Source organism: Zea mays, chromosome 4, assembly GCF_902167145.1.
Source record: "Zea mays cultivar B73 chromosome 4, Zm-B73-REFERENCE-NAM-5.0, whole genome shotgun sequence".
Taxonomy (NCBI): Eukaryota; Viridiplantae; Streptophyta; class Magnoliopsida; order Poales; family Poaceae; genus Zea; species Zea mays.
In genome coordinates this window covers 186326935-186398372 of record NC_050099.1, presented here as the reverse complement: position 1 = coordinate 186398372, position 71438 = coordinate 186326935, and the positions used below count along the sequence as shown (strand labels likewise).

At 45.3% G+C, this 71438-nt stretch overlaps 4 protein-coding genes and 1 non-coding gene across 6 annotated transcripts; 4 read left to right on the top strand and 1 right to left on the bottom strand.

The window, feature by feature from the left end:
* The first annotated feature begins 24497 nt into the window (after window positions 1–24497).
* On the top strand, window positions 24498–25254 carry LOC103654253 (uncharacterized). Its single transcript, XM_008681083.2, has one exon. It carries the CDS (start codon window positions 24738–24740, stop codon window positions 25182–25184), a length of 447 nt encoding a protein of 148 aa, XP_008679305.1. The 5' UTR covers window positions 24498–24737; the 3' UTR covers window positions 25185–25254.
* A 2184-nt stretch (window positions 25255–27438) lies between these two features.
* On the top strand, window positions 27439–29314 carry LOC100281924 (ATP synthase delta chain). Of its 2 annotated transcripts, XM_008679007.4 has the most exons (2): window positions 27439–28344; window positions 28980–29314. In XM_008679007.4, exon 1 carries the CDS (start codon window positions 27550–27552, stop codon window positions 28300–28302), a length of 753 nt encoding a protein of 250 aa, XP_008677229.1. In that variant the 5' UTR covers window positions 27439–27549; the 3' UTR covers window positions 28303–28344; window positions 28980–29314. The 2 variants fall into 2 exon arrangements, with proteins under 2 accessions (XP_008677229.1, NP_001148315.2); NM_001154843.2 differs by lacking the exon at window positions 28980–29314 and having other exon boundaries at window positions 27481–28499.
* Window positions 29315–29978: 664 nt separating this feature from the next.
* Window positions 29979–30050, top strand: TRNAW-CCA (transfer RNA tryptophan (anticodon CCA)). The gene has a single exon. It is a non-coding gene; the product is annotated as a tRNA-Trp (tRNA).
* Window positions 30051–30190: 140 nt separating this feature from the next.
* LOC100126361 (pentatricopeptide repeat 5) lies at window positions 30191–32626 on the top strand. Its single transcript, NM_001112592.1, has 2 exons — window positions 30191–30684; window positions 31163–32626. Exons 1-2 carry the CDS (start codon window positions 30358–30360, stop codon window positions 32333–32335), a joined length of 1500 nt encoding a protein of 499 aa, NP_001106062.1. The 5' UTR covers window positions 30191–30357; the 3' UTR covers window positions 32336–32626.
* Window positions 32627–34047: 1421 nt separating this feature from the next.
* On the bottom strand, window positions 34048–37874 carry LOC100193576 (uncharacterized). Its single transcript, NM_001138684.1, has 2 exons — window positions 37559–37874; window positions 34048–35266 (listed from the first exon to the last, which is right to left on the bottom strand). The coding sequence occupies exons 1-2, from the start codon at window positions 37689–37691 to the stop codon at window positions 35043–35045; spliced, it is 357 nt and encodes a 118-aa protein (NP_001132156.1). The 5' UTR covers window positions 37692–37874; the 3' UTR covers window positions 34048–35042.
* Between the last annotated feature and the right edge of the window lie 33564 nt (window positions 37875–71438).

Genomic DNA, 71438 nt, shown 5'->3' with positions numbered 1-71438 from the left:
CGACAGACGCCGGCGTCGTTGTGTGCCGTAACCTGACGGCCGATCGCAGAAGCGCAGATCGCAGCAGGAAAAAATCAGAACAGGCGAACCATGCAGATCGCAGAATGGCGGCTGGGAAAACCTGTTAACATAACGACAGATGGGAACACATTAACAAACGGATAGTTTCTTTATATACACGAACAAGTCCGTAGTCTGGTGGTAGCAACGATTTATCGCAAGCCGCAGGTCCCTGGTTCGAAGCTCCACGGGCGCACCTTTTTTTTGCCAAATGACTAACTGCCGCTTCGTACTGGGCCGGGTCCGCGTCGCCAGGTGGGGGCTGTGTCCCAAAAAACTGCGGCCCATGTAGGCCAAGGATCCCACGCCGTCAAGTGGTGTGTACACGTGGGTCGTTTTTTTACTAAAACTCATCTGTGACCAATTTATTTCATCATTACGTCAGCCGATCAAGCCAAATTAATCTGTGACGTTCCTTTCATTTTCGTCTATGACGTTCCTTTCATTTTCGTCTTTAATATTCAAGTCTAATCTTCGTCCCTTGTAATTGTTGACGAAGCTATCAATTTGGTCATAGAAATGTATCAATCTGTGACTGAAGTCACCAGCGTCACTAGAAAATCGTCACTGATGATCACATTCTTACTAGTGAGCACTCTCATTGTCACATAGGAGTGGGACTTTGCTCAGATTGTAGCCAAAGTCTCGAAGGGTTTGCCTCATCCAAAGTAGTTGCGCGCAACACTGTCCTGCGGCAACATACTCGGCCTCAGCGGTGGATAGGGCAACGGAGGTTTGTTTCTTAGAATTCCATGACACCAGGGACCTTCCTAAGAATTGGCACGTCCCCGATGTACTCTTCCTATCGACCTTACATCCAGCAAAGTCGGAATCTGAATATCCAATCAAGTCAAAGGTAGACCCCTTTGGATACCAGATACCGAAGCAAGGCGTAGCAACTAAATATCTAAGGATTCGCTTCACTGCCACTAAGTGACATTCCTTAGGATCGGATTGAAATCTAGCACACATGCATACACTAAGCATAATATCCGGTCTACTTGCACATAAATAAAGTAAAGACCCAATCATAGACCGGTATGCCTTTTGATCAACGGACTTACCTCCTTTGTTGAGGTCGGTGTGTCCGTCGGTCCCCATCGGAGTCTTTGTGGGCTTGGCATCCTTCATCCCAAACCGCTTCAGCAAGTCTTGCGTGTACTTCGTTTGAGAGATGAAGGTGCCATCCTTGAGTTGCTTCACTTGGAACCCAAGGAAGTAGTTCAACTCGCCCATCATCGACATCTCGAATTTCTGCGTCATCACCCTGCTAAACTCTTCACAAGACTTTTTATTAGTAGAACCAAATATTATGTCATCGACATAAATTTGGCACACAAAAAGATCACCATCACAAGTCTTAGTGAAAAGAGTTGGATCGGCTTTCCCAACCTTGAAAGCATTAGCAATTAAAAAGTCTCTAAGGCATTCATACCATGCTCTTGGGGCTTGCTTAAGTCCATAGAGCGCCTTAGAGAGCTTACACACGTGGTCGGGGTACCGTTCATCCTCGAAGCCAGGGGGTTGCTCCACGTACACTTCCTCCTTGATCGGCCCGTTGAGGAAAGCGCTCTTCACATCCATTTGGAACAACCTGAAAGAATGGTGAGCGGCATATGCTAGCAAAATACGAATGGACTCTAGCCTAGCCACAGGAGCAAAAGTCTCCTCAAAGTCCAAACCTGCGACTTGGGCATAACCTTTTGCCACAAGTCGAGCCTTGTTCCTCGTCACCACTCCGTGCTCGTCTTGTTTGTTGCGGAACACCCACTTGGTTCCCACAACATTTTGCTTAGGACGAGGCACCAGTGTCCAAACTTCATTCCTCTTGAAGTTGTTGAGCTCATCTTGCATGGCCAACACCCAGTCTGGATCTAGCAAGGCCTCCTCTACCCTGAAAGGCTCAATAGAAGAGACAAAGGAGTAATGCTCACAAAAATTAACTAATCGAGACCGAGTAGTTACTCCCTTGCTTATGTCACCCAAAATCTGGCCGACGGGATGATCCCTTTGAATCATCGCTCGGACTTGAGTTGGAGGTGCTGGTTGTGCTTCTTCCTCCATTACTTGATCATCTTGTGCTCCCCCTTGATCATACGCCTCCTTTTGATGAACCTGTTCATCTTCTTGAGTTGGGGGATGCACCATTGTTGAGGATGAAGGTTGATCTTGTTCCTGTGGTCGTACATCACCAATCGCCATGGTTCGTATAGCGGCCGTCGGAACATCTTCTTCATCTACATCATCAAGATCAACAACTTGCTCTCTTGGAGAGCCATTAGTCTCATCAAATACAACGTCGCTAGAGACTTCAACCAAACCCGATGATTTGTTGAAGACCCTATACGCCTTTGTATTTGAGTCATAACCTAACAAAAACCCTTCTACAGCTTTGGGAGCAAACTTAGAATTTCTACCCTTCTTCACTAGAATGTAGCATTTGCTCCCAAATACACGAAAGTAAGATACATTGGGTTTGTTACCGGTTAGAAGCTCATACGAAGTCTTCTTGAGGAGGCGGTGAAGGTAGACCCTGTTGATGGCGTGGCACACCGTGTTCACGGCTTCCGACCAAAAGCACTCGGGGGTCTTGAATTCTCCAAGCATCGTCCTCGCCATATCGATTAGCGTCCTGTTCTTCCTCTCTATCACACCATTTTGCTGTGGTGTGTAGGGAGCGGAAAACTCGTGCTTGATCCCTTCCTCCTCAAGGAACTCCTCTACTTGAAGGTTCTTGAACTCGGACCCGTTGTCGCTCCTTATCTTCTTCACTTTGAGCTCAAACTCATTTTGAGCTCTCCTGAGGAAGCGCTTGAGGGTCCCTTGGGTTTCAGATTTATCCTGCAGAAAGTATACCCAATTGAAGCGGGAAAAGTCATCAACAATAACTAGACCATACTTACTTCCTCCTATACTTAGATAGGCGACGGGTCTGAAGAGGTCCATATGTAGTAGCTCCAGGGGTCTTAAAGTGGTCATCACATTCTTGCTGTGATGCGCTCCTCCCACTTGTTTACCTGCTTGACAAGCTGCACAAGGTCTATCTTTTTCGAATTGCACGTTAGTCAAACCTATCACGTGTTCTCCCTTTAGAAGCTTGTGAAGGTTCTTCATCCCCACATGTGCTAAGCGGCGATGCCACAGCCAGCCCATGCTAGTCTTAGCAATTAAGCATGCATCTAGACCGGCCTCCTCTTTTGCAAAATCAACTAAATAAAGTTTGCCGTCTAATACACCCTTAAAAGCTAGTGAACCATCACTTCTTCTAAAGACAGACACATCTACATTTGTAAATAGACAATTATATCCCATATTGCATAATTGACTAACAGATAACAAATTATATCCAAGAGACTCAACTAAAAACACATTAGAGATAGAGTGCTCATTAGATATAGCAATTTTACCTAACCCTTTTACCTTGCCTTGATTCCCATCACCGAATATTATTGAATCTTGGGAATCCTTATTCTTGACGTAGGAGGTGAACATCTTCTTCTCCCCCATCATATGGTTTGTGCATCCGCTGTCAATAATCCAGCTTGAACCCCCGGATGCATAAACCTGCAAGGCAAATTTAGGCTTGGGTCTTAGGTACCCAACTCATGTTGGGTCCTACAAGGTTAGCACAAATATCCTTAGGAACCCAAATGCAAGTTTTGTCTCCCTTGCATCTTGCCCCTAATTTTCTAGCAACTATCTTCCTATCCTTTCTACAAATAGCAAAGGAAGCATTTAAAGCATGATATATTGTAGAAGGTTCATTAACTTTCCTAGGAACAACATTTCTCCTAGGCATATTATGAACAACATTTCTCCTATCAACATTTCTATCATGCACATAAGAAGAACTAGAAGCAAACATGGCATGAGAGTCAAAGGCATCATATGCATTACAACTCCTATAAGCATTTCTAGATTGTCTCCTATCATGATACATAAAGGCATGGTTCTTTTGCACACTACTAGCCATAGGGGCCTTCCCTTTCTCCTTGGCGGAGATGGGAGCCTTATGGCTTGTCAAGTTCTTGGCTTCCCTCTTGAAGCCAAGCCCATCCTTAATTGAGGGGTGTCTACCAATCGTGTAGGCATCCCTTGCAAATTTTAGTTTATCAAAATCACTCTTGCTAGTCTTAAGTTGAGCATTAAGACTAGCCAATTCATCATTAAGTTTGGAAATTGAAACTAGGTGTTCCCTACAAGCGTCAATGTCAAAATCTTTACACCTATTACAAGTTGCAACAATTTCTACACAAGATGTTGACTTACTAGCTATTTCTAACTTAGCATTCAAATCATCATTAATGCTCCTTAAGTTAGAAATTGTCTCATGGCAAGAAGATAATTCACAAGAAAGCATTTCATTTCTTTTAACTTCTAGAGCATGATATTTTTGTGCTTCTACAAATTTATCATGTTCTTCATACAACAAATCCTCTTGCTTTTCTAAAAGCATATTCTTATCATTCAAGGCATCAATCAATTCATTAATTTTGTCTACCTTGGTTCTATCTAGGCCCTTAAACAAACATGAATAATCTATTTCATCCTCATCACTAGATTTGTCCTCACTCGAAGAAGCATAAGTAGAGTTTCGAGTACATACCTTCTTCTCCCTTGCCATAAGGCATGTGTGACGCTCGTTGGGGAAGAGGGCCGATTTGTTGAAGGCGGTGGCGGCGAGTCCCTCATTGTCGGAGTCGGAAGAGGAGCAATCCGAATCCCACTCCTTGCCTAGATGTGCCTCGCCTTTTGCCTTCTTATAGTTCTTCTTCTTCTCCCTCTTGTTCCCTTGTTCCTGATCACTATCATTGTCGGGACAGTTAGCAATAAAATGACCAAGCTTACCGCATTTGAAGCATGAGCGCTTTCCCTTGGTCTTGGTCTTGCTTGGCTGTCCCTTGCGATCCTTTAGCGTCGTCTTGAATCTTTTGATGATGAGGGCCATCTCTTCATCATTAAGTCCGGCTGCCTCAATTTGCGCCACCTTGCTAGATGGCGCCTCCTTGCTCCTTGTTGCCTTGAGAGCAATGGGTTGAGGCTCATGGATTGGACCATTCAACGCGTCGTCCACGTACCTCGCCTCCTTGATCATCATTCGCCCGCTTACAAATTTTCCAAGGACTTCTTCGGGCGACATTTTGGTGTACCTGGGATTCTCACGAATATTATTCACCAAATGAGGATCAAGAACGGTAAAGGACCTTAGCATTAGGCGGACGACGTCGTGGTCCGTCCATCGCGTGCTTCCGTAGCTCCTTATCTTGTTGATAAGGGTCTTGAGCCGGTTGTATGTTTGGGTTGGCTCCTTGCCCCTTATCATTGCGAATCTTCCAAGCTCTCCCTCTACCAACTCCATCTTGGTGAGCAAGGTGACGTCGTTCCCCTCATGAGAGATCTTGAGGGTGTCCCAGATCTGCTTGGCATTGTCCAAGCCGCTCACCTTGTGATACTCGTCTCTGCACAAAGAGGCTAGCAACACCATAGTAGCTTGTGCATTTTTATGAATCTGTTCATTAATAAACAAAGGGCTATCCGAGCTATCAAATTTCATTCCACTTTCCACAATCTCCCAAATGCTTGGATGGAGAGAAAACAGGTGAGTACGCATTTTGTGGCTCCAAAATCCGTAGTCCTCTCCATCAAAGTGAGGGGGCTTGCCAAGTGGAATGGGGAGCAAATGAGCATTTGAGCTATGCGGAATGCACGAATAATCGAAAGAAAAGTTTGAGTTAACCGTCTTTCGTCTGTCGTAGTCGTCGTTGTCCTTTTGGGAAGAAGAGGACTCGTCGCTGTCGTCGTAGTAGACGATCTCCTTGATGTGTCTTGTCTTCTTCTTCTTCCCATCTTTTCGCTTATGGCCCGAGCCCGAGTCGGTAGGCTTGTCATCTTTGGGCTCGTTGACGAAGGACTCCTTCTCCTTATCGTTGATCACCATCCCCTTGCCCTTAGGATCCATCTCTTCGGGCGGTTAGTCCCTTTCTTGAAGAGAACGGCTCCGATACCAATTGAGAGCACCTAGAGGGGGGGTGAATAGGTGATCCTGTGAAACTTGAAAACTTAAGCCACAAAACTTGGTTAATCGTTAGCACAATAATTGCCAAGTGGCTAGAGAGGAGTCAAAACACAATAACCACAATAAATCAATCACAGAGATGGCACGGTGGTTATCCCGTGGTTCGGCCAAGACCAAAGCTTGCCTACTCCACGTTGTGGCGTCCCAACGGACGAGGGTTGCAATCAACCCCTCTCAAGCGGTCCAAAGACCCACTTGAATACCATGGTGTTTTGCTTGCTTTTTCTCAATCCCTTTTGCGAGGAATCTCCACAACTTGGAGTCTCTCGCCCTTACACTTGAAGTTCACAAAGAAACACGGAGTAAGGGAGGGAAGCAACACACACAAAACCACAGCAAAATGTGCACACACACGGCCAAGAATCGAGCTCAAAAGACTATCTCAAAGTTCTCACTAGAACGGAGCTCGAATCACTGAGAATGACAAACGAATGCGCAAAGACTGAGTGTGTGAAAGGATCACGAATGCTCTAAGGTTGCTTGGTCATCTCCTCCATGCGCCTAGGGGACCCTTTTATAGCCCTAAGGCAGCTAGGAGCCGTTGAGAGCAAATCTGGAAGGCCATTCTTGCCTTCTGTCGTCTGGCGCACCGGACAGTCCGGTGCACACCGGACACTGTCCGGTGCCCGATTCCTTTCCATAAATGGCGCAGTCGACCGTTGGCAGGCTGAGAGCCGTTGGCACACCGGACATGTCCGGTGCACACCGGACAGTCCGGTGCCTCCTTCTAGCCGTTGGCTTGGCCACGTGTCCTGCGCAGATCGCGCGGCCGACCGTTGGCCCTGCAGACCGTTGGCTCACCGGACCGTCCGGTGCACACCGGACAGTCCGGTGAATTATAGCCGTACGTCGCCGGTGAATTCCCGAGAGCAGCCACTTCGCTCGAGCCAGCCTGGCGCACCGGACACTGTCCGGTGCACCACCGGACAGTCCGGTGCTCCCAGACTCAGCAAAGTCCTGGCTGTTCGAGCCAAGGCATTTCCAGTTGGTCTTTTCCTGTTTCCAGCACTTAGACACAATACATTAGTCTCCAAAACAATGTACTAAGTCTGAGAAACATACCTTTATCCTTGATTTGTACTTTGTCCACCTTTTTACACTTAGGCACTTGTGTTGGACACTAAACCACCAAAAAACTTAGAAATGGCCCAAGGGCACATTTCCCTTTCACCATCTCAGACACACATGACGCGCTGCTGCCGGTGGTAAAATGCTCCATCTCAAACAGTGCCTCCTCTCTGCTGCGTCGCGGCTCCACTTCCATCCGCCTCCTTCTACCGCATTTGCCTTTCCTCCACCGCCTCCGCCACACCACTGACTAGATTCCTCGCTGAGGACTACCTCATCGCCAACTGCGACCTCACACTAGCGCGAGCGCGGAAGGTATCGAAGGGTCATGGTCGGTCCGGCGTCATGAGGCAGCATCCGTTGTGAATAGGAAAGGAGGGAAGGGGTTATTACTCATGAAGGGCGGGTGTTTGAATTTTGAATTTCAATAAGATGTAAGGTGTCGCGCCGTGTTGACCGGGTGTCGTGTGAGGCCGAGTGGCCCATGTAAACCAACAAATGAAGAGGAGAGACAGTGTCTCCACCAAAAGTGGCGTACCTTGCATCTTCTAACTACCTTCCAACGATCGCCGGTGATACTCACGTCGACGACACAACGCCGGCCACGAGCGTCACAAGTGGTATCGGAGCTGCGATATTCATCAGCTGTCGCGATGCCTCCCAAGACGAACCCATCTATGCAGACTTGATTCGTTCTGGAGGCAATGTCGAAATCCGATCGAGTGGTGCAACAGCGATGGAATCAAATGTTCAGGTCGATGGAAGCGTTGACGGGAGAGGTGGAGGATATGAAGAAGGTACAAAATCGGTTCAGTTGATGGCGCAGGCGAAGATCGATGCGGCGGTCGCTGAACATGCGGCGGAGGAAAGAACTGAGTTGTACCTGAAGTTGGAGGAGACGGGTCATGAGATGGCTCAGGTGCGGCTGGAGCAGATTGGAAGAGAGCTGGAGAATTCATCAGGGGAAGTTGAGAATCAGGGAAGGAAAAATCATGAGCAGAACAAGGTTTCAGTGAGCCGATGGAGCGTGGATTTCAGAGAAGAGAACATCCCAAACCGATGATGGATTGACTCATCGACATCATGAGGAGAGGCCGGTTGATAAAGCGAACACTCAGGTACTCCTTCCATTCTTTTTTATCTGTCACGGTTTAGTTCAAAAATGAACTAGCGGGTGACAATTATTCGAGAACGGAGGTAGTCATAAGATGTGTTTCCCTATATTCTCTAGTGATGATCCTGCTGTTTGGATAGACAAGTGCCTGGAACAATATAATAGCGTGTGAAGCAAATTGTTGTGCGCTATTTGCTGTGCACGAGGATCCTTCTAGCAGGACCACAGCGTGTGAAGCAAATCGTTGTGCGCATAAGCGCGTTGAGGAGCTCAGGGTGGCGCGAAACTCTATGATGTTCAAGCTTGCCCTGATCATCGTCTACAAATTAACTCCAGGGAGGCTCAATGCAAAGCTCAGTTTCCTGAAGAATGTTATTGGATGCTCTGAGGCTGAGCTGGGCAATATGGATATGTTTGGTTGACTGGCCCAGAGCACGGCCAGGTCCATTTGAAACAGTGCCACAATGTTTGGTATCTTGGCCCAGCGCACGGGTCTGGCTGAGTGGAGCCAGATGCGAATTCGTAGCCAGGCCCAAATAAAACGCACGGATCTGGCTTCGCTCCTCAGTCTGGTCGCACTGTTCTAGGGTTTTCACTCCACTCGCAGCAGCCGCAGCCTGGCCTCTCGCCTCTCGAGCTCACTCGCAGGCTCGCAGCCGCCGCCGTGGCGCTTGCCTCTCGCCTCTCGCCTCTCTCGCTGCCGGTGGACGAACTCGCCCAGACCCGGCGAACGATTTGGACGATTGGTTTCTTTTTTTGCAAGGATCTCGTCTCTCTCAGCTCGATCATCTCACCGCAGCAACAATCGCATTTTCATCTTCTCAAGTTTGTCCTCCATCTAGATCTGTTGTTCTTTAACATTTTCTTGTATTTTTTCTTCGATTATACTAACCTTCGGTCTTGTTGCAAGGTCCATCTACCCCTAACCAAGATCTGCTGCGGTGCTGCTTGACCTAGATCTGCTGCCTGACCTAGATTCGCTAATACCTCATACACAGGCTTGGCGTCTTTACCTCATACACAGGCCAGTCTTTACCTCATACTCCTCTATTTCTTGACTTGATTGTGTAGTTAAATTGTAGTTGTCTGAGCAGGTCTGTAAATGCTTAAGTAAATGCTTATTTCTTGGCCTGATTGTGTAGTTAAAGTGTAGTTGTCTGATTGTTCATCAGTCGTCTCTCTCTGGTTTTTATGGTTAGTTAAGTAAATGCTTCTTTGTGATGTAATGAAATTTATACAAGATATATCTGCTTGTTAACTGCTTGTGTAGTTAAAGTGTAGTTGTCTGAGCAGATCTGCTTAATTTATTCATCAATCGTCTCTCTCTGGTTTTTATGGTTAGTTAAGTAAATGCTTATTTGTGATGTACTGAAATTTATACAAGATATATCTGCTTGTTAACTGCTTGTGTAGTTAAAGTGTAATTGTCTGAGCAGATCTGCTTAATTTATTCATCAGTTGTCTCTCTCTGGTTTTTATGGTTAGTTAAGTAAATGCTTATTTGTGATGTACTGAAATTTATACAAGATATATCTGCTTGGTAACTGCTTGTTAACTGCTTGTGCAGTTAAGATGTACTGAAATTTTTTAGTGGTGTGTTTAACTGAATATTAACATGTTTTACCATGTTTCTGCTTGTTTAATATAATGGATTATGCAACTAGCATAATCTGTCTATTATATTAAGTAGCTAGTTGTTCCTCTTTTCTTCTCCCCCTCTTACCTTCATCTATTCTTGTTTTCCTCTTCCCTTACAACAATCTTACCTTTTGTTCCTCCTTTCTTCTCCCCCTCTTTAGCCTCTTGTCTTGTTTAATTTAATGGATTAATGCATATATTATGCAGCTACCTCCATAAATATCTTCTTTTTATACTATGCAGGTAGTTAATGCATTATATTATGCTGCTACCTCCATATCTCTCTTCTTTTATTCTGATCATTTTTCAGTGATGAAATTATTTAAAGTCTGAGCTTAGGACCAGTTTCCAGTGATGTTTTCTGTAAATTTGAGCAGACCACAATTTTTCAGTGATGTTTTTTTCCATCTGAGCAGACCACAATTTTTCAGTGATGTTTTTTGGTTCAATCTGAGCAGATCTCAATTTCTCAGTGATGTTTTTTGGTTAAATCTGAGTAGATCTCAATTTCTCAGTGATGTTTTTGGTTCAATCTGAGCAGAGTACAATTTTTCTGTGATGTTACCAAGCTAGTTTGGAGGAACATCATTAGATGTAGCAACCCTGGCTTGTTTTTTTCAATCTGAGCAGAGTACAATTTTTTTCTCATTCAACAATTCCCTTCTCTTATTTATTCAGATATGTTGGGTCCAAATCGTCATTTGCTGAAGTTGAGAGCATCGGCATTGGTTGTTGCTATATCTTGTTGGTTGTTTGCATGCCTTACGCGTAGGCTCTTTCATCCTCGTGTCACATATGGTCCAATGTTTCAAAGGGACATTGAGAGGCAGGCAAATCTTAGATTTATCTATGAATCTGATGATATCCAATGTGTGGAGCTGCTTAGAATGTCTAAGGTCCCTTTCTTTGAGCTTTGTGGTTTGTTTCGGTCTCGACACTTGCTAAGGGATAGTATTCACAGTTCTGTAGAAGAACAAGTTGCAATGTTTCTACATGTTGTTGGTCATAATCAAAGGTTTAGGGTTCTCAAATTCACCTTCCGAAGATCTACTGAGACTATTAGTAGATATTTTTACGAGGTGTTAAGTGCAATTGGTGAGCTACGCACTGAGATGATCATCCCTCCTTCCACCTCTGTCCATCCCAAAATTCATGTTAGTAGAAGATGGTACCCGTACTTCGAGGTACTTTCCATTCCATTTAGGATTTGCACATTAACCATTTAATTGAAATCTGTTATTGTCTTTGTTTTAATAATTTGAACTAAACATTTAGGATTGCGTTGGTGCCATTGATGGCACACATGTATTGGTTAGGGTTCCTAGTTCAATGAGAGCAGCCTTCATGGGTAGAAAGCACACAACGACACAAAATGTTCTAGCAGCTGTTGATTTTGATTTCAGTTAATGTAATTCTGAGACAAAGTATAAAAGAACCCACTCCCCATGTATGGTCAAAAGTTGGGTTCTTTTCCTTCTGTTTATGTTCTTTCTTCTCTTCTCAAGTTGTTTCTGTTTATGAGAAATCACTGTTTATGTTCTTTCTTCTCTTCTCTTCTCTTCTCATTAAATCACTGTTTATGAGAAATCACTGTTTTTGTTTATGATCTGTTTACAATGATCTGTTTACCATGATCTGTTTACAACTAGCTGGAGGTGTTTACCATGTTCTGTTTACAATCATATGGGTGTTGTTACCATATTTTTAGTTCAAATCTGTTCAATTTATTATTTGAAAATCATATTCAAATGATTGTATTACATAGGGATGAAAACGGGACGGATACAGCCGGATAGAGGGTCATCCTGTATCCTACCCTAATGTATTTCTCTCGGATACGGGACCGGATACGGGTAGTTAAGAATCGGGACGGATACAGGACGGGACCGGGTAATAATCCGGGCGGGTAAGAAACGGATAACGGATACTACGCGGATATGTATCGGATAGTTGTCGGGTAGTTCGTACCGATGACATTAATTGCCCAACCAACCAACAAACATATAAATTAAGCAATACAAATCATGTATGTGATAGAAACCGATAAAATTAACATCATGCAGTTCAAAGTTACTAATCACAAAGACATTGTGGAACCAACAACACAATATTATCACTCATTCGTGGCACTAATAAAAGAGATAGGAGTGAGAGGCACTGCCCTACTCTCACAATGCCCATGGAGCAAGCATTCAGGCACTGCGATAAAGACACGCTGAAGATGGCCATGCTGAAACACGAAGAGATTTTCAGACAGCAAGTAATAAAGCTCAAAAGCTCAAAGAGCTTTCCAGAATTTGTTGAAGCTACTACTAGTCTCCAGAAGAAAAGCGCAGTACTCTGATCGACGTCTTCTTATCTGATTCCACAGGTTCACGAGCTCCATCGCTTATACAGGATCCAGAAGCTCCTGATGCGAGACTTCACACGGGAGCTCAAGCTCAAGAGCCAGAGGAGCCTGCCCACCTCGCCGAACGGCAGCTGCGCCGAGTACAGCAGAGGGGCTGCCGGCTCCTCTGTGCCCCTCGCGACTTAGCCGGACGCTGGGCTGGCCCCTGCCCCTGGCCGGCTGCTGTGCCGCGCCGTGCAGCCGCAAGAAGTGCAGAAGCAGAAGCAAGAGACCAAGAAGCAAAAGCAGGAGTGCAGAAGTAGAACCGCGACGGCCGACGACGAGGCAGTGAGGTGGACGGTGATGGGCGGCGACCGGCGGCTGACTGCTGTGCTGTGCGCCTGTGCGGGTTGCTGCGGCCGGGACGGGCGCGGACCGCGGACGGCTGTGCGGTGCGGGTGCGGCTTCCTAGGCGCCTGGCGTCACGTGGTGCGGCTGCAGGCTGCTCGCTGCCTCGCTGCTGTTAGGTGTTAGATTTAATTAATGGGCCGGGCCGATCAACCAGATTAGCAGAAGCAGGCCAACGCCCAACAGGAAGACAGGAAGTAGGCCCAAGCCAATCCACAATCCGGGTACCCGCCCGAATAGTACCCGTATCCTACCCCAATTTTCGGGTACTGACCGGGTATTTGTGATTCCGTATCCTACCCGTATCCGAGGTTTAGTATCCGGGTAGTACCCGTACCCGTCCCGTTAAACAAAATATCCGTATTCGTATCCGAAATTTCGTCCCGTTTTCGTACCCGTATCCGGTACCCGTCCCGGGTACCCGTCCCGTTTTCATCCCTAGTATTACAAAGGATCTGTTGTAATTTATTTCAATTTATGTTTATGTAAGTTGCTCCTACTATACAGAGACCTGATGGGGTATTATTCAAAATCTGTTGTAATCTATGGGTGTAAATCATATTTAGATGATTGTAATTAGTTCAATTTATGGGTCAAAATCATATGTTTAGTTAAATCTGTTGTAATTTGTTTAATAACGCTTAAAATTTTGAAATTTGGCGGGAACGGCATCTAACACATCAAAATTGATGGTAACCCAATTGGGCCAAGCTATAAAAAATGAGAACCAAACAATATATCATATGGGCCAGGCTTATTTTGACCAGCTAACCAAACATCTTAGGTTAGCTCATTACATGCGGGCTCTCTTGAGCCTGGTCCTCTCACTGTGCCAGGCACAGGCTGGACCAGGCAACCAAACACATCCTATGTTGTCCAAGATGGCTACAGTTCTAGCAAATTCAGAGAGTAAGTTAGGCCACACTATGGAGTTTCTGAAGGCGGAGTGAAAGGGAATTAGGCTTTCACCTAGTTCCTAAATAATTTTGGTGGTTGAATTGCCCAACACAAATAATTGGACTAACTAGTTTGCTCAAGTGTATAGATTATACAGGTGTAAAAGGTTCACTCTCAGCCAATAAAAAGACCAAAGTTGGATTCAACAAAGGAGCAAAGGGCCAACCGAAGGCACCTCTGGTCTGGCACCGGACTGTCCGGTGTGCCACCGGACAGTGTCCGGTGCACCACCGGACATGTCCGGTGCACCAGAGGACTCCAACGCAAACTCGCCACCTTCGGGAATTTCCAGAGGCACTCGCGCTATAATTCACCGGACTGTCCGGTGTACACCGGACAGTGTCCGGTGCGCCAAGGAGGAGCGGCCTCAGGAACTCGCCAGCTTCGGGAAACTCCAACGGCTAGTCCGCTAAAATTCACCGGACTGTCCGGTGTGCACCGGACTGTCCGGTGCGACTCCGGAGCAACGGCTATCTCCGCGCCAACGGCTCTCTGCCGCGCATTTAATGCGCGCTCTGCGCGCGCAGAAGTCAGGCGCGCCCATACTGGCACACCGGACAGCAAACAGTACATGTCCGGTGTGCACCGGACACCCAGGCGGGCCCACAAGTCAGAAGCTCCAACGGTCAGAATCCAACGGCAGTGATGACGTGGCAGGGGGCACCGGACTGTCCAGTGTGCACCGGACTGTCCGGTGCGCCATCGAGCAGACAGCCTCCCAACGGCCACTTTTGGTGGTTGGGGCTATAAATACCCCAACCACCCCACCATTCATAGTATCCAAGTTTTTCCACTTCCCAACTACTACAAGAGCTCTAGCATTCAATTCTAGACACACCAAAGAGATCAAATCCTCTCCAAATTCCACACAACGCCATAGTAACTAGAGAGAGTGATTTGCTTGTGTTCTTTCGAGCTCTTGCACTTGGATTGCTTTCTTCCTTCTTGATTCTTTCATTGCGAACAAACTCACTTGTAATTGAGGCAAGAGACACCAATCTTGTGGTGATCCTTGTGGGAACTTTGTGTTCCAAGTGATTGAGAAGAGAAAGCTCACTCGATCCGTGGATCGTTTGAGAGAGGGAAGGGTTGAAAGAGACCCGGCCTTTGTGGCCTCCTCAACGGGGAGTAGGTTTGCGAGAACCGAACCTCGGTAAAACAAATCCGTGTGCCTCACCGCTTTACTCACTTGCGATTTGTTTTCCACCCTCTCGCGGACTCGGTTTTTATTTCTAACGCTAACCCGGCTTGTAGTTGTGTTTATTTTTGAGAATTTCAGTTTCGCCCTATTCACCCCCCCCCTCTAGGCGACTATCAATTGGTATCAGAGCCCGGTGCTTCATTAGAGCCTAACCGCTCGAAGTGATGTCGGGAGATCACGCCAAGAAGGAGATGGAGACCGGCGAAAAGCCCACTACAAGCCACGGGAGCACTTCATCGGAAGAGTCCCATACCAAGAGGAAGGAGAAGAAGAAGAGCTCCTCCAACAAAGGGAAGGAGAAGAAATCTTCTTCTCACCACAAGGAGAGGAGGGAGAAATCTTCTTCTCACAAGCCACGTCGGAGTGGGGACAAACACAAGAGGATGAGGAAAGTCGTCTATTACGAGATCGACACTTCATCGACATCTACCTCCGGCTCCGACGCGGCATCCGTCACTTCTAAGCGTCAAGAGCGCAAGAAGTATAGTAAGATCCCCCTACGATACCCTCGCATTTCCAAACATACACCTTTACTTTCGGTCCCATTAGGCAAACCACCAACTTTTGATGGTGAAGATTACGCTAGGTGGAGCGATTTAATGCGATTTCATCTAACCTCGCTCCATAAAAGTATATGGGATGTTGTTGAGTTTGGTGCGCAGGTACCGTCCGTAGGGGATGAGGGCTATGATGAGGATGAGGTGGCCCAAATCGAGCACTTCAACTCTCAAGCAACGACAATACTCCTAGCCTCTTTGAGTAGAGAGGAGTATAACAAAGTTCAAGGGTTGAAGAACGCAAAGGAGATTTGGGATTTACTCAAGACCGCGCACGAAGGTGATGAACTCACCAAGATCACCAAGCGGGAAACGATTGAGGGGGAGCTTGGTCGATTCCGGCTTCGCAAAGGGGAGGAGCCACAACACATGTACAATCGGCTCAAGACCTTGGTGAACCAAGTGCGCAACCTCGGGAGCGCAAAGTGGGATGACCACGAGGTGGTTAAGGTTATTCTAAGATCTCTTATTTTCCTTAACCCTACTCAAGTTCAATTAATTCGTGGTAATCCTAGATATACTAAAATGACCCCCGAGGAAGTTATCGGGAATTTTGTAAGTTTTGAGTGCATGATCGAAGGCTCGAGGAAGATTAACGAGCTTGATGATGCCACCACATCCGAAGCTCAACCCGTTGCATTCAAGGCAACGGAGGAGAAGAAGGAGGAGTCTACACCAGGTCGACAACCAATAGACGCCTCCAAGCTCGACAATGAGGAAATGGCGCTCGTCATCAAGAGCTTCCGCCAAATCCTCAAGCAAAGGAGGGGGAAGGACTACAAGTCCCGCTCCAAGAAGGTTTGCTACAAGTGTGGTAAGCCCGGTCATTTTATTGCTAAATGTCCTATATCTAGTGACAGTGACCGAGGTGACGACAAGAAGGGAAGGAGAAAGGAGAAGAAGAGGTACTACAAGAAGAAGGGCGGCGATGCTCATGTTTGTCGGGAGTGGGACTCCGACGAAAACTCTAGCGACTCCTCCGACGACGAGGACGCCGCCAATATCGCCGTCACCAAGGGACTCCTCTTCCCCAACGTCGGCCACAAGTGCCTCATGGCAAAGGACGGCAAAAAGAAGGTTAAATCCAAATCCTCCACTAAATATGAATCTTCTAGTGATGATAATGCTAGTGGTGAGGAAGATAATTTGCATACTCTTTTTGCCAACCTTAACATGGAACAAAAGGAGAAATTAAATGAACTAATTAGTGCCATCCATGAGAAGGATGATCTCTTGGACTCCCAAGAGGACTTCCTAATCAAGGAAAATAAAAAACATGTTAAGGTTAAAAATGCTTACGCTCTACAAATTGAAAAATGTGAAAAATTGTCTAGTGAGCTAAGCACTTGCCGTGAGATTATTGACAACCTTAGGAATGAAAATGCTAGTTTAAATGCTAAGGTTGATTCTCATGTTTGTGATGTTTCAATTCCCAATCTTAGAGATGATAATGTTGATTTGTTTGCTAAGATTGATGAATTAAATGTATCTCTTGCTAGCCTTAGAGTAGAAAATGAAAAATTGATTACTAAGGCTAAAGAACTAGATGTTTGCAATGTTACAATTTCCGACCTTAGAACTAAAAATGATATGTTACATGCTAAGGTTGTAGAATTAAAATCTTGCAAACCCTCTACATCTATTGTTGAACATGTATCTATCTGTACTAGATGTAGAAATGTTGATATTAATGCTATTCATGATCATATGGCTTTAATTAAACAACAAAATGATCATATAGCAAAACTAGATGCTAAAATTGCCGAGCACAACCTAGAGAATGAGAAATTTAAATTTGCTCGTAGCATGCTTTATAATGGGAGACGCCCTGGCATTAAGGATGGCATTGGTTACCAAAGGGGAGACAATGTCAAACTTAGTGCCCCTCCTAAAAGATTGTCAAATTTTGTTAAGGGCAAGGCTCCCATGCCTCAGGATAACGAGGGTTACATTTTATACCCTGCCGGTTATCCCGAGGACAAAATTAGGAAAATTCATTCTAGGAAGTCTCACTCTGGCCCTAATCATGCTTTTATATATAAGAGTGAGACATCTAGTTCTAGGCAACCAACCCGTGCTAAGTTGCCTAAGAAGAAAATTCCTAATGCATCAAATGAACATAGCATTTCATTTAAGACTTTTGATGCATCCTATGTTTTGACTAACAAATCCGGCAAAGTCGTTGCCAAGTTTGTTGGGGGCAAACACAAGGGCTCCAAGACTTGTGTTTGGGTACCCAAAGTTCTTGTGTCTAATGCCAAAGGACCCAAAACCGTTTGGGTACCTAAAATCAAGAACTAAAATTGTTTTGTAGGTTTATGCATCCGGGGGCTCAAGTTGGATACTCGACAGCGGGTGCACAAACCACATGACAGGGGAGAAAAGGATGTTCTCCTCATATGAGAAAAACCAAGATCCCCAAAGAGCGATCACATTCGGGGATGGAAATCAAGGTTTGGTCAAAGGCTTGGGTAAAATTGCTATATCTCCTGACCATTCCATTTCAAATGTTTTTCTCGTTGATTCATTAGATTACAATTTGCTTTCCGTTTCACAATTATGTCAAATGGGCTACAACTGTCTCTTTACTGATGTAGGTGTCACTGTCTTTAGAAGAAGTGATGATTCAATAGCATTTAAGGGTGTGTTAGAGGGTCAGCTATACTTGGTAGATTTTGATAGAGCTGAACTCGACACATGCTTAATTGCTAAGACTAACTTGGGCTGGCTCTGGCACCACCGACTAGCCCATGTTGGAATGAAGAATCTTCACAAGCTTCTAAAGGGAGAACACATTTTGGGACTAACCAATGTTCATTTTGAGAAAGACAGGATTTGTAGCGCATGCCAAGCCGGGAAGCAAGTTGGGACCCATCATCCACACAAGAACATCATGACTAGTGACAGGCCACTGGAGCTCCTACACATGGATTTATTCGGCCCGATCGCTTACATAAGCATCGGCGGGAGTAAGTACTGTCTAGTTATTGTGGATGATTATTCTCGCTTCACTTGGGTGTTCTTTTTGCAGGAAAAATCTCATACCCAAGAGACCTTAAAGGGATTCTTGAGACGGGCTCAAAATGAGTTCGGCTTAAGGATCAAGAAAATTAGAAGCGACAACGGGACGGAGTTCAAGAACTCTCAAATAGAAGGCTTCCTTGAGGAGGAGGGCATCAAGCATGAGTTCTCTTCTCCCTACACTCCACAACAAAATGGTGTAGTGGAGAGGAAGAATCGAACTCTATTGGACATGGCAAGAACCATGCTTGATGAGTACAAGACACCGGACCGGTTTTGGGTCGAGGCGGTCAACACCGCTTGCTACGCCATCAACCGGTTATATCTTCACCGAATCCTTAAGAAGACATCCTATGAACTCCTAACCGGTAAAAAGCCCAATGTTTCATATTTTAGAGTTTTTGGTAGCAAATGCTATATTCTTGTTAAAAGAGGTAGAAAATCTAAATTTGCTCCTAAAACTATAGAAGGCTTTTTACTAGGATATGACTCAAACACAAGGGCATATAGAGTCTTTAACAAGTCCTCAGGACTTGTTGAAGTTTCTTGTGACGTTGTGTTTGATGAGACTAACGGCTCTCAAGTAGAGCAAGTTGATCTTGATGAGATAGGTGAAGAACAGGCTCCATGCATAGCGCTAAGGAACATGTCCATTGGGGATGTGTGTCCTAAGGAATCCGAAGAGCCCCCACATGCACAAGATCAACCATCCTCCTCCACGCAAGCATCTCCACCAACTCAAGATGAGGACGAGGCTCAAGATATTGAACAAGAAGTTCAAGAAGATGAGCCACCTCAAAATGACGGCAATGATCAAGGGGGAGATGCCAATGATCAAGAAAAGGAGGATGAGCAAGAACCAAGGCCGCCACACCCAAGAGTCCACCAAGCAATACAACGAGATCACCCCGTCGACACTATCCTCGGCGACATTCATAAGGGGGTAACTACTAGATCTCGTATTGCACACTTTTGTGAACATTACTCTTTTGTTTCCTCTATTGAGCCACACAGGGTAGAGGAAGCACTACAAGATTCGGATTGGGTGGTGGCGATGCAAGAGGAGCTCAACAACTTCACTAGGAATGAGGTATGGCATTTAGTTCCACGTCCTAATCAAAATGTTGTAGGAACCAAATGGGTCTTCCGCAACAAGCAAGACGAGCATGGTGTGGTGACAAGGAACAAAGCTCGACTCGTGGCCAAGGGGTATTCACAAGTCGAAGGTTTGGATTTCGGTGAAACCTATGCACCCGTAGCTAGGCTTGAGTCAATTCGCATATTACTAGCCTATGCTACTTACCATGGCTTTAAGCTTTATCAAATGGACGTGAAAAGTGCCTTCCTCAACGGACCAATCAAGGAAGAGGTCTATGTTGAGCAACCTCCCGGCTTTGAAGACAGTGAGTATCCTAACCATGTCTATAAGCTCTCTAAGGCGCTTTATGGGCTCAAGCAAGCCCCAAGAGCATGGTATGAATGCCTTAGAGATTTTCTTATTGCTAATGGCTTCAAAGTCGGAAAAGCCGATCCTACACTCTTTACTAAAACTCTTGAAAATGACTTGTTTGTATGCCAAATTTATGTTGATGATATTATATTCGGATCTACTAACGAGTCTACATGTGAAGAGTTTAGTAGGATTATGACACAGAAATTCGAGATGTCTATGATGGGGGAGTTGAAGTATTTCTTAGGATTCCAAGTAAAGCAACTCCAAGAGGGCACCTTCATTAGCCAAACAAAGTATACTCAAGATATTTTAAGCAAGTTTGGAATGAAGGATGCCAAGCCCATCAAGACTCCCATGGGAACAAATGGGCATCTCGACCTCGACACGGGAGGTAAATCCGTCGATCAAAAGGTATACCGGTCGATGATTGGTTCATTGCTTTATTTATGTGCATCTCGACCGGACATTATGCTTTCCGTATGCATGTGTGCAAGATTCCAATCCGACCCTAAGGAATCCCACCTTACGGCCGTAAAACGAATCTTGAGATATTTGGCTTATACTCCTAAATTTGGGCTTTGGTACCCTCGGGGATCCACATTTGATTTACTTGGTTATTCCGATGCCGATTGGGCGGGGTGTAAGATTAATAGGAAGAGCACATCGGGGACTTGCCAGTTCTTGGGAAGATCCTTGGTGTCATGGGCTTCAAAGAAGCAAAATTCGGTCGCTCTTTCTACCACCGAAGCCGAGTATATTGCCGCAGGCCATTGTTGCGCGCAATTACTTTGGATGAGGCAAACCCTGCAGGACTACGGTTACAAATTAACCAAAGTTCCTTTGCCATGTCATAATGAGAGTGCAATCAAAATGGCCGACAATCCTGTCGAGCATAGCCGCACTAAACACATAGCCATTCGGTATCATTTTCTTAGGGATCACCAACAAAAGGGGGATATCGAGATTTCATACATTAACACTAAAGATCAATTAGCCGATATCTTTACCAAGCCACTTGATGAACAAACCTTTACCAAACTTAGGCATGAGCTCAATATTCTTGATTCTAGAAATTTCTTTTGCTAGTTTGCATACATAGCACACAAGTATACCTTTGATCATATCTCTTTTATATATGCTATGACTAATGTGTTTTCAAGAGTATTTCAAACCAAGTCATAGGTATATTGAAAGGGAATTGGAGTCTTCGGCGAAGACAAAGGCTTCCACTCCGTAACTCATACTTCGCCATCACTCCAAGCAACTCTCTATTCTTTGGGGAGAAATGAGCATCAAAGAAAAGGACTTCGTCTTTGGGAGAGAGTAAGAGCCTAAAGCTAAAGGACCGGACTTCGCCTTTGGTATAATCTTAACTCATTTATTTATGACCAAAGGGGAAGATAGCACTTAAAGGGCTCTAATGATTCCATTTTTGGCGATTCATGCCAAAGGGGGAGAAAATATGAGCCCAAAGCAAAAGGACCGCACCACCACCCTAATTTTAACATATGATTTTCAATTGGTTGAAAAATTCAAAATTGGTATCTCTTTGTGTTCTAAAGGGGGAGCAAGTAGTATTTTCAAAACTTGATATCCTAAAACCCTCTTGAACACTAAGAGGAGAATTTATTTGAGGGGGAGTTTTGTTTAGTCAAAGGAAAAGCATTTGAAACAGGGGAGAAAATTTCAATTCTTGAAAATGCTTTGCAACTCTTATTCATTTACCTTTGACTATTTGAAAAAGAACTTACAAAAGAATTTTGCGAAAACAAATCGTGTGGTGCAAGCGTGGTCCAAAATGTTATATAATAAAGAAACAATCCATGCATATCTTATAAGTCTTTATATTGGCTCAATTCCAAGCAACCTTTGCACTTAAATTATGCAAACTAGTTCAATTATGCACTTTGATATTTGCTTTGGTTTGTGTTGGCATCAATCACCAAAAAGGGGGAGATTGAAAGGGAATTAGGCTTTCACCTAGTTCCTAAATAATTTTGGTGGTTGAATTGCCCAACACAAATAATTGGACTAACTAGTTTGCTCAAGTGTATAGATTATACATGTGTAAAAGGTTCACTCTCAGCCAATAAAAAGACCAAAGTTGGATTCAACAAAGGAGCAAAGGGCCAACCGAAGGCACCTCTGGTCTGGCACCGGACTGTCCGGTGTGCCACCGGACATGTCCGGTGCACCAAAGGACTCCAACGCAAACTCGCCACCTTCGGGAATTTCCAGAGGCACTCGCGCTATAATTCACCGGACTGTCCGGTGTACACCGGACAGTGTCCGGTGCGCCAAGGAGGAGCGGCCTCAGGAACTCGCCAGCTTCGGGAAACTCCAACGGCTAGTCCGCTAAAATTCACCGGACTGTCCGGTGTGCACCGGACTGTCCGGTGTGCACCGGACTGTCCGGTGCGACTCCGGAGCAACGGCTATCTCCGCGCCAACGGCTCTCTGCCGCGCATTTAATGCGCGCTCTGCGCGCGCAGAAGTCAGGCGCGCCCATACTGGCACACCGGACAGCAAACAGTACCTGTCCGGTGTGCACCGGACACCCAGGCGGGCCCACAAGTCAGAAGCTCCAACGGTCAGAATCCAACGGCAGTGATGACGTGGCAGGGGGCACCGGACTGTCCGGTGTGCACCGGACTGTCCGGTGCGCCATCGAGCAGACAGCCTCCCAACGGCCACTTTTGGTGGTTGGGGCTATAAATACCCCAACCACCCCACCATTCATAGTATCCAAGTTTTTCCACTTCCCAACTACTACAAGAGCTCTAGCATTCAATTCTAGACACACCAAAGAGATCAAATCCTCTCCAAATTCTACACAACGCCATAGTGACTAGAGAGAGTGATTTGCTTGTGTTCTTTCGAGCTCTTGCACTTGGATTGCTTTCTTCCTTCTTGATTCTTTCATTGCGAACAAACTCACTTGTAATTGAGGCAAGAGACACCAATCTTGTGGTGATCCTTGTGGGAACTTTGTGTTCCAAGTGATTGAGAAGAGAAAGCTCACTCGATCCGTGGATCGTTTGAGAGAGGGAAGGGTTGAAAGAGACCCGGCCTTTGTGGCCTCCTCAACGGGGAGTAGGTTTGCGAGAACCGAACCTCGGTAAAACAAATCCGTGTGTCTCACCGCTTTACTCACTTGCGATTTGTTTTCCACCCTCTCGCGGACTCGGTTTTTATTTCTAACGCTAACCCGGCTTGTAGTTGTGTTTATTTTTGAGAATTTCAGTTTCGCCCTATTCACCCCCCCTCTAGGCGACTATCACGGAGGTTGGATTGGAACCATCATAATGTACTGAAGAGACCGGCAATGTTCACTTAGGCCCCGTTTGTTTCGTTGGAATTGAATTCCATTTTAATAATTATAATTTAGACAAAACTAATTAGGTTCATATATTTATATATGTAATGTACTTGTATATTATCCTAAATCATACGAGGGCGATAGTTATATACTATATTTATGTTATAGCGAAGCAAGTAGAAGAGTGTGCTATAAGTTGTACATCGGAAAAATAATATGTAAATCTATAGAATCAATTTTCATCTCTCACCCCATGAATTTGAGATAGACTTATATGATAACTTTGAAAAGTGGTGGAATGTCACATTCTAAAAAAATAGCATATTCCATTAGTAAGATTCCAATTCCTCAAAATGAAAGGAAACAAACGAGGCTTATAGTATTGAGAGGCGGCTAATGCCCCGGCATTATGTAATGAGGACGCTGAAGGCAAAGGTATTGCTGGGCAAAGAGATTGACTTTTATGGCGTTGTTTGTATAACAGAGGAGAATTTTTTTTTGAAAAGTTCGTTCTCCCTTATAACAAGAGGTATCCAGGTCTAATAGATGCTTATACTGCTGTTTGCAGAGGCTAAGTAACCCTCAAACTGTAACCTTGAGATGTTTACTGGAAATGTTGCAGGTCTATTCTGTCTCACAAATTGATATTGAATCCGCCCAGCTGCTGTTCTTTGAAACCATAGCCATCTAAGGTGCGAAGCACAAGACATCAGTTGCGGACCAAGAATTCCGAGTCCACCATACTGCAACTTCTGGTCATCTGATTATCCATTCCCTTGTTACGATTGTGTCTTGGTATCTCTGAAGAATTTGTAAGGTCTAGCTTTGGTTCACTGCTAATTTATTATATCGATCGATGATGAATCTCCTATATGTTCGCACAAGGCTAATGCCATTCTGGTACGAGGTATGGAGTCCTCAATACATCTTATGAACTAAGACGTGTGGCACTGCTCTACTATTATTAGTTTTGTTGAAGCATCATGCATTGGCATATGCAGTCTTCTCATCACTTAGTTACAGCTTTCATTATTATCAATCCACATGACAGCTACAAGAGCAATGGAGATGCACCGGCTTTGGTATACATGTGCTCCTAGTCACTGTCCATTTGGGTTGATTCTTTTATTACATGTTTGGACCGTCTTTTTTTTCAGAGTTATTAAAAGCTACGGGATTTTGACGCCCTCTCCACACTCCACGGAGCGTCTGCCTTTTGCGTGTTGACACGTGGCTAGAACCTCATAGAAAAAGGTGTGACGCTGAAACTCTCCGGCTCCCTCTTCTCTTCTCTCCCTATGCACCTTCACCGGCCCCCAGTCCCCACCACTATCCCCGCCGCCAGCACCACCCCAGTCCCCGCCCAACAGCTGGCTCCGGCGGGTCGCCTTCCTTCTCGTCCTCATCCTCTTCCGTCGCGACCTCCCCATCCCAGCCCGACGATATCTCCTTTACCCTCAGCTCCTTCCTCCGCCCCGAGGACGGCGTCATCGCCGAACCCTAGAGAGGGCCGGGGGACGGACACCGTAGATAGCCATGGTTGTTGCTGTTGAGGGCAACGACTTCGTCCACGACGACGAGGAGGAGACCGCCCCATCAGCTCCCTCTTTCGGCGCCCAGGCTAGGCGCGCCCCGCAGCCCCGCCTGCCTCGCAGGCCACTGCTCCGCCAAGAGGAGGATTTCGAGGCAGACTTCGAGGAGTTCGAGGTGAAGGCCGGCGACTCGGAGCTCGACTCTACAGATGAGGCAATGACCTTCGCCGCCCCAGGAGCGCACTCGCCAGAGGATACAACTGGCTCTTCCCAATCTCTAGCCGTCGCCCTAGATCCAGAGTTATCCTTGTATGTCACCCCATTCTTGGTTGCAATAGCCGTTCTTCTTGAAGAAAAAACTTCAACGGTGGATTTTGTTTGGGCAATCCCCCTCTCCCTCCTATTCTCATGTAAACAACTTGCTATGTTATATTTTTATTCAAGTTTCTAGCTCTGTTTCTTGTTGGATCTGTAATGGAGGGCCACTTTAGCTTCAGTTCAATACCGATCTACATAGCTGACATATTTTGCTAAAAACGTAGAAGGTTATGGTTAAGTCTGTATTTGACTTTGGTGGCTAATTAGCCAACCACACACCACTTGTCGTGCTCCCACGAGCGCTTGTTGCAGTGTTCGTCAAGATTGACTAAGATTTCCAGGTAGTAAGTCCCTATTATTATTCACCTTTATTTATTTGGCAATACTGATGTCTGATGGCATGTTTCATAGAATTACTTAGTCCTTAAACAGGCATATATGCTTAGGGGGACACATGTTTTCTTTCTTTTTTTTCTTAAATCCAATGTAGTGCACAAGTGTACTATTTGTCAGCTTCTCTTTTCATGTGGGATTAGAACATATGAGAGCTTCGTTTATAGTCCATAATTTCCTTTGTTAACTGCCTTTTTATGTTTCGAAAATTTCTAAGACTATTTGTGGTTTTGGTTATCTGGGCTAGATACCATGGTGGGCTCATGGGGGCTGATGGTGCACCAGTTTAGACCAACCTTGTGCACCCATGGTAAAAAATTGCTACTCACATCTTAATTAGCAGAGGTACCCTGGTGCCTGTGCACCAGGTGGCCACACGTGTCTTCGCCAGTGAATATGCTGATCTCGAGCCATATTATACACGCATATTCTGTCATCAATGCTGCCATGGAATTGGACCTCATTCTATAACTTTTCCAAGTGGTTAAAAATCAACAGTTAGAATGGTACATTCTGCCCTTCACCTTGTCCATTGAATCATAGCAACTTGAATGATAGGGTTCTTTTGGAGCCTCAAGACAGAGCAACTAAGGGCAAATCGATAGCCCTTGATGATATCAGATTTCATCAATAAGCAAAAATATTGTTCTTTACTTCACCATATCTGTTGCATCATTAATTCAGTCTAACCATTCTCCCTTTTTTTAGGTGTGTACATTTGACTAGATTTGAGAATGATAGAAATGTGTCATTCATACCTCCTAATGGATCTTTTGATGTAATGACATACTAGCTTAGCACTCATGTTCTCTTCTTGATCAACCGTGGAATGCTTTATAGAAGATATGATATTTTTGCCTTCATTGTTTCACATTCCTGTTTTTATTTGAAGTCCTTTAGGTAAAACCTTTAATCTGGGTCAAAGCACAGATTGAGAAACATTCTATAGGCCCTCACGGTGAAGGCAAGGAGTCAATTCAAGGAAAAAAGGTGAGTGCTATATAAAAAAACAATTTTTGCTTGTGTTGCAGGAATGAGCATTTTTAAAAGAATAGGTTTTGTTTTTCCATTTACAACACAACAACAAATGTTGAAATTTAAGTGTCTGTAATGAAATTATGTTTGTGTTGTACAGAGACATAGCAAGTTGGAGTTCAAAGCATAGTTTTCAGATCGCCTGATTGATCCCACTGGGCGATCAGGCGATTAGTCATGTTTATTTCTCAATTCTCTCCCAGCTACTACAACCATTGCTTGTACCCTTCACGCTTTCCTCAAGGTACGAATCTACTTCAGGACCTCCTATTTATGTGCCATTGGTTAATTAGAGTTCTTATGTTCTTTTAGATGGCTGGTTCTGCTTTCCTGTTTACGAATTATGCGTCATCGTCGATAGGGCGCCCGTAAGGGTGCCTCATGTTCTAGTTTCTTCCAACGATGCAAGGGCTTTGACAAGTTGGCAGGAGTGCAGACTGCAGAGTTGCTGTTGCCTGCTTCACAGGTCACAGCACAGGCCTGGAAACTGAATATTCTTGCTGTTATTTAAGAGGAAACTGCTTTGCTGCTCTGCTGTGTAGTGTTAGAATTCAGACTGAACTGGTCTGTATTAAACTCTGCCTGGTTGCATCGGTTCATATTATTGTAACAAAATTGTAAAATCACGCGTATTTTAACACGGATACCGACACTTGCAGTGGAAATATGCCCCCCTCTCTCTCTTTTTTTTTAAAAAAAAACAGTTCCATGATAATAAACTGCTGTGCGCCTGTGCCCCTCTTGGGTCCTGGCTGATGAAGCGGTTGGCCTGAATTTTCTTTTCGGGATGACTGCTTCTGTAAAATCCCCAGGCCCCAAGGCCCAAGCGCAGCGCAGACGCACAATCATCCGTTTCTTATCCACCTCATCCCACCACTGGCCACACGTCTCCGGCCACGCGACGCCCTCCAGCCCCACCGTCGTGCGATCCGTCGGCCACCCAATCCCGTACGTCCGTCCGCTCCCACCCCAAGTCCCCAACCCCCTCAGTCCTCTCCGCCCTGGACCTTTCCAAGTCTCAAACCAGAGCGAGGCCGCACTGCCCGCGAGTCCTCCACTCCGACCGCACGATGGCTGCGCTGCGCCTCGCCTCCTTCACCCTCCGCCCCGCCGCTGCCGCGGCCTCCGCCTCCTCCGGCGCGACCCCAGCCGCGTCCGGCTCCGTCTCCGTCTCCTTCACCCGCGCGGCGCGGGGGCTGCCCTCCCTCCGCCTGGCCCCGCCCCGCCGCCGCGGGGACCTCGCCAGGCCCCGCGCCGCGGCCGAGGCCGCGGCGGAGAGCTACGCGTCCGCGCTGTCGGAGGTGGCCGTCGAGAACGGCACCCTCGAGCAGACGGTCTCCGACCTGGAGAAGCTGGAGAAGGTCTTCGCGGACGAGGCCGTCGCCGAGTTCTTCGACAACCCCACCGTCCCGCGCGAGGAGAAGGCCGAGCTCATCGACGAGATCGCCAGGTCGTCCGAGCTGCAGCCGCACGTCGTCAACTTCCTCAACGTCGTCGTCGACAACTTCCGCGCGGCCATCGTGCCGCAGATCGTCGCCGAGTTCGAGAACGTCTACAACTCGCTCACGGGCACCGAGGTCGCCACCGTCACCTCCGTCGTGCAGCTCGAGTCGCAGGACCTGGCGCAGATCGCGCAGCACGTCCAGAAGATGACCGGCGCCCAGAACGTCCGCATCAAGACGCAGCTCGACCCGGAGCTCATCGCCGGCTTCACCGTGCAGTACGGCCGCGACGGCTCCAGCTTAATCGACATGAGCGTCCGGAAGCAGATCGAGGAGATCGCGTCCGAGTTCGAGTTGCCCGCCGTCCCGCTCGAAGTCTGACCGGCCCGAGGCGTCCTCCATCCTCGCCCATGAGATGCTTTGGTGCTTCCTGCTGCCTCTCTCTCCCTGCTCTTCATGTGTACCATTCTCTGATTGAATATTTGAGTGAATGGTGAATACTGCATACCTGGATTTCAGGATTCATATTTGAATGAATGGTGGATACACCGCATACCTGGATTCCAGGATCGTATTGAGTGGCTGTCTTGGCTTATTTCACGTTATTCCCATGGTTTACAGAGGTTTTTTTTTGAAGTTGAAAGTTGAAACTCGCTGGAGCGTCCCACTGTCCCAGAAAGAAACCATGTAGGAATTTCAAGTAGAGAAACTAGTGTCCAATTCTCAAAATAAATAGTCTACTATAACTGCAGTTCTCCTTCGTAAATCGTAACTCAGATATTTCATATCAAACCTGTAAGAATTTCACACAAAAAAACCATATTCCAAAGAGGGCATTCGATGGTTGGACTTGACGTGTTACATATTTGAGCAGCAAGAGGAATGTACAGAAATCAGAATGCCCACACAAGTTATCCGATCCAATATATCAAGCGAAACGCCCAGGATTCTTACTTGGATATTACAGGCTTGCACTCAAAATTTTCAAACTTCTTTGGGGCTGCAGAGTTGCCAATTTGATTAGTTAATCTAATTGAAACGGTTTATCATATTTGCAGTTGCTACTGTCTGAAAGGTATGGCAAGAATCAAGCGGGAATGTCGTTGGTCCTGTCCCCTTCAGGCCTGCGGATCAGTGGTGGTGGCTCCGGATCTGCAATACATATCAACGGACATTCTTCTGTGCGTTTCTGTTTTCCATTTTTTGGCGGGAACCTGTGTAAAAGTTTCTCCTTTTTGATTGTGGTTGAGAGACACTGTAATATGGTTAAAACACACATATGTAGCTGGGTCTGCACCTCCTCTCTCCGATAGAGTCGCGAAGAATTGTATAGGATGAGTTTGCGCTCCCTTAACCTCGCCGAAAAGTACATCAGGCGTAGTTCACTCGTGCACTCTGCTGCTTATGTTCGTTTGAGATTACCGAGCTTTCATGCTGAGGCATGAAGCTTGTTCGGTCATTAGTTGCACTCTAGTTTCGGTCAGTGGTCCGGGTGTCATCGTTTTGCCGCAACCCCTGAGCTCACGACGAAGGCGTGCAGTAAACAAACCAGTGATGCCGATGCGTACTCGATCCCTGCCGACGAACTAACCGTCCACAGTGAAACTGCATGGCACAAATCCATGGCTGTCCATGGCTCTCCAATAGTTATGTAAATTTTAGCTCTCTAAATCACAGATTTAAGAAGTTGCTAAATGACTTTTGGAGTAAAAAAATGTGAGTTCTCAAATAGTTCTCTAAATATAAGTTGTAATTTTGTTTTGTATCTATCCACATAAAAAAAGTCACAAAAACTATATAATGCAGTCAACATTTTTGTTTAGGGAGTTGTTAAATGGTTGCCAAATGTAGAGAGAAAATGAGGTTAGATGACAAGTTGTTAAATTTAGAAAGTTCATTTAGAGAACTGTTGGAGAATAGTTTTCATGTTAACTACCTAAATTATTGATTTAGGAAGTCTTTTAGAGAACTACTGGAGTTGCTCCTAGGCCTTCGCTGGCTGCATTGAGGCCTTAAAATATGGAATTTATATTTTAGTTGTGGCCTCTTAGCACCGAGGATCCGTGGCGCAATGGTAGCGCGTCTGACTCCAGATCAGAAGGTTGCGTGTTCGATTCACGTCGGGTTCAAATCCCCGATCCAACCGGATCTTTTTTTGCTAAAATTGTCGATTCGTCTTCTCCACCGTTCGTCAACCGCTAAAAACATTTCCAACAGCCGATCCTCTTTTTCGCTAAAATTTCTGTAACTCATATTTTTTCCCCAGCTACAACTTTTCTGTAACTCGTCTAATCTGTAATCTGCACGGCTCCACCCCTATCCCCTTCCTCTCCCCTACCCAAGCAGGCAGGCAGACATCGCAATTCTTCAATTGCCAACCACAGCGCAGTCCAATGCAGCACTAGAGCCGGCGCAGCCTTTCTTTGGTCCAACCCGATGCTTGCCTGCCCAAGCACATCAAGTCCATGGCCGCAGCGGCAGCCGCCGTCCCCGTGCCCGGGCGGGGGTGGCGGCGCCACGCGCCACGTGGCGCTCGCGGCCAGGAGCAAGCGGCGGGGTGCGGGCCCCGCGGCGGCGGAGGGGGTGGACGAGGCGGCGGCGGAAGCGGCGGAGCTGGTGCGCTCGCTGCTGCGGAGGACGGCGGGCGGCAAGGAGAGGCTGGTGCCGGTGCTGGACCGGCACGTGCGGGTGGTCCGCACCGAGCACTGCTTCCTCCTCTTCGAGGAGCTCGGCCGTCGCGACGCCTGGCTCCAGTGTCTCGATGTGCGCTCCTGTCTCCCTGACTCCCTGTATGCTACTACTTGACCTAGGATTGGTGTGGAGTGGACTATAGAGACTGCACTGTTTGTTTCGTTTTCGATACTAGAAATGGATACCGGTTTATTCAAACTTGTTACCGCTAGTATTCGAGTGTGAATCCTTACGATTACCATTTACATTTTCGTGTACCAAACGACACCTAAGAGTAGACTACTCAAAATCTAGCTACTGACACCGATTACTGAATCTTATCATGCATTGCATTTTCTATACCCTCAACAGCATCTTTGTGGGAAAAGATGCAACCACGTTTCATTCAGAGTAAAGTGTAATGCTAGCATGTCTATCTCATAAAGCATAGCTAAGCAAAATTTACTCCAACATACAGGAAATGCCTGCACCTAAACATGAGACTCACCAAATTTCAGCATGATGGATTTTTTTTTCTTTCGGTTCATTCCATATCTTCATGTTCTGCTAGGTATTCAGATGGATGCAGAAACAACGGTGGTATGTTGCTGACAACGGCATCTACTCCAAGTTAATATCTGTGATGGGAAGGAAAGGGCAGATACGGATGGCAATGTGGCTGTTCTCTCAGATGCGGAACAGCGGGTGCAAGCCTGACACTTCTGTATATAACTCCCTTATCGGCGCACATCTGCATTCACGAGACAAGACTAAGGCTTTGGCCAAAGCTCTCGGCTATTTTGAGAAGATGAAGTGTATAGAGAGATGTCAGCCGACTATTGTGACATACAACATTCTGCTAAGGGCTTTTGCACAGGCTGGTGACACAAAGCAGGTAGACATGTTGTTCAAGGATCTGGATGAAAGTGTAGTATCGCCTGACGTATATACTTACAATGGGGTGCTTGACGCATACGGGAAGAATGGCATGATCAAAGAGATGGAATCTGTGTTGGTGCGGATGAAAAGCACGCAATGCCGTCCAGATGTGATCACATTCAACATACTCATAGATTCATACGGGAGAAAGCAGACATTTGATAAGATGGAGCAGGTGTTCAAGAGCCTACTGCGGTCAAAGGAGAGGCCTACACACCCGACGTTTAATTCCATGATAACAAATTATGGGAGAGCAAGGCTCAGAGAGAAAGCGGAGTCTGTGGTTGAGAAGATGGAAGAATTGGGATTCAAACCAAACTATGTGACACAGGAATGCCTCATCATAATGTACGCTCATTGTGATTGTGTATCAAAGGCCCGGCAAGTGTTTGATGAGCTTGTGACCTCGCAAACCAAAGTGCACCTTTCTTCGTTGAACTCGATGCTTGAAGCCTACTGCATGAACGGCTTGCACACAGAAGCAGATCGGCTGCTGGATACTGCACTGCAGCAATGTGTTGTGCCCAATGGTTCCACCTACAAGCTGCTCTACAAGGCCTACACCAAGGCGAACGATAAGTTACTAGTGCAGAAGTTGCTCAAGAGAATGAATAAACAGGGGATTGTCCCGAACAAAAAGTTCTTCCTGGACGCTTTGGAAGCATTTGGCACCTCTGACAGGAAACCCAGGACATCGCCAGGCATAAACTCTGCAAGCAAGCCAAGTACAGATTCTGCTGGTGATTCAGAAACAGCTACTTCTGACAAACCAGAGGTAAGCGTTTGGCATGTAGCTGCTACATAAGGCTGTTGGTTTGAGCAAGCTCGTCGAATTACCTGACATCAGGAAGAACACATTTGATCTGCACCAGAAACCGTTAATACAGTGTACTTGGAGCTACAGGAGTTCCTCTACTCCCAACAGGACGCTCCTTTCTTAACGGAAGAATGCTAAAACCTTTCGTGTTTCGGCAAAATCTGCTTGTACATGTACTCTGTTATCAAACGTAGGTATTTTGTTTCTAGTCATTATTGGGCATCACAAAAATTCTGGCTCTCTGTACTCGTCGATTGTTATTACATGCCTGTTCCTTCAATCCTTCTGTGGTCTCTATTTACTGAGCATCTCCCGATACATAAAACTGGGAACTGGAATGACATGCATGCTGCAGCACGTTGTTTCAGAAAAATGCTCCTTTTTTGTAAATCGCAAGCAGCATAAGGCCACGTTTGAATTGATCAGTTCGCTAGCTAATTATTAGCTCTGTTTGGATCCACCGGACAGCTAGGTGGTTTGAATAGTTGGCAAGAGGTCCAAATGAAATATAAGCATTCCTCCAGCTATTGAACAATGAAGTGATAGATGTTTACCAGCTAGGTGGTTTGAATAGTTGGCAAGAGGTCCAAAGGGCAACGGACACCTTCATTTTGCGCAAAACAACTAAAGTTCATACTTACATCTAAAACAGTACTAGCAATCGTTCTAATTCAAGATGTTTACCAGATTGGCAACAAATATTTCTACAAGTCCAGATGACTCAAAATATTGGGCAATCTGACATAAGATAAGCTTGCCTTAACAATGCATCATACATTTTGGGACCCCTTAACAGTACTTCATACATTTCAGGATCAACACATTTGGCTTGCCTACCACTGAATCCCCGCAAATATCAGCTACAGATGGCTTCTTGTGCCATCCCTTTGTTTGCAGCTCAAAGCTTTTCAAGAACGCTTCTATGAACTACCTCGAAACTAACACTTGTTGTACCTATCGAAATTAGCGCTTATTGTACCTATGTGTCTATTAAAGTCTCTTCCTATGGAAAACTTGTTACTAATGGTTATAACTCTAACTATACCATCTAAGTCTTCCCAGAAAAGACGCTTAACACTCTCATTGTAGTCTATTTGGTAGGCATACACACTAATTACATTTAAAAACAAATCATCCACGATAAGTTTGACTAAGATCATGTCTCCTACCACACCACTCTTGAGACTCTTATCAATCAAAACTCCTATTCTCATGCTCACAACCTATTATTATATGGTTAATGATGAAACACATAATAGTATATGTCTTTTAAAATTTTAAATGACAGGTATTAAAATAACATATATTTAACAACCGGAATAGAACATTCCTATCTAGGTGCTTGACGTATAGGTATGCATGGATTTGGTGCTCGATGGACGATGTGATGACCGGAATTGCCTTTTGCCGACGCCGTTGGATTTAAGGAGAAAGCATACGAAGAAACCAGACCAAGTCCTTCGACTCTTCGAGCACTCAATAACCGTGGGAAGAGCAGCGAATGGAGGCACCGTACAGACCGGACACCCGAGCAAATTGTGTGCAGATGCAAGTATGAATCAGAGCAAATTGTGTCCACGGTCATCACTGGACCTTCATCTACTGCATGCAGGGTCAGGTCATGCTCACCAAATAATCAAATGTAAAACCATTGGACAGCCATGCGCTCTTTTCACCTCTTTGTTTCCCCTTTACCAATTACCATAACACCATACATTACTCCTTTTGCAAGTTACATATACATGAGTACAATATTTCTGTTACACGAATCAAAAGCAACCGAGCTAGAAAGAATCGATAATAAGTCAATATAGCAGAAAAGAAAGAGACTTTTTTTTCAGTTTTGACAACACAATTTATACAGCAGGAAGCATCCAATCCTACACTCTAGAACAAAACGATCCAGAAATCTTCGTATTCCGTGGGTTCTTACTTCTGGAATTTGTATGGCTTCAAGAATTGGATATCAAAACGAATCCATGCTTGTGTGAACACAGCAAAGCACATACAAAATCTTATGTGTACACACAGATTGTACAGCACCAAGCAGACGCCTTATCAGAGAATGGTGCATCCACATCTGTTCTGCTTGGGGGAATTGGCAAGCTGCTTCTCTGGGAAAGTACAGGTGAACATGTTAGAAGTATGTTCACAAGTGTCATAAGAAAATCATAATAGCTTTTGGCATCAGTCATCATATTAATCAATGAATAGAAATCACTTAGTATGCTTGTAGCGCCGCCCTATCACCCAAACATTCCACCACATTAACTTAATACTCATGTAGGTGCAAGTCATATCTTAAGAAACCTAAGCACCTCAAGATTTTCTGCACTGAAAATTATTAGAAGGTCGTGTAGTGTTTTGTGTGTTTGAAAGTTTGTCTCTAGGCATCGTTAGTGTTAGTGGTAGTGACCCACATGAGAACGTGACTACCGTATATAAGCAGCTCAGCTCATAGTTCGACTCGAATACAGGTATTTGACCTGCAATGTACTAGGAAGCAATACTAAAAATAAAAAATTAAATTCCCATGAAGTACTCGAAATATCTCAGGTTGTAGTATTTCGATAACAGAGATTCATGCCTAGATGTGTTCACTAAGATAAGAATCGCAGCAGTATGTTTCCAGCACAAGGGTTGATAATCACAAACACTTCAATTCAATATATGGAAGTAGAATTCAAGTTATTTCTCATGGGAGCCAAGAAAATGATATGAATAAAAGGCTGAAATTGTCGGCAATACCACTGTTTTTGTCAGCTTGTGGAGGCCGCACTACCACATGCATTGTAATTACACCACCTGGGATCTCTCCTACTGGAACACGGGACTCTGCAAGTGTCCGGTTATTCTCCAATATCCTTCCACCATTGATAAGCTTCAAGTCATTAACAGTTTTTGGAGCTATATCCTTATCTGTTAGCTCAAATGAAAAGAAGAAACTTCATTCAGCAAATAAGAACGACAGGCATGGGTTGCAGAACAAAGATATTGTACAGGAAAAGTTCTAACGCGTAGGACAATATATGACAACACATTAAGTTTCAAGTATAATCAACTAAGGGTCTCAGGAACAGAAAATACAATGTGCTCTTGCACAATTCCCAGTTTGATTTGAAATGCAGAATTGAGAAACTGACAAAGCTAGCAGATTAGATGCAGGCACCCTTCAAATAAATGACAAAAAAGGAATAAATCATGTTCTTGATGTGTTTGAACACACCCAGGCATGTGCAAGTACACACTGCTTATGTTGTGAATGCAGGCAAAAGCGTCAATATAGTTTCCACTCTGCAGATGTTGATTCAGCTAGAAAGGCTCGAATTTTTACTTGATCTAGTTCAGTTCTCATGTGGGAACACCTCATAAAAATTATCATGAAGTCATGCTACGCAAAGTTCCTTCAAGTGGGAGAATCAGAGACCTCCCGCTACTAACATACGGAGTATTTGTTCAAAAAGACTGGCTTTCTCTAACCAAATCCAGTATAGATAAATCATTGGATTGTACAAGAGCAACTAATTATTTTTGAAGATATTTTAAAATGACTTATGCTGGCTTTCAAAAGATGCTCTGACTGTTCAAGTGAAACAGTATAAATCAATCTGCTGCTTAGTGCTTACACAATGTTTTCTCAGTACTTTCATGTGCCACAGAACTAGAGCCTAGTATGGCTTGCTGACAAATATGCTTAAAAGTGAGCTGACATCCAAATCATTTCTCTCCGCTATTATATTTAATACAGCCCAAGGTTAAATTCATAAACAGCACATATGTCCAAATGGTTTCACTTGAACACCAGACAGTTAAGAATTCAGAATGAATTGTTTGCCCTCATCTAATAGGACAAACAAATCACATCTAGGCCAAATTGTCAATCACAATGTTCATGGTGAAAGGTTGAGCTGTTGCACTTCTGCAGAGAAACTCATGTTACCTAACAGATGAATGTCAAAACCTTTCCACAGTGTTATAATAACTCCCTTTACAGATTAGAAGAGAGTAAGTAATCACTTAAAAGGTCCACAGTTATTAATATGGTCTTGTGCACTTTGCTTCTTTTATAGCAAACAAAAGAGGTGACCTTTGTTTCCATCAGTTCCACCTATGGTGTGTGATATATACTGTTTCCAAAGTTGTGCTCTTTCCCTCTTCTGCCACAAATTGGCAATTGACATTCACAGTTGAAGACTCCATACCACATAAAGTAAGAACGGAAAGTATCCACTAACTGCTAATATGGCACAGCCAGTTCTAGGATTCTGTATACACCAAAAAGAAAATAGAATATGGCATAGCCAGTTACAGGTTACTTCTTTTAAGCTAAAAAACCAATATGCAATCATAGGATACTAACGAAGCTAGCTAACTACTAGCTAGCTAAAAGTTAGCTCTTGTGCATCCAAACAGGAGAGCTAATAGTTGAGTTAAATTTTTAGCCAAATTTCCAACTAGCTGTTGATTAACTAGTTAGACAGTTTTTAGCCCAACAAGTAACTAGCCCTAGCTTAGACTGACTCCAGCGGGAGTCTGTAGAGCGTCCCCTAGAGAAGATTTCCTCCTCTATATGCTTCACCGGTGTCCTCTTCCATCCTCTCTATATATAGAGAGACTCTCATCTCTTCTCATCTATCTATTTAAGGGTATAATAAATAGGTACGTAAAAAATCTAGAATAAAATATGTCTTTAATGTGTGTATTTAATTTGTGGAGGATGAGATATAGAAGATGTTGGATAAGAATGAGATATAGAGGAGAGAATCTTTTAGTGAGTATGTTAAGGAGGGATAGTTGAAGCATCCAAACAGGCCCTAATCAGTGAATATGGCATAGCCACTAGAAGCATAATGCTGAAGCTAATACTAATTGAATAAGCATAGCCAGCTCTAGGACTAGGCTGAAAAAGAAAATTGAAGCATAGTTTCCCACTACTCAACTGTCCATGCATCCAGAAAACAAAAGCAAATCAAGGATACCACGAGCAGCCATTCGCCACAAGCAAAATAACATGAGGTAGGAGAAAGACTCGCACTCGTGAGACATGAGCACAAAGCGCAAAAGAAGCAATTAGCAATACATGATCCAAGAAACTCGTGACACGGGGAATACCCCTGCACCTAAATTACAAAAGCGTCCGTAGCTTGTCAGCAGATCGGGACGGCACAGGCGTGTACGCTACCAAATCAACAAGCCTCATCAGTGCCTCACCTTGCGGCCACCGAGCGAGGATGAACTCCTTGAGCGAGGAGACCGTGGTGGAGGGATCGTACTTCGTAGGCCCGATATCCGTGCCGTCGAAGAGACGAAACCTGACCTCGATCGGCTCCTTCCCGCTGGCCATATCCTCCCCGCCAGATCGCCGCCGAGGCGCCCACCGCACCTCCTCTTCCCAAGATCCACGAAGCCCCGGATCAAAGGCCCATAGGAGGCAGGAGCAGGGAAGCGGGAAGAAATCCACAGAAACACGCGCAAGCTGGGAATTTGACGACGAATTCTTGCTTCCGCGTGGGGTGAAAGCGAGGGGGCGACGACTCGGTGGGGGGATGAGAGCCAGGGAGGAGAGAGATACGCGGTAGTGGGCAGGCTTCCTCCTCTCGGTGTATTGACGGATACGCCCAAGCCGAAATTTTTAATTGCGGTTTTGGCATCGAGCCATTGGTGATGATGGAGCGTGAAAGCGAGTGGCGATGCCGAGGCCGAGGGCGAGGCAGAGCGAGGGATTCTATGCGCGGCGCGAGGCGGGCAGTCAGCAGCAGCAGGAGGAGGAGGAAACAGACCGCCGGCCGGGATTCGACGTCGGCGATGGCTTCTATCTCTGGCGTTTTGACCGCCCTGGGTCTCGTCGCCTTCTTCCCTGTTCTGTACTGCTGCCGTAGACCGTAGTCATGGCTTTTTGGCATCCTATGTGGAAACAGGCCGAACTTGTTTTCCATTTCAAAATAAACAGTCAAACAAACATGCACGACAATCCAATGACGCATTGCTCTGGGAGAAAGTTTCAGACCTGCATACTGCCGACTAGGTTTTATTTAAGACTGTATTTTATTCTCGTCTTATGCTGACTCAAGAAGATTAGTCTAGATACCTTGAAAATTGAAATGGTAAAAAAAAAAAGCAAATCGTTCTTGATCACACGACTGCAGACTGCTCCTTAATTTCAATCTTCAGAACCACCACACGCCCCCTGATCCGAACGCCTCAGGTCCCCTTGAGTAGCATGACGAGCACAGTGTATTTTTCCTGGCTGGCCGAAGGCCAATCATCCAATCGACATCTGCATTCCACTGGGGAATGGATTATCATTAGCTGGCCACTATTATTCCAGGCAACCAACGCATAGATAGAGTTACCGCCATTTGGTGATCACGCGGTGTACTTTCTCTTGCACACCAACCGGAACGGCTTAACATCCAGTTTTCCTGGCAATGATCTGCACGAAGTCACAGGCACATGCAAAAATAATAGTCCAAGGAACGCGGCACTCAAATGAATTTCCAGGCGAAAAAGAATCAGCAGTTTTGTAAAATAGAACGACTAAACAGCACACGGAGTATAATCCGGTCTAAAAAAAGAAGGATATTGTGAGGACAGCTAAGGCATGATAATTGTGCGGGACAAAAATGATTGGCAGACGACGTCCTCATGGACTGATGGTACTAAACCCAACACACATCGATACAATTTTTTTAAAAGAAAATTGGGTTTTCTATACAAGGGCTAAAAATTTTCAGCTGAATCGTTGACGCATTTGCTACCAAATATTCAGTGGTGGTGGTGGTGGACTGGTGGTGACGGTGACAGTTCAAGTTTTTCTTCGAGAAAAATTAAGCACATGCTGGAAGAACTGCAGAGTAATAGTGCGATGGCGCCAATTGCATTTCTCGGCTTCGATTATGCTGCCACCTGCAATTTACAGCAAATCAATCAACATAGGTATGTTTGGTTTTATTTTTATTTCGGAAGAGCTTTTCTGTTGGAAGAATCTGTTACGTACGGAGAAACATAAAAGAATCTACAAGGTTTAGAGTATAGAAAGTGACAGTTTCCACTATCATAACGACTCGACTGATCTGTGTTTACGTTGATTTTGGATAGTTTTGATTAAAGTGATTCAAAATCCTATATGTTAACAATCTGCAGCAGATTTTGATGACTAGAATCTGGAAAAAGCTGAAACAAACAGGACATATAAGCTTCCGATTTTTCCTGTTACACCAAAGGTTTTTTTTTAAGTGTTAGTAGAAAGGAGCTGTGTCGTGACTCGTGTTCGTGTAGTGGAGGTAGCTCTAGATTCCGTGCAACTACTGTTTTCGCCTCTGCAAGCAATGATAGATAGAGGGATGCAATGTGTGGCAAGCGAAGTAGCCTGAGGAATATTTCGAGGAAGCAAGATATCAAATATTCCAAGGCGCCTATTTCCAATTCTCCTCCTAAACTTATCTTCTTCTTTTTTCCCTCGGTTCATTAGTTCATCACTGTCAGAAATATTCAGACATCCTAATTGTTCGACGTGACAGCCTAGTTGATACAGCGTGCCATCATTTAATTGAAAAAAGAAGAAGCTGAAAGTTACAGGTAGGAGGTTACCGGAAGCAATGGATAAGCTACACTGGCCGGCTCGAACTGTTGTTTTGGAGGGAGCCTTACCGGCCTGACTACATGATTTGCAGGTAAGAACACCTGCTGGTTGATGTTAGTATACTAATACATGTGCGTCTGCATCACGACACCCTCTTTTGTTTCTGCCGTCACGGTACTATCATATTGCTCCTGTTCGATTTGCATATCGTGAGCTGTTATTTTATATATAAAAAAAATCGAAGTCGTACTATGGCCTGTTAGAACGGCTCTCTTGGCCATTTTTTTAGGAATCCAAAAGCACTGGAAATTGTTTGTTCCAACAGCGTCTCTCTCAAAAAAAAAGTTCCAACAACCTACATCACTCTTCATGTATGTATGTGCAAATGTTTATTCTAAGAGCAACATGGAACCGGATCCCCATGCCTTAGGAAAGGAGAGAGAGAGAAAAAAAAAACTTACTAGGAAATTTGGGGTTCTATTCTTATCCCATACATAAAGTAAAAGATCGGATGCATATAGCACTCCACTACCACTCCCTTTTATTTTATTTTACTTTATTTTATTTTAAAAAAAAGCTCAGGTAATTCCTTTTCTCACGTCCATGTCACGTTACACATCACTTTGTCTCTATCTTGAACACAGCCGCACTTGTGCTAGTCTGCATGTGTGTTAGTGGGAGAAATGATTAGTGTGCCGCAGATAACGCAGCTGGTTTGCTCGTCAACCGGTGGTGGAGATGAGAGATTGAGAGCTGACCCATTCAGCTGTTCCCTTCCCTGATGCCAAGTGCTCGCCAATGAGCAGAGCAGTGGAAAGATGTGTCTGCCAAGGATGAGAACACTGAAGCTTTTCAGAAAAAGTGGAGAACGAGAACTGTGAGAGACAGTGGGGTGAACTGAAAAAAAAAGCGCCCCGTTTGCGCTTCTGAAATTATTGCAGGCTTCAGCTTCGGATGCAGGCTGCGTAGGAATCGGAGGAGGCGTGTTTGGTTTTTAGCGGCTAATTTAGTCATTTTATTTTATTTCATTTTGGTCACAAATTATCAAATACAGAAACAAAAATATATTTTTGTTTCTATATTTGGCAAGTTAGGAACTAATATGAAATAAAATAGAGTGACTAAAAATTAGTCCCTACAAATCAACCATCTATTAAGACTATCTTCAGCAGTTTTTATCTCACTCTCTATTTTAAACTTCACTCTGCAAACAATGTAATTTACACACAGTCGATTGGAGATAGCCTAATAATTGGGTGATCCACTCGCGGACCTGATGTTGTCTGCTGCGGTAAGCAAGTTTCGTGGTGGAATGGGGGTAAAGAGTGGGTTCATAATTGAACGCTTTATCCTTTATGTACGTCCGAATTGCTTGGCTTGGCTTGATTTGACTGTCGACGGAAAGCCATTCGTTTGCAATTGCATGATTGATCGGCGATTTCAGGCCAACTGTCGAAACGCTCGCAATCGCTATCAGTTCGATGGCAGTAAAAGTGAGGTGTTACTTCTAGTGCTCCTGCATGCAGGTGCCACGGCTCAAATGGCAAGCAGGTCCAATGAGTTCTGCAATTACAGGCACGTCAATTTGCCTGCTGCGGCATCCAATTTTGTCTTGTTAGTAGCACTGTCTGCTTGTTCGTTTCACATGAACAGGTGCCACTAGGTGAGTGGCTGAGTGACGTTGAAATCAGTGGGTCAGTGACAGGGATCACGAGGGAAAAAAGGCCTGTGGGAACCGAGTGCAAACGGGCCGAAAATGTGGATCTCAAATGCTTGGGCAGCCCACTCCATAAAAACCGAGGCCCAGAAAACCTTTTTTTTTTGGGGTGGGGGGAGGGGGGCTAGCCGGCAAGGACTAGGACCTTATTGTTTCAACTAGGTGAGTGCCCGTGCGTTGCAACGAAACATATAATATCATAATAACTTATATACAAACTGTGTCCTATATTGTTATAAGAAGATGTTTCATAATCCATTTGTGATCCTAACCATACATAAATTTTGTTATTTTAATTTAGATGTTTCACTACTACATTGAAACCATTAGTATCATGCAGACTTCGATATATGCCACGATTTGCATGGTCTCATCATTGGAGAGCACGTGCCACACCTGCCGGTAGAAGTTTTCTTGTACATCATCAGTCATCAGACACACATCATCATACACGCTTGCTTAAATAAAAAGACAAGTGTGTGTGTTTGCGAAGAGAATTAAAGACAGACCAACACAAAAGCTACCCCGACGATGGCGAGTGGTCATTGTTGTTGGTCCTCCTCTGCGTCACCTCTAGTGCCAAGATGACGCCACAATCCTTGATATAGTAGTCGCCGAACGCGCGCGACATGGCGAGTAACGATGACTCTTGGCTGGGCTGCCAAACGAAGTGCATCCCGGGCTCATCAGCGAGGTAGTACACCTGGCCGTTGCACCACCGGATGTGCTACTCCTCGACATACTCGCCATGAGAATGACAAAAAAGGGAAAGAACAGGGAATAGTGGACGGGAGAATGGGAAAGGCAGAACAGGGAGGCACTGTTTTAACTTTAGTAACACTACATATTACCCTGCTAACGCCTGTTGGTTATAGCAACTTTACTGAAATCAAATGTCTATTTGATTCTAGCAGGCTTCAAGTGGTAGAGAAATCTACAAAATGCAATTTCAGTAGCAGGTTTCTGCTAGGTCATAAGAGCTAGTTTCTACATTAAACTAAGTTAGGCACTATAGTGAGGTCATAAGAGCAAGTTTCTGCATTGAACTCAGTTAGGCCGACACAAAAAGCAGTAAGGCGTGGTGTGCTCTTGATCTAGTTCTTTTCTAGCCAAAAGAGACGATCATAATAGGTATGTGGTGCACTGGTGCTAGGTGCAATGTATCAAATATTATCAGAGCGAGATATGAGGGCCAGGGAGTGGGTCTGTTGCACTATTTTATGATGAAGATAGTGAACATCTTGATGAGGCTAGGGAGTGAGTATTGCACTTTTGCTTCATTGATAGTTGAATGCTCCTATCCACATTCTAATTCTGTATGTCTTACAATATCTAGCAAGTTATTGTTATTCAATACACATGAGCAAAACAAATAGTGTTTTTCGGTTCATGCAAAATGAGCAGCATGAATAGGATAACTATGCATCAGTACCAATGTTGAAATAGTCCATACCTCATATCAATGAATTGGTAAGAAGCAACAGTCACAAGAAGAATTGTTGATAGCGCAACAGCTTCAATACACCTACAACTGAATGATTTCAATAAGTAATCAACCAACTAAAAGAGAACAAAATTATGCAAGTATACTTTTTTTTGCTTTGTACTGAACAACCAAACAACAACTCTGGCACAAAACTTTTCCTTGCTTGCAAACTAATATTAGGGATTAGGGGGAGCAGAGGGTCTTAGACTGTAGTTATATGGAAGCTGTAAGGCAAGTGATTACAGCCAAGTGAGCTTAGCATATAACACGATAGGAAACAGGTACGGCTCATACGAAGATAAAAAATGACAAAAAAATTGTTCACTCCAACAATCATAGCATCTAACTGAAGGTGATGTAAAACAAGGCAGTCAATTTGAATCATGAACACACAGTGGAATAGATGAACACAAATATGCATGTTACCTTTTAGGGCGATGCAGGAGTCAAGTTATGCGAAGATAGTTCAGATCTGCTTGTAATAGCATGCATAAGATGAAAGAGATTTGGTATTTAAGTGTTCTATCCCGAGGAAAGTGAGCTTAGCATTTACAACCCAGTAGATTCACGGACCTCTCATGTGCTGTTATGATAGATATTGCTAGATGAGAATTTAAATCCTAAAAAATAAGGTTGAGTTTTAGAAATTTACACAATTTTTATTTTTGCATGTTGGTTTCTATTGTCATGCAACCATAGTTATTATTTGATGTTTTAACTTTAGTAGAACTATATTGCTTTGATCCTCTTCTAGAATGTGCCACGACTATTTTAGATTCTCTTATTGCTGTTGTAGGTCATGGAAACTGTTTTTGAATTTTTTGACATTTGTTAGGGAGATATGCGTACGAATGGGGACATAATGCTGATATCCAAGTCGATAGGTGCCATAGAGTTATAATTAAAATTCAGAGTACAATAGTAGGATAGGAGAGCAGTACAGCTTACCTTAGAGATGTACCATATCCATCAAGGTAGAGGATGAGGGGAGGTGAGAGGAGCAGGATAGGAGAGGTGGTCGGCGTTCCGAAGCAATCCCACCCTCGTTATCGCCGACATCTACGTTCTCATCGGCGTAGGTGTCGCGGCGCAGCTCCACCTCGATGGCGTGGGCGTCGACAATCTCCACCTCGTCGGAGTGGGCATCGGCAATCTACACCTTGTCGGAGCTCCACCTCGTTATTATCCCTCCTCTTCACAGATTGAATCACGCTGATGTCATCTCCCTCATCTGCTCGTGCTCGGACCTCCGCATTTATCTCCATCCATGACACCTCTAGCTGGCAGAACATAGAGATCGTGGAGCTGGTTCGGGTGGTTTCTTTGGCCTCCCGTGTCGCATGAGAGCCTGAGAGGAGACCGTCGAGGTAAGGTATGCGGCGTGAGGAGAGGAGTACTGGAGGCTGGACGCGAGAGCGGAAGAAAGTGAAGAAAAAAACATTGATATAAGTCAAAAGACGTGCGTAGCGTGTTGGTTTGAGGCTGTACACTATAAGCAGCGTGGCCAGGGTTCGAATCCTCCTAGCTGCAATTTTTTTGTTGCCGCAGGAAGCGTGTGCGTGTGGTGCGAGGAATGGGCTGGGAATGTGCGTGTGATGCGAGGAATGGGCGTGCGTGTGGTGCGAGGAATGGGCTGGGAATGAGCGTGTGCGTGTGGTGCGAGGAATGGGATGGAATGAGAATGTGTTGTGTGCACTTGCTGGACAAGTGGGAATTGGAATGGGTTGTGTGGGAGAGACTGAGCTGCTGGGAATGAGAATGGACTGTGGGAATCGGAAAGGCAGAACAGGGAATGGCAGCCTACCCCTTACTGACTTAATAAGTAGTATAGATTTATATATATATATATAATTCTGGCCCAAATGTTTATCTTTTCAGAACACTTTTATGATAATCGTTTTGATAAAACCCGTCCAAAATAAACATGAACACTCAATCAGTCCAATCGTCGCAATATAAAGAATTTGTCACTTCCTATATCCTAAAGCTTATAGGCTCCATCATCTTTTTCCGCACATAATCTCCACGATACTCAGATTTCTCCACAGACAGATTCTCAAAAAAGCTCGTCAAAGAAAACCCCAAACAAATAGTCCCCTGGAATCTTGCGGTATGGTTTTTTTTCTTCATAAACTCTAAGACTAGATATTCTACCCATAAAACTCTAAAAAATGTTTACATTACCTCTCAACCCTGATTTGGAGTAGCTTCAAAGGTGGTTTCTTTCATTTAAATTTTAAAAATGGTAAATGTATAATAATGTTTTTAAACCATAAAAAAATTGTCTAGGTTTCTAAAATTTTGTTAAAACAATCCTAGAGATGGTGTAGGGTATAATAAATTCCAAAAAAACTAATTGAAAGTCGCCTAGAGGGGGGTGAATAGGGCGAATCTGAAATTTACAAAATTAATCACAACTACAAGCCGGGTTGGCGTTAGAAATAGAAACGAGTCTGAGAGAGAGGGTGCAAAACAAATCGTGAGCGAATAAGAAGTGAGACACAAGGATTTGTTTTACCGAGGTTCGGTTCTTGCAAACCTACTCCCCATTGAGGTGGTCACAAAGACCGAGTCTCTTTCAACCCTTTCCCTCTCTCAAACGGTCCCTCGGACCGAGTGAGCTTCTCTTCTCAATCAAACGGAACACGAAGTTCCCGTAAGGACCACCACACAATTGGTGTCTCTTGCCTTGGTTACAATTGAGTTTGATCACAAGAATGAAGGAAGAAAAGAAGCAATCCAAGCACAAGAGCTCAAATGAACACAACAAATCACTCTCTCTAATCACTAAAGCTTTGTGTGGAGTTGGGAGAGGATTTGATCTCTTTGGTGTGTCTTGTATTGAATGCTAGCTCTTGTAAGTAGTTGGAAGGTGGAAAACTTGGATGACTTGAATGTGGGGGTTGTTGGGGTATTTATAGCCCCAACCACCAAACTTGACCGTTGGTGGAGGCTGCTGTCGACAGGCGCACCGGACAGTCCGGTGCGTCAGCCACGTCACCTGGTCGTTGGGTTCCGACCATTGGAGCTCTGACTTGTGGGCCCGCCTGGCTGTCCGGTGGTGCACCGGACAGGCCCTGTAGGCTGTCTGGTGTGCCACCCGCGCGTGCTCTGCTTCTCTGCGCGCGCAGGCGCGCATTTAATGCGTTGCAGTCGACCGTTGCGCGCGAAGTAGCCGTTGCTCCGCTGTCACACCGGACAGTCCGGTGTGCACCGGACAGTCCGATGAATTATAGCGGAGCAGATTCTCGAAGCTGGCGAGTTTAGAGTTGCTCTCCCTTGGGGCACCGGACACTGTCCGGTGGTGCACCGGACAGTCCGATGAATTATAGCGGAGCTCCTCTAAAAATTCCCGAAGGTGAAGAGTTGGGCATCGAGTTCCCTGGTGCACCAGACACTGTCCGGTGGTGCACCGGACAGTCCGGTGCGCCAGACCAGGCTGCCCTTTGCTCTCTTGTTTGAACCCTTTTCCTGGTCTTTTTATTGGCTTATTGTGAACCTTTGGCACCTGTAGAACTTATAGACTAGAGCAAACTAGTTAGTCCAATTATTTGTGTTGGCAATTCAACCATCAAAATCAATTAGGAAATAGGTGTAAGCCTAATTCCCTTTCAATCTCCCCTTTTTGGTGATTGATGCCAACACAAACCAAAGCAAGTATAGACGTGCATAATTGAACTAGTTTGCATAACGTTAGTGCAAAGGTTACTTAGAATTGAGCCAATATAAATACTCATAAGATACGCATGGATTGTTTCTTTCTTATTTAACATTTTGGACCACTCTTGCACCACATGTTTTGTTTTTGCAAAGGTTTTGGAAATTCTTTTCAAAGTCTTTTGCAAAGAGTCGAAGGTAAATGAATAAGATTCTTGAGAAGCATTTACAAGATTTGAAATTTTCTCCCCCTGTTTCAAATGCTTTTCCTTTGACTAGACAAAACTCCCCCTTAATGAAATCCTCCTCTTAGTGTTCAAGAGGGTTTTGATGTTAATTTTGAAGAGGGTATACCAATTTGAAATTATATCACAAATAAGATATCAATTTGAAAATACTTCTTTAAGACCAAATTGAAAAACTAAATTTTTTGAAATTGGTGGTAGTGCGGTCCTTTTGCTTTGGGCTCATGCTCTCTCCCCCTTTGGCATAAATCGCCAAAAACGGAATCATTAGAGCCCTTCGAACTACTTTCTCCCCCTTTGGTAAAAGACATATGAGTGAAGATCATACCAAAGTCGGAGAGTTGCTCGGAGCGACGACGAAGGATGAGTCATGGAGTGGAGTGGAAGCCTTTGTCTTCGCCGAAGACTCCAATTCCCTTTCAATACACCTATGACTTGTTTTGAATTTCACTTGAAAACACATTAGTCATAGCACATGAAAGAGATATGATCAAAGGTATATGAATGAGCTATGTGTGGAAAACATCAAAAGAAGTTCCTAGAATCAAGAATATTTAGCTCATGCCTAAGTTTGTTAAAAGTTTGTTCATCTAGTGGCTTGGTAAAAATATCGGCTAATTGTTCCTTAGTGTTAATATATGCAATCTCGATATCTCCCTTTTGTTGGTGATCCCTTAAGAAATGATACCGAATGGCTATGTGTTTAGTGCGGCTATGCTCAACGGGATTATCCACCATGCGGATTGCACTCTCATTATCACATAGAAGAGGAACTTTGGTTAATTTGTAACCATAGTCCCTAAGGGTTTGCCTCATCCAAAGTAATTGTGCGCAACAATGGCCTACGGCAATATACTCGGCTTCAGCGGTAGAAAGAGCTACGGAATTTTGCTTCTTTGAAGCCCAAGACACCAAGGATCTTCCCAAGAACTAGCAAGTCCCCGATGTGCTCTTTCTATTAATCTTACAACCCGCCCAATCGGCATCGGAATAACCAATTAAGTCAAATGTGGATCCCCGAGGGTACTAAAGCCCAAACTTAGGAGTATGAACCAAATATCTCAAGATTCGTTTTACGGTCGTAAGGTGAGCTTCCTTAGTGTCGGCTTGGAATCTTGCACACATGCATACAGAAAGCATAATATCCGGTCGAGATGCACATAGATAGAGTAACGAGCCTATCATCGACCGGTATACCTTTTGATCGACGGATTTACCTCCTGTGTCGAGGTCGAGATGCCCATTGGTTCCCATGGGTGTCTTGATGGGCTTAGCATCCTTCATCCCAAACTTGTTTAGAATGTCTTGAATATACTTCGTTTGGCTAATGAAGGTGCCCTCTTAGAGTTGCTTCACTTGAAATCCTAAGAAGTACTTCAACTCCCCCATCATTGACATCTCGAATTTCTTTGTCATGATCCTACTAAATTTCTCACATGTAGATTCGTTAGTAGACCCAAATATAATGTCATCAACATAAATTTGGCATACAAACAAATCATTGTCAAGAGTTTTAGTGAATAGAGTAGGATCGGCTTTTCCGACTTTGAAGCCATTAGTGATAAGAAAATCTCTTAGGCATTCATACCATGCTCTTGGGGCTTGCTTGAGCCTATAAAGCGCCTTAGAGAGTTTGTAAACATGGTTAGGATACTCACTATCTTCAAAGCCGGGAGGTTGCTCAACATAGACCTCTTCCTTGATTAGTCCATTGAGGAAGGCACTTTTCACGTCCATTTGGTAAAGCTTAAAGCCATGGTAAGTAGCATAGGCAAGTAATATGCGAATTGATTCAAGCCTAGCTACGGGTGCATAAGTTTCACCGAAATCCAAACCTTCGACTTGGGAGTATCCCTTGGCCACAAGTCGAGCTTTGTTCCTTGTCACCACACCATGCTCGTCTTGCTTGTTGCGGAAGACCCACTTGGTTCCTACAACATTTTGGTTAGGACGTGGAACTAAATGCCATACCTCGTTTCTAGTGAAGTTGTTGAGCTCCTCTTGCATCGCCACCACTCAATCCGAATCTTGTAGTGCTTCCTCTTCCCTGTGTGGCTCAATAGAGGAAACAAAAGAGTAATGCTCACAAAAATGTGCAACACGAGATCTAGTGGTTACCCCCTTATGAATGTCGCCGAGGATGGTGTCGACGGGGTGATCTCGTTGGATTGCTTGGTGGACTCTTGGGTGTGGCGTCCTTGGTTCTTCATCCTCCTTGTCTTGATCATTTGCATCTCCCCCTTGATCATTGCCGTCATCTTGAGGTGGCTCATCTTTTTGACTTTCTCCTTCATCAACTTGAGCCTCATCCTTATTTTGAGTTGGTGGAGATGCGTGCGTGGAGGAGGATGGTTGATCTTGTGCATTTGGAGGCTCTTCGGATTCCTTAGGACACACATCCCCAATGGACATGTTCCTTAGCGCGACGCACGGAGCCTCTTCATCACCTATCTCATCAAGATCAACTTGCTCTACTTGAGAGCCGTTAGTCTCATCAAACACAATGTCACAAGAGACTTCAACAAGTCCAGTGGATTTGTTAAAGACTCTATATGCCCTTGTGTTTGAATCATATCCTAGTAAAAAGCCTTCTACAGCCTTAGGAGCAAATTTAGATTTTCTACCTCTTTTAACAAGAATAAAGCATTTGCTACCAAAGACTCTAAAATATGAAACATTGGGCATTTTACCGGTTAGGAGTTCGTATGATGTCTTCTTGAGGATTCGGTGTAGATACAACCGGTTGATGGCGTAGCAAGCGGTGTTAACCGCCTCGGCCCAAAATCGATCCGAAGTCTTGTACTCATCAAGAATGGTTCTTGCCATGTCCAATAGAGTTCAATTCTTCCTCTCCACTACACCATTTTGTTGTGGGGTGTAGGGAGAAGAGAACTCATGCTTGATACCCTCCTCCTCAAGGAAGCCTTCAATTTGAGAGTTCTTGAACTCCGTCCCGTTGTCGCTTTTTATTTTCTTGATCCTTAATCCAAACTCATTTTGAGCCCGTCTCAAGAATCCCTTTAAGGTTTCTTGGGTATGAGATTTTTCCTGCAAAAAGAACACCCAAGTGAAGCGAGAATAATCATCCACAATAACTAGACAGTACTTACTCCCGCCGATGCTTATGTAAGCTATCGGGCCGAATAGGTCCATGTGTAGGAGCTCCAGTGGCCTATCAGTCGTCATGATGTTCTTGTGTGGATGATGAACACCAACTTGCTTCCCTGTCTGACATGCGCTACAAATTCTGTCTTTCTCAAAATGAACATTTGTTAATCCTAAAATGTGTTCTCCCTTTAGAAGCTTATAAAGATTCTTCATCCCAACATGGGCTAGTCGGTGGTGCCAGAGCCAACCCATGTTAGTCTTAGCAATTAAGCAAGTGTCGAGTTCAGCTCTATCAAAATCTACCAAGTATAGTTGACCCTCTAACACTCCCTTAAATGCTATTGAATCATCACTTCTTCTAAAGACAGTGACACCTACATCAGTAAAAAGACAGTTGTAGCCCATTTGATATAATTGCGAAACAGAAAGCAAATTGTAATCTAAAGAATCTACAAGAAAGACATTTGAAATGGAATGGTCAGGTGATATAGCAATTTTACCCAATCCTTTGACCAAACCTTGGTTTCCATCACTGAATGTAATCGCTCGTTGGGGATCTTGGTTTTTCTCGTAGGAGGAGAACATTTTCTTCTCCCCTGTCATATGGTTTGTGCACCCGCTATCGATGATCCAACTTGACCCCCGGATGCATAAAACTACAAAACAAGTTTAGTTCTTTGTTTTAGGTACCCAAACTGTTTTGGGTCCTTTGGCATTAGATACAAGAACTTTGGGTACCCAAACACAAGTTTTTGCTCCCTTGTGTTTGCCCCCAACAAACTTGGCAACTACCTTGCCGGATTTGTTAGTCAAAACATAAGAAGCATCAAAGGTCTTAAATGAAATGTTAGACTCATTTGATTCCTTAGGAGTTTTCTTCTTAGACAATTTTGCATGGGTTGATTGCCTAGAAATAGATGTCTCACCCTTATACATAAAAGCATGATTAGGGCCAGAGTGAGACTTCCTAGAATGAATTCTCTTAATTTTGCTCTCCGGATAACCGGCAGAGTACAAAATGTAACCCTCGTTATCCTGAGGCATGGGAGCCTTGCCCTTTACAAAGTTAGACAATCTTTTAGGAGGTGCATTAAGTTTGACATTGTCCCCCTTTTGGAAGCCAATGCCATCCTTGATGCCAGGGCGTCTCCCACTATAGAGCATGCTTCTAGCAAATTTAAATTTTTCATTTTCTAAGTCATGATCATTAATCTTAGCATTAAGTTGAGCTATGTGATCATTTTGTTTCTTAATTAAAGATAGGTGATCATAAATAGCATCAACATTCATATCTCTACATCTAGTACAAATGGAAGTATGCTCAATGGTAGATGTAGAGGGTTTGCAAGATTTTAATTCTACAACCTTAGCATGTAATATATCATTTTCACTTCTCAGGTTAGAAATAGTAACATTGCAAACATCAAAATCTTTAGCCTTAGCAATAAATTTTTCATTTTCATTTCTAAGGCTAGCGAGACAGATATTCAATTCTTCAATCTTAGCAAGCAAATCAACATTTTCATCTCTAAGATTGGGAATTGAAACATCACAAAAATTAGAATCAACCTTAGCAATTAATTTAGCATTTTCATTTCTAAGGTTGGCAATAGTGTCATGGCAAGTGCTTAGCTCACTAGATAGTTTTTCACATTTTTCTACTTCTAGAGCATAAGCATTTTTAACCTTAACATGCTTTTTGTTTTCTTGATTAGGAAGTCCTCTTGGGTATCCAAGAGTTCATCCTTTTAATGGATGGCACTAATTAGTTCATTTAGTTTTTCCTTATGTTGCATGTTGAGGTTGGCAAAAAGAATGCGCAAGTTATCCTCCTCATCACTAACATTACCCTCATCACTAGAGGTTTCATATTTGGTGGAGGATCTTGATTTTACCTTCTTCCTTTTGTCGTCCTTTGCCATGAGGCACTTGTGGCCGACGTTGGGGAAGAGGAGTCCCTTGGTGAAGGCGATGTTGGCGGCGTCCTCGTCGGTGGAGCTCTCGTCGGAGTCCCACTCCCGGCAAACATGGGCATCGTCGCCCTTCTTCTTGTAGTATCTCTTCTTCTCCCTTCTTCTCCCCTTCTTGTCGTCGCCCCTGTCACTATCACTAGATAATGGACATTTAGCAATGAAATGACCGGGCTTACCACACTTGTAGCATACTTTCTTGGAGCGGGGCTTGTAGTCCTTTCCCCTCCTTTGTTTGATGATTTGGCGGAAGCTCTTGATGATGAGCGCCATTTCCTCGTTGTCGAGCTTAGAGGCATCGATGGGTTGTCTACTTGATGTAGACTCCTCCTTCTTCTCCTCCGTCGCCTTGAATGCGACCGGTTGTGCTTCGGACGTGGAGGGGCCATCTAGCTCGTTGATTTTCTTTGAGCCTTTGATCATCAACTCAAAGCTCACAAAATTTCCTATCACTTCCTCGGGGGTCATTAGTGTATATCTAGGATTACCACGAATTAATTGAACTTGAGTAGGGTTAAGGAAAACAAGTGATCTAAGAATAACCTTAACCACTTCGTGGTCATCCCATTTTTTGCTCCCGAGGTTGCGCACTTGGTTCACCAAGGTTTTGAGCCGGTTGTACATGTCTTGTGGCTCTTCCCCTTGGCGAAGTCGGAAGCGACCGAGCTCCCCCTCGATTGTCTCCCGCTTGGTGATCTTGGTCACCTCGTCTCCTTCGTGCGCGGTCTTTAGCACGTCCCAAATCTCCTTTGCGCTCTTCAACCCTTGCACCTTAGTATACTCTTCTCGACTTAGAGATGCGAGGAGTATAGTGGTGGCTTGGGAGTTGAAGTGCACAATTTAGGCAACTTCGTCCTCATCATAGTCTTCATCCCCTACGGATGGTACTTGTACACCAAACTCAACAACATCCCATATACTTTTGTGGAGTGAGGTTAGGTGATATCGCATCATATCACTCCACCTAGCATAATCTTCACCATCAAAAGTTGGTGGTTTGCCTAATGGGACGGAAAGTAAAGGTGTATGTTTAGGAATGCGAGGATAGCGTAGGGGGATCTTACTAAACTTCTTGCGCTCATGGCGCTTAGAAGTTACGGACGGCGTGTCAGAGCTGGAGGTGGATGGCGACGAGGTGTCGGTCTTGTAGTAGACCACTTTCCTCATCTTCTTCTTCTTGTCACCGCTCCGAAGCGACTTGTGTGAAGGGGATTCCTTTTCCTTCCCCTTGTTGCGGGACTCTCCCGATGGAGCTTTCCCGTGGCTTGTAGCGGGCTTCTCGCCGGTCACCATTTCCTTCTTGGCATGATCTCCCGACATCACTTCGAGCGGTTAGGCTCTAATGAAGCACCGGGTTCTGATACCAATTGAAAGTCGCCTAGAGGGGGATGAATAGGGCGAATCTGAAATTTACAAAATTAATCACAACTACAAGCCGGGTTAGCGTTAGAAATAGAAACGAGTCCGAGAGAGGGTGCAAAACAAATCATGAGCGAATAAGAAGTGAGACACAAGGATTTGTTTTACTGAGGTTCGGTTCTTGCAAACCTACTCACCATTGAGGTGGTCACAAAGACCGGGTCTCTTTCAACCCTTTCCCTCTCTCAAACGGTCCCTCGGACCGAGTGAGCTTCTCTTCTCAATCAAATGGAACACGAAGTTCCCGCAAGGACCACCACACAATTGGTGTCTCTTGCCTTGGTTACAATTGAGTTTGATCACAAGAATGAAGGAAGAAAAGAAGCAATCCAAGCGCAAGAGCTCAAATGAACACAACAAATCACTCTCTCTAATCACTAGAGCTTTGTGTGGAGTTGGGAGAGGATTTGATCTCTTTGGTGTGTCTTGTATTGAATGCTAGCTCTTGTAAGTAGTTGAAAGGTGGAAAACTTGGATGACTTGAATGTGGGGGTGGTTGGGGTATTTATAGCCCCAACCACCAAACTTGACCGTTGGTGGAGGATGCTGTCGACGGGCGCACCGGACAGTCCGGTGCGCCAGCCACGTCACATGGCCGTTGGGTTCCGACCGTTGGAGCTCTGACTTGTGGGCCCTGTAGGCTGTCCGGTGTGCCACCCGCGCGTGCTCTGCTCCTCTGCGCGCGCAGGCGCGCATTTAATGCGTTGCAGTCGACCGTTGCGCGCGAAGTAGCCGTTGCTCCGCTGTCTCACCGGACAATCCGGTGTGCACCGGACACTGTCCGGTGACTCACCGGACAGTCCGGTGAATTATAGCGGAGCGGATTCCCGAAGCTGGCGAGTTCAAAGTTGCTCTCCCTTGGGGCACCGGACAGTCCGGTGAATTATAGCGGATCTCCTCTGAAAATCCCCGAAGGTGAAGAGTTGGACGTCGAGTTCCCTGGTGCACCGGACACTGTCCGGTGGCACACCGGACAGTCCGGTGCGCCAGACCAGGGTGCCTTTCGGGTTGCCTTTTGCTCTCTTGTTTGAACCCTTTTCTTGGTCTTTTTATTGGCTTATTGTGAACATTTGGCACATGTAGAACTTATAGACTAGAGCAAACTAGTTAGTCCAATTATTTGTGTTGGCAATTCGACCACCAAAATCAATTAGGAAATAGGTGTAAGCCTAATTCCCTTTCACTAATACTAAAAAAAATAAAATAATAGATTTAGATCTAGTAAAATGTAACAAATATCCAAAAATCTCAAAAACATTCTAACTAATGGCTAGATGCTTTTTGAAAGCTTCCAGCAGCAAAAACGTAAGACACAACCAGCATTAATACATTAACCATGAACATATTTTTGGCGTGAAATGTTTTTTAAAACATTGTTTAGACATTAATTATAGTGATTTTTGGGAGTTTACCTTGGTTTGGGGGGTATTTTGTTGGAACTAAATCTATTTTAAAAAAAAAACTTCTAAATATGCTTTTAGGAGCTTTTAAATATTTTGTTTGGAGTTATCGTGTCTCAATCTATCTATAGGATTTTTATCGAATTTTTCTAAGCTTATAAACACCTTTTGTGGTTTAGAAATCTTAGGTATTTATCAAAAATTTATTAACTAAAAAAAAGGACCACAACGACAATAACTTAGTGTGATATAAGTTATTTCCAAATGGAGATAGCATCAGAATTTTATCTTCATTAAATGATATATATAACATAAGAAACTGTTGATGTGGCAAGAATTCAGTAAGTAGTGAGTGAGGGATATTTGTTTTCTAAAATGTGCAAAACTCTGCACTGTAATCCGGGATATACTAAAAACGAGCTCCGGTTGTTCTCTTCTCTGCAAGCAGGCAGGCGATCAGACTCAGCGCACCTGGCGCGACCCCGGCCGTTGGTTGACTCGTGGCCCGTGACCCAGCCGCCTATCACGAGCCCCCTCTCATTCAGAGCCTAACTCTGCACTGTGCGCGTTTCACGGTTTCAGTATCCAAAGCTGCAGTCTTGTTCATCGACGAGGCCGGACTTTGGTGGCGGATGAAGCGGGTCGATCAAACCTTTTTCATTTCAGATGGACACCGGCCTCGCGGGCGGATCAACAGCACCGACTCACCGTATCCTGCCACCTCAACATATGTTGATTGAGATTAATACTAGATTACTCAAACAAAACCTAACGGAGGGCAGCGATTCCAGGCTGCAGCTCATGGAGCCATCCGACCCAACGGTTGCTGCCACAACCGATGATGGCATGGCGTTTATCCGTTCCATAGCGATCCATCCTGCGCAACATGGTCCGTCCGATCGTTGAGGGCAGGTGCGAAACGACGGAGGGAGAGGGACGGCGGGCTATTAATTGGCCGGGCGCACGGGCGTTTTGCCAAAGCGCCCGGCGAGGCGTCTCGTCACGAACGCTCGGGCGCCCTCGGCTTCCTGACTTCCCGGAGATAGATAGAAGAGCGACCGCGACGTCGCTCGCGACCCGGCCCACGCCACGTATAAAAACGCTCGCCGATCTCCCCTCCCACCTCCTCGGAACACCACGCGCTCGACAAGGGCTCTTCTTCTCCTCGCCCGCCCGCCCGGCCGATCGACTTAGGCGAGCTATATATCCATCCATCCACCGGATATCATCCGACCAGATTTTATTAGTATCCGATCCGCCCGACCATGCTGCTGTTCGCGCCCCACCCCGCCGAGAAATTCAGCGCCCCGATCTCCGGCCTCCGCTCCCTTCTCGCCCTGCCCGACGCCGCTGGCGGCACCCGCGCAGGGTGCGTCGTGACGCGGGCGGCCGTCGCCGCGCACGGCTGCGGGTGCGGCCATCGTGAGGACGTCAAAGAGAGACGCGACGACGGGATCTACCTTGGCCACGACGAGGACGTCGGGACAGCAAAGGAGGAGGAAGGGGAGAATGACAACATGGAAGCAAAGGTGAGGGACGAGGCGTGTGCGGAAGAGGAAGACGAGTTGGATGGATTCTGGGTATCGTACGGGCGGCGCCGCCCCAGGCGCCGGCTGCCCCCGCCCATCCCGTCGCTTGTCGCCCGCGGCGCGCTCAGGCGGACGCGCACCGACGACGGGAGGCTCGTCATCCGGATAGTGCCCGTCGTGCGGCCGGAGTGTATCCGCGCCCGCCGCGACCGCCGCGTCGAGAACGTGGGCAGTTCTCCGGTGATGCCGCCGCCGCCGCCGCCGCTTCGGGATTTGATGGCCGCCGCTCGGGAGGATGGCATCAGGATTAATGCTGCACGGGCGGACGACGGCGACACGGCCACCACGCCGGCCGCAGGAGAGGGCGTGCGCGACGTAGAGGACGTGGTGGCAACGCCCGCGGCGGAGGCGCAGCCGGCGGTGCCTCCGACGCGGGTCCGTGGGATGCTTCGTTGCAGCAGCTCGCTCCACCAGATGCCCAGCCTGAGGATGGTGCATTGAACGCCATGTTCGGATTGGCAGGGGAGGAGAAGTTTTGTAGTTTCGTGTGTGTGTGTGTGTAGCGCCATGTAAATAAGTGTTATATAAAAGCATGCTATAGTTTGGCGAATGGTGAAGACTGAAACTGAAGAGAGCAGCTACAAATCTTCAACGTGAGTTCCATGGCCGCGCCTCTCTATATATATGGTTGCCTGTTGGAACATGGTAAATCAAACCATTAATCTCCATTTTTACATTGAGCTTACCTCTACGGTATAGATAATGTGTAGATACCGTAGTACGTAATCACAACAAAAGAAATGATTTTTGGCGCCAACTAATATGAAATCAGCACTTAAGTGCAATCGTGCAAACAGTCTGTGTCGTCCCTCAGATGACCATCCGACGGTGGACTAATTAATTTGCAAAATGCTCCCTGTCCTCAAACAACATTGCACATTTTGACAATGGTCATTGACAAAGCTGCTTAAATGACAAGCTGTTCACACATTGCTAAACCGAAAGAACAACATCCAAGGTCTCTTGTAAGAAACACAGTTTTCCACCCCATTCGAATCTTCTTCCTCAACGGCTGCACTCACGGCAGTCGGCAAGCTTTACATTGCACGATTGCTGTTAAAGGAGTTCGTTGCACAGTTCTCCAAAGGTTTGTCTGCTCCTGCGGCGGCCTTTTGACGGTGTCCTGCAGGGGGCGGCCTGGTGAACTGGCGTTCAGCAGTCTGGGGCGGCGGCGTGGTGTCTCGGCGTCTTCGCGTGGAGGGCTCGTGGCTTCGAGTGGCGGCGATAGCAGACCGGGTAGCGCCGTAGCGGAGGAGCGGCGTGCGGGATCAGAACCGGGCGACGCTCCCGAGCGGATGTCGGCGGCGGGCATATATATGAGCCCTTGCCTGTTGATTGAGCGTGCAGACCTGAGGGTAGGGGGCATTTTGCAAATTTATTGGTCCACCGTCGAATGGCCATCCGAGGGACTATATATGCTGTTTGCACGATTGCACTTAAGCGTTGATTGTATATTAGTTGGCGTCATGATTTTCAGCTACCAAAGTTTTTTTTACATAGAATAGAAGCAACATGAGCTTTTTTATAGAGATGATACGATCTATAGTCGTTTCTACAAATTAATCCAAACCGAGTCTACATTCAGTGAAGATTTGATAATGAGGACACATGCAATTGTCATTATTTGTATCTTATACTCGCTAAACAAATTGTACTGCATTTGGTTAGCTTATTTTAAGCCATATAAGGACTACTCAAACTTAACATAAAACATGTCGCGATTATCATCAATATTTGCTAAATTGATTCCTTCTAGGACTTATATCTATATCTTAGAATCCAACAAGTCGTAAAAAATATGCGGTCACTACATCCATTAACAATGATTTTGTGCTGCTAAATATGGGTGTGTACATGAGGCACACACCTCACCATATTAAGGCTAATTTGGGAGCCACAAAACTGGAAGGAATTAGAGGAGCCGAAATCCCCTCCATATTAAATTTCGAATAAGAAGGGGATTTTAGCTCTTCTAATCCTCTCTGGGTTTTTAGACTACCAAACTAGTTCTTTGAGGGAATTAAATCCTTTTCTATTCAGTTTTAATTAGAAGGAGATTTAATCACCTCCAATCCCCCTTGATCCACCTCTAACCAGACAAGTCCTTAAACCTTGTTTAGATTCTTGTATTCACCTCAATCCATATGTATTGAGGTGGATTGTGGTGTAAATTAGTTTAAGTTACATCCCAATCCACCTAAATACACATGGCTTGAAGTGAATACGAGAGTATCCAAACAAGGCTGTAAGGATAATGGACCTCGGGCCGTTTGGTTCAATAGGTTTTGGTGTTTGATGATCAACATAACATGTGGACTAATGTGTTTGCTAGTGTTTATGTTTGTAGTCCACAGGATGCTAAAGTTACTTGGACCAAGGCATTGAGAAAAGCAACACCTCAAAAGAAGACATTATGAAGATCAAGTGAAGTCCAAGAAACGAAGGAAGTGTTGCCACGATGGACTGTCTGGTCTGGAGCACCGGACTGTCACAACGGACTGTCAGGTCTGCCGCAGAGAGCAACAGCTTTTCTCCAACGACTAGTTTTTGTGTTAGGGGCTATAAATATACCCCTAACCGACCATTCCAAGGTGTGGGAGCCCAAGCAACATACAAAGGCATATAGTAGACATTTCCAAGAGCTCATACACCCAAGTGCTTAATAGAATCACTCAGTGATTAGCGTAGGTGCTTTGCGAAGTGCTTAGGTTAGTTAGACCGCTTTAGCGCTTGCTCTAGGTGAACCCTAGTTAGTTGCGTGAGTTTAGATAAACCACACAACCCATCTGCTCTTGCGCGAGCCATTGTAATTGTACCGAGTTGGACGAGAGTCTTGTGAGAGCGTGACAACCGCGTTTGTGGAACGAGGCCCACGACATTTTTAGCCAGAAGCTCGATAGTGGAGACGGCGGGGAGCGTCCGAGAGGAGCTGAAAGCGGACCACCACTTGCGCATGGAGAAGGCTCGCGGCTCTCTACGAAGTTACTCGTCTGTGGTGCTTGGCCCTCGCGTGGGCTTCCCTTTGCGTAGGGGCACCAACGAGGATTAGTCAGGACCTTGCGTGGTTTCGGATACTGAAAGGGAAATAGGGTTAACCTTTTTCCAGTATTAATTTTGGTGGCTGAATGCCCAACACAAATATTGGACTAACTAGTTTGCTCTAGAGTATATGATCTACAGGTGCATAAAGGTTCAAAACAAACCAATAAAAGATTGAAGAAAGGGTTCAAATACAAAGGAGCAAGAAACCGAGTGTGCCCTGGTCTGGTGCACCGGACTGTCCGGTGTGCCACCGGGCAGTGTCCGGTGCACCAGGACCGTACAATCCCAAACCAGCCACTCTCGGGTTTTTGCCAGCGCGCTCCGCTATAATTCACCAGACTATCCGGTGTGCCACCGCACTGTCCAGTGCACCAGCGGTGCAACGACTATCCAGCGCAACGGTCGACTGCAACGGCACCCTGCAACGCTACAGTGTGTGAACAGTGCGCGCAGAAGTCAGAGCAGTCGTCAGAGGCGCATCAGACAGTGGACAATGCCTATCCGGTGCGGCACTGAACTGTCCGGTGCCACTACAAGACAAAGCCTCCAACGGTCAGAAGCTCCCGAACCCTAACGGTTGGGTGACGTGGCTGGCGCACCGGACTGTCCGCTGTCCGGTGCGTCCATCGACAGCAGCCTGCCCCAACGGCCAATTGGTGGTTGAGGGCTATAAATACCCCTAACCACCACCACTCCAACCATCCAAGCATTCCACACATTGCATTCAATACAAGAGCAATAGACTTCACTCCAAGACACAAATCAAAGTGATCGATCCACTCAAAGTCCCAAATTCAACTCTAGCGCATTAGGGCTTGTGAGAGGATCACTTGTGTTTCTTGTTGCTCTTGTTTGCTTGGTTGGCTTTCTTTTCTTTTCCTTATTACTCTCAAGTGCTTTGTAAGCAAGGCAAGAGACACCAATTGTGTGGCGATCCTTGCGGGGTCTAAGTGACCCGTGAGAAGTAAAGAAGAAAGCTCACTCGGTCTAGGTGACCGTTTGAGAGAGGGAAAGGGTTGAAAGAGACCCGATCTTTGTGATCACCTCAACGGGGACTAGGTTCTTTGGAACCAAACCTCGGTAAAACAAATCACCATGTTCATCCGCTTTATTTCTTGGTTGATTTGTTTTCCCCTCTCTCTCTCGGACTCGAATTCATTTCTAACGCTAACCTCGGCTTGTAGTGTCTGCTTAAGTTTATAATTTTCAGATTTCGCCTATCCACCCCCCTCTAGGCGACTTTCAATTAGTATCGGAGCCTGGTGCTTCATTAGAGTTTAATAACTCGAAGTAATGTCGGGAGGATCCGCCAAGAGGGAGATGGAAACCGGCGAGAAGGCCACAAGCCACGGGAAGGCTCCACCAAGGGAGTCTGACACCAAAGCCAAAGAGGGATCCCCTCTCCGCGTCAAGTCGCATCAGAGTGGCAACAAGAAGAAGAAGATGAAGAAAGTGGTCTACTACGAGACCGACTCTTCGTCGCCCTCCACATCCGGCTCTGATGCGGCGTCCGTCGCCTCTAAGCGCCAAGAGCGCAAGAAGTATAGTAAGATGCCACTTCGTTATCCCCGCATTTCTAAACACACTCCATTACTTTCCGTTCCATTAGGCAAACCACAATGTTTTGATGGTGAAGATTATTCTATGTGGAGTGATAAAATGAGGCATCATCTAACCTCACTCCACGAAAGCATATGGAACATTATTGAGTTTGGAGTGCAGGTACCTAAGGTAGGGGACAACGGCTACGACTCGGACGAGGTCGCCCAAATCCGACACTTTAACTCCCAAGAAACTACTATACTCCTCGCCTCCTTGTGTCGAAAGGAGTATAATAAGGTGCAAGGGTTAAAAACTGCCAAGGAGATTTGGGACATGCTAAAGACCGCGTACGAAGGAGATGAGGTGACCAAGATCACCAAGCGGGATACGATCGAGGGGGAGCTCGGTCGATTCATCCTCTACCAAGGAGAGGAGCCACAAGCAATGTACAACCGACTCAAGACCTTGGTCAATCAAGTGCGCAACCTCGGGAGCACAAAATGGGATGACCATGAAATGGTCAAGGTTATTCTTAGATCCCTCGTATTTCATAATCCCACTCAAGTTCAATTAATATGTGGTGATCCTAGATATAAGCTAATGTCTCCTGAGGAGGTAATAGGAAAGTTTGTGAGCTTTGAACTTGAAAGGGAAATAGGGTCAAACCTTTTCCTAAATGATTTTGGTGGTTGAATTGCCCAACACAAATAATTGGACTAACTAGTTTGCTCTAGATTATACATTCTATAGGTGCCAAAGGTTCAACACAAACCAACAAAAAGAACAAGTTAGGCTTCAAAAGAAAGGAGCAAAAAGGAAACCGAAGTGTGCCCTAGTCTGGCGCACCGGACTGTCCGGTGTGCCACCAGACAGTGTCCGGTGCACCAGGGTGAATCAGCTCAAACTCCTCGGCTTCGGGATTTCCAGGCGCAGCTCCGCTATAATTCACCGGACTGTCCGGTGTGCCACCGGACTGTCCGGTGCACCAGCGGAGCAACGATTATCTGCACGCAATGGTCGACTCTGATGGATGAACAGTGCAGCACAGTGTCACGACAGAAGTCAGAGCAGCAGGTCAGAGGGGCACCGGACTGTCCGGTGTGACACCGGACTGTCCGGTGCCACATGTGGACAAAAGCCTCCAACAGTCGACCAGCTCCAAGCCCTAACGACAAGATGACATGGTGGCGCACCGGACACTGTCCGGCCCATCGCCAGCAACCTTCTCCAACGGCTACAATTTGGTTGGTGGCAATAAATACCACCCAAACCGGCCACTTCAAAGTGAGGGGAGCCCAAGCAACATTCCAAGTCATATAGTTGACATATCCAAGCCCTCCCAACCATCTCTATTCATTGATCCATCCTATACACAAGATTTAGACCACTACAAACCACACAAGTGCCACAAAAGAGAGAGCAAGCAAAAGAAAGCCTCTTGTGAGAATTTAGCTCTAGTGCCTTGTGAGATTCATTGAGAAAAAGTGTGTGCTACATCTTGGGTTCATTTGTGCGTGGAGTTTTGACTCCCATTGAACTTCCTCCAAAGTTTTGGAGGCCTGTAAAGCTAGCAAGAGACACCTAAGTGTGTGGTGATCCTTGCGGGGTCTTAAGTGATCCTTGAGAAGAAGAAGAGCTCTCCGGTCTTGGGGATCGGTAGAGAGAGGGAAAGGGTTGAAAGAGACCCGTCCTTAGTGGACTCCTCAACGGGGACTAGGCCTTCGAGGGCCGAACCTCGGTAAAACAAATCACTCGTGTCTCTTGTGTTTATTGCTTGTGATTTGTTTGTTTTCCCTCATTCTAAGTTCTCTTGCGCTACTCTTTGCTAACATTATTTTATTGCTTCAAGTTAAATTCTCATTTAGAGAAGCAACTCCTTGCAAGAAAGAACTTGTGTTTATCTTCTTCTTAACTAAGCCCTCTTGCATTATTCTCCACTAACATTTCTAATAGTATTGTTATTGATTAAATCTCGCATTCTTTGAAAACAATACTCACTGCAAGCAAAGGTTTTAGTTTATACTCCGATGATTGTGAATCTTGTTCTAACCACTAATTAAGGGATCTAGTCTGTATTTAGAATTATAATTTTCAGGTTTCGCCTATCCACCCCCTCTCTAGGCGACTTTCAGAACTAATGATCAAAGGCTCCAAAAACATCGTCAACTTGGAGCAAGGCGCCCCCTCAACACCCGAGGTACAACCCGTCGCATTCAAAGCGACGGAACAAAAGAAAGAAGAGTCTACATCAAGTAGGCTCCCCATCGACGCCTCCAAGCTCAACAATGAGGAGATGGTGCTCATCATCAAGAGCTTCCGTCAAATCCTCAAGCAAAGGAGGGGAAGGATTACAAACCCCGCTCCAAGAGGGTGTGCTACAAGTGTGGTAAGTCTGGTCACTTTATTGCTAAATGTCCTATGTCTAGTGATAGTGACAGGGGCGACGACAAGAAGGGGAAGCAGAGAGAAAAAGAAGAGGTACTACAAGAAGAAGGGCGGCGATGCCCACGTGTGTCGGGAAATGGGACTCCGACGAGAGCTCCACCGACTCCTCCTCGGACGAGGATGCCGCCAACATCGCCGTCAACAAAGACCTTCTCTTCCCCAATGTCAGTCACAAGTGCTTCATGGTAAAGGACGACAAAAAGAAGAAGGTACAATCTAGAACCACCCCCAAGTATACTACATCTACTGATGAGGGTAGTTCTAGTGATGATGAAGATGATCTGCTTACTCTTTTTGCCAACCTTAACATGCAACAAAAAGAAAAATTAAATGAATTGATAGAAGCCATTCATGAGAAGGATGAACTTTTGGATAGCCAAGAGGAATTCCTTATTAAAGAAAACAAAAGGCATGTTAGGGTAAAAATGCTTATGCTCAGGAGGTTGAAAAATGTAAAAATTTGACTAAGGAGCTTAGCATGTGCCATGATTCAATTACCAATCTTAGTAATGAAAATGCTAGTTTAAATGCTAAGATTGATAAATTGAATGAATCAATTTCTAGCCTTAAAAATGAAAATGCTAGTTTAATTTCCAAGGCTAAAGAATTAAATGTTTATAATGATTCTATTTCCTATCTTAGAAATGAGAATGCCATATTACATGCTAAGATAGATGAATTAAATGTTTGTAAACCCTCTACATCTACTGTTGATCATGTTTCTATTTGTACTAGATGTAGAGATGTTAATGTATAAGCTATTCATGATCACCTTGCTTTAATTAAACAACAAAATGATCATATAGCTCAATTAACTGCTAAAACTAATGAGCATGAGATTGAAAATGAAAATTTTAAATTTGATAGAAGCATGCTCTATAGTGGGAGACGCCCTGGTATTAAGGATGGCATTGGTTTCCAAAAGGGAAGCAATGTCAAACTTAATGCCCCTAAGAAATTGTCTAGCTTTATTAAGGGCAAAGCTCCCATGCTTAAGAATAATGATGGTTACATTTTATATCCAGTTAATTATCATGAGCACAAGATTAGGAGAATTCATGCTAGAAAATCTCATTCTGTTTCACATCATGCTTTTATGTATAAGAATGAGGCATCTAGCTCTAGGCATACCACTCATATTAAATTGCCTAGAAAGAAAACTCATACTGCATCAAATGAGCATAACATTTCATTTAATACTTTTGATGCATCATATGTTTTAACTAACAAATAAGGTAAAGTAGTTGCCAAATATGTTGGGGGCAAACACAAGTGGTCAAAGACTTGTGTTTGGATACCCAAGGTGCTTGTTTCTAACGTGAAAGGACCCAAGACTGTTTGGGTACCTAAGAACAAGGTCTAAATTGTTTTGCAGGTTTATGCACTTGGGGGTTAAAGTTGGATAATTGATAGCGGATGCACAAACCACATGACAGGGGAGAAAAGGATGTTCTCCTCCTATGAGAAAAACGAAGATCCCCAAAGAGCTATCACATTTGGGGATGGAAATCAATGTTTGGTCAAATGACTTGCTAAAATTGCTATATCACCTGACCATTCCATTTCCAATGTTTTTCTTGTAGATTTTTTATATTTTAACTTGCTTTCTACATCTCAATTATGCAAAATTGGCTACAACTGTCTATTTACAGATGTAGGTGTTACTATCTGTAGAAGAAGTGATGATTCAGTAGCACTTAAGGGAGTATTAGAGGGCTCAGCTATACTTAGTTGATTTTAACAAAGTTGAACTCGATACTTGCTTAATTGCTAAGACTAATATGGGTTCGCTCTGGCATCGTCGACTAGCCCATGTGAGAGCACCTAGAGGGGGGTGAATAGGTGATCCTATAAAATTCAACACTAAAATCCAACAACCTTGATTATAAAGATATTAGTGTGGGTTAATCAAGTCAATGAGACGAGCTCTTGCGAACACAGACAATCAAAGAGAGAACAATCACAAGAGACACGCGATTTTATCCCGTGGTTTGACCAAGTAACACTTGCCTACTTCCACGTTGTGGCGTCCCAATGGACGAGGGTTGCACTCAACCCCTTTCAAGTGATCCAATGATCAACTTGAATACCACGGCTTTTCTTCCTTATATCCTTTTCGCGTTTGTGAGGAATCTCCACAAGTTAGAGCCTCTCGCCCTTACAAGATTGATCACAAAGAACACACAAGAGTAAGGTTGGGAAGAGCAACGCACACAAGACTCAAAAACGCAGCACACCAACGCACACAAGTGAAGACTTGAGCTCAAATGACACACAAGGAGTTCTTGACTCGAATGGAGCTCAAATCTCTAACACAACAAAGCGAATGTGCGGGAGCAGAGTCTGTATGCCTTAGAATGCTTAGTGAATGCTTAGGTAGCTCCTCCATGCGCCTAGGGGTCCCTTTTATAGCCCCAAGGCAGCTAGGAGCCATTGAAGATCAACAAGGAAGGCTATCCTTGCCTTCTGTCGAGTGGCGCACCGGACAGTCCGGTGCGCCACCGGACAGTCACTGTAGACGGTCCGGTGCCGATCTCCTTCCTTTTCTAGCACAAACGACCGTTGCAGCTCCGGGCCGGTTGGCGCACCGGACAGTCCGGTGCACCGTGCCGACCGTTGGCGCGGGCCACGCGTCGCCCGCGGATTGCGTGGCCGACCGTTGCGCTGGCGACCGTTGGCTCACCAGATAGTCCGGTGCACCACCGGACAGTCCGGTGAATTATAGTCGTACGCCACCGATTTTGCCGAGAGCGGCCTTTTCACCGGAGTCCAGCCTGGCGCATCGGACACTGTCCGGTGTGCCAGACTGAGCTGTGCTTCGGCTGCACACAACCAGTCTTTTGCAATCCTTTTCTTTCCTTCTTTTTTCTGTTTCTAACACTTAGATAACTTCATTAGTATTCAAAAACAAATGTACTAAGTCTAGAAACATACCTCAGGTCTTGATTTGCACTTTTTCAATCTTTGGCACATTTAGAACTTAGAGAATATGTGTGGGGCACTTAATCACCAAAACATTATAGAAATTGCCCAAATGCACATTTCCCTTTCAATCTCCCCCTTTTTGGTGATTTATACCAACACAACCAAAAGCAACCAAAAGAAGTGCAATATCAATGCAATTGAATACCAAATTATTTTTTACTATAATTTGGCATATTTGGATCGCTCTTTGCCACCACTTGGTTTGTTTTTGCAAATCAAATTCATTTTCCTGTCTCTAAGTCAAACTCACTTGTTTGGGCATAAAGAGATAATCCAAGAGTGAAATTGATCAAATGCCAAAAACTCCCCCTTTTTCCCATAGTCATAAATTCTCCCCCACAAGAGACTAAATTTTGCAATAAGAGCATTTTGGACAAATCAAAAGTTCTAACTCTATTGTTTTCAAAATTCACAAGTGGTAGCTGATCCATTTGCTTTGGCCTTAATTTCTCCCCCTTTGGCATTAAGCACCAAAACAGGATCATTATTGGCCCTTTAACCCCATTGCCTCACCAAAAAATGTCAATTAAGAGCAAAAAGGCAATAAGAGCATAAGAATGAACTTGGAATTAAGTACACTAATACCAGAGTGCAGTGGAAGTTTTTGCATGGTCCAAGTTCACCTTTCCCTTTCAATCCACCTTTGAGGCTACATCAAGTATACTCAAACAAACAGATTAGTCTCAAGGGGTCAAGTTGTAGCACATCTCCCCCTAAATATGTGCATCATTCACACATGGACTTGTGAGGTCCGGGGATCCCTTGCACAACTTGAGCACCATAAATAAGCAACAAATTACATAAATGCATAAATTAACATGATCAAAGGCATAAAACACATGTATGCTATAGATCAATCCAAGTTACGCGAATCTAAGACATTTAGCACACTACGCAGCCTGCAAAAGGTTTTCTCATCTAATGGCTTGGTAAAGATATCAGCTAGCCGGTTCTCGGTGTTAATATGGTATACCTCGATATCTCCCTTTTGATGGTGGTCTCTCAGAAAGTGATGCCAGATGTCTATGTGCTTAGTGCGGCTGTGTTCAACAGGATTATCCGCCATACGGATTGCACTCTCATTGTCACATAGGAGTGGAACTTTGCTCAGATTGTAGCCAAAGTCCCGGAGGGTTTGCCTCATCCAAAGTAGTTGCGCGCAACACTGTCCTACGGCAACATACTCGGCCTCAGCGGTGGATAGGGCAACGGAGGTTTGTTTCTTTGAACTCCAAGACACCAGGGACCTTCCTAGGAATTGGCACGTCCCTGATGTACTCTTCCTATCAACCTTGCATCCAGCATAATCGGAGTCTGAATATCCAATCAAGTCAAAGGTAGACCCCTTTGGATACCAGATCCCGAAGCAAGGCATAGCAACTAAATACCTAAGAATTCGCTTAACGGTCACAAGGTGACATTCCCTGGGGTTGGATTGAAATCTAGCACACATTTATACACTAAGCATAATGTCCGGTCTACTAGCACATAAATAAAGTAATGACCCTATCATAGACCGGTATGCCTTTTGATCAACGGACTTACCTCCTTTATTGAGGTCAACATGTCCGTCGGTTCCCATCGGTGTCTTCGCGGGCTTGGCGTCCTTCATCCCAAACCTCTTGAGAAGATCTTGAGTGTACTTCGTTTGGGAGAGGAAGGTGCCGTCCTTGAGTTGCTTCACTTGGAACCCAAGGAAGTAGGTCAACTCGCCCATCATTGACATCTCAAACTTTTGTGTCATCACCCTGCTAAACTCCTCATAAGACTTTTGGTTAGTAGAACCAAATATTATGTCATCGACATAAATTTGGCACACACAAAGGTCACCATCACAAGTCTTAGTGAAAAGAGTGGGATCGGCTTTCCCAACCTTGAAAGCATTAGCAATTAAGAAATCACTAAGGCATTCATAACATGCTCTTGGGGCTTGCTTTAGTCCATAGAGCGCCTTAGATAGCTTAAATACATGGTCGGGATACCTGTCATTCTCAAAGCCAGGGGGTTGTTCCACGTATACCTCCTCCTTGATTGGCCCGTTGAGGAAAGCGCTCTTCACATTCATTTGAAACAACCTGAAAGAGTGGTGAGCGGCATAGGCTAATAATATTCGAATAGACTCTAGCCTAGCCACAGGAGCAAAAGTCTCCTCGAAATCCAAACCTACGACTTGGGCATAACCTTTTGCCACAAGTTGAGCCTTGTTTCTTGTCACCACCCCGTGCTCGTCTTGCTTGTTGCGGAACACCCACTTGGTTCCCACAACATTTTGCTTGGGACGTGGCACCAGGCTCCAAACTTCATTCCTCTTGAAGTTGTTGAGCTCTTCCTGCATGGCCAACACCCAGTCCGGATCCTGCAAGGCCTCTTCTACCCTGAAAGGCTCAATAGAAGAGACAAACGAGTAATGCTCACAAAAATTAGCTAAACGTGAGCGAGTTATTACTCGCTTGCTTATGTCACCCAGAATCTGATCGACGGGGTGATTTCTTTGAATCGTCGCTCGGACTTGAGTTGGAGGGGCCAGTGGTGCTTCTTCCTCTATAAGTTGTTCTTCTTACGCTCCCCCTTGATCACACGCCTCTTCTTGAGGAACCTGTCCATCATCTTGAGTTGGGGGATGCACCATCGTTGAGGAAGAAAGTTGATCTTGCTCTTGTTGTTCTTGTGGTCGCACATCTCCAATCGCCATGGTGCGTATTGCGGCCGTTGGAACATCATCTTCATCTATGTCATCAAGATTAACTTGCTCTCTTGGAGAGCCATTAGTCTCATCAAATACAACGTCGCTAGAGACTTCAACCAAACCCGATGATTTGTTGAAGACCCTATACGCCTTTGTATTTGAGTCATATCCTAGTAAAAACCCTTCTACAACTTTGGGAGCAAATTTAGAATGTCTACCTTTCTTCACCAAAATGTAGCATTTGCTCCCAAATACACGAAAGTAAGAAACATTGGGTTTGTTACCGGTAAGGAGTTCGTAGGAGGTCTTCTTGAGGAGGCGATGAAGGTAGAGCCTGTTTATGGCATGGCAAGCTGTGTTCACAGCTTTAGACCAAAACCGCTCGGGTGTCTTGAACTCTCCAAGCATCGTCCTTGCCATGTCGATAAGTGTCCTGTTCTTCCTCTCTACCACACCGTTTTGTTGTGGTGTGTAGGGAGCGAAGAACTCGTGCTTGACGCCTTCCTCCTCAAGATACTCCTCCACTTGTAGGTTCTTGAACTCGGACCCGTTGTCGCTTCTTATCTTTTTCACCTTGAGATCAAATTCGTTTTGAGCCCTCTTTAGAAAGCGCTTTAGGGTCCCTTGGGTTTCTGATTTATCCTGCAAAAAGAACACCCAAGTGAAGCGAGAAAAATCATCAACAATTACAAGACCATACTTACTTCCCCCGATGCTAAGGTAGGCAACGGGTCCGAAGAGGTCCATGTGAAGAAGCTCCAGTGGTCTTGATGTTGTCATCACATTCTTGCTGTGATGAGTGTTTCCCACCTGTTTCCCTGCCTGACAAGCTGCACATGGTCTATCTTTTTCGAAACATACATTGGTTAGTCCTGACACATGTTCTCCCTTTAGAAGTTTATGAGGGTTCTTCATCCCAACATGTGCTAGACGGCGATGCCACAACCAGCCCAAGGTAGTCTTAGCTATTAAGCATGCATCTAGATCGGCCTCCTCTTTCAAAAAATCAACTAAGTAGAGTTTGTCGTCTAATACACCCTTAAACGATAATGAATCATCACTCCTTCTAAAGACAGAAACATCAACATTTGTAAACAAACAATTGTAGCCCATGTGGCACAATTGACTTACAGACAGGAGGTTGTAACCAAGTGTCGGGGACCATAATTAGGGGTACCCTCAAGGCTCCTAATTCTCAGCTGGTAACCCCCATTAGCACAAAGCTGCAAAGGCCTGATGGGTGCGATTAAGTCAGGGATCGGTCCATTCGAGGGACTCGATCATGCCTCGCCCGAGCCTAGCCTCGGGCAAGGGCAGCCGACCCCGGAGGATCTCCGTCTCGCCCGAGGCCCCCCTCCAGCGACGAACATACTTCCGGCTTGCCCGAGGCCCTGTCTTCGCCAAGAAGCAACCCTGACCAAATCGCCGCGCCGACCGACCAAATCGCAGGAGCATTTAATGCAAAGGTGGTCTGGCGCCTTTATCCTGACGCGCGCCCTTCAGTCGACAGAGCCGAAGTGACCGCAGTCACTTCGCCGCTCCACTGACCGACCTGACAGAAGGACAGTGCCGCCTGCGCCGCACCGGCTGCAGTGTCACTAGACAGAGTGAGGCTGACAGGCAGTCAGGCCCGGCCTCAGGCACCATTGGAAACTCCGCTCCGCCCGACCTAGGGCTCGGACTTGGGCTAAGCCCCCAAAGACGGCGAACTCCGCTCCGCCCGACCCAGGGCTCGGACTCGGGCTAAGCCCCAGAAGACGGCGAACTCCGCACCACCCGACCCAGGGCTCGGACTTGGGCTCAGCCCCGGAAGACGACGAACACCGCTTCGCCCGACCCCAGGGCTCGGACTCAGCCCTGGCCTCAGCCGACGGTCTCCGCCTCGCCTGACCCAGGGGCTCGGACTCGACCACGGCCACGAAAGACAGACTCGACCTCAACCTCGGAGGAGCCTCCACATTGCCCAACCTAGGGCGCGGACCGACCACGTCGACAGGAAGCGCCATCATTACCCTACCCCAAGCTGACTCAGGCTACGAGGAACAAGACCGGTGTCCCATCTGGCTCGCTCCGCCAGATAGGCAATGATGGCGCCCCGCACGCTCCCTGACGACGACAGCTCTCCGCCCCCTTACGGAAGCAAGAGGACGTCAGCAAGGACTCGACAGCCCCGACAGCTGTCCTTCCGCCAGGCTCCAGCGCTCCTCCGACGGCCACG

Coding starts and splice junctions, on each gene's coding strand:
- LOC103654253 (XM_008681083.2), top strand. CDS start 24,738: ATGGTTGTTGCTGTTGAGGGCAACGACTTCGTCCACGACGACGAGGAG.
- LOC100281924 (XM_008679007.4), top strand. CDS start 27,550: ATGGCTGCGCTGCGCCTCGCCTCCTTCACCCTCCGCCCCGCCGCTGCC.
- LOC100126361 (NM_001112592.1), top strand. CDS start 30,358: ATGCTTGCCTGCCCAAGCACATCAAGTCCATGGCCGCAGCGGCAGCCG. Junction 30,685..31,162: donor CCTGGCTCCAGTGTCTCGAT/GTGCGCTCCTGT, acceptor ATGTTCTGCTAG/GTATTCAGATGGATGCAGAA.
- LOC100193576 (NM_001138684.1), bottom strand. CDS start 37,691: ATGGCCAGCGGGAAGGAGCCGATCGAGGTCAGGTTTCGTCTCTTCGAC. Junction 35,267..37,558: donor CCTCGCTCGGTGGCCGCAAG/GTGAGGCACTGA, acceptor TTGAGCTAACAG/ATAAGGATATAGCTCCAAAA.